The 63,509-nt window shown below is 42.5% G+C and overlaps 3 protein-coding genes across 5 annotated transcripts; all 3 read right to left on the bottom strand.

Moving 5' to 3' along the window:
* Positions 1-3,697: 3,697 nt before the first annotated feature.
* Positions 3,698-30,483, bottom strand: LOC129836309 (neurotrypsin-like). Of its 2 annotated transcripts, none has more exons than XM_055902289.1 (14): positions 29,751-30,483; positions 25,486-25,528; positions 19,220-19,462; positions 18,225-18,363; positions 17,925-18,103; positions 11,344-11,491; positions 10,339-10,517; positions 10,106-10,247; positions 9,777-9,994; positions 9,467-9,608; positions 9,043-9,321; positions 7,054-7,176; positions 6,418-6,698; positions 3,698-6,242 (listed from the first exon to the last, which is right to left on the bottom strand). In XM_055902289.1, exons 1-14 carry the CDS (start codon positions 29,826-29,828, stop codon positions 5,923-5,925), a joined length of 2,514 nt encoding a protein of 837 aa, XP_055758264.1. In that variant the 5' UTR covers positions 29,829-30,483; the 3' UTR covers positions 3,698-5,922. The 2 variants fall into 2 exon arrangements, with proteins under 2 accessions (XP_055758264.1, XP_055758265.1); XM_055902290.1 differs by having other exon boundaries at positions 9,777-9,991; positions 29,751-30,479.
* A 9,605-nt stretch (positions 30,484-40,088) lies between these two features.
* On the bottom strand, positions 40,089-48,581 carry LOC129836310 (coiled-coil-helix-coiled-coil-helix domain-containing protein 1-like). Of its 2 annotated transcripts, XM_055902291.1 has the most exons (3): positions 48,257-48,581; positions 47,413-47,531; positions 40,089-41,984 (listed from the first exon to the last, which is right to left on the bottom strand). In XM_055902291.1, exons 1-3 carry the CDS (start codon positions 48,393-48,395, stop codon positions 41,871-41,873), a joined length of 372 nt encoding a protein of 123 aa, XP_055758266.1. In that variant the 5' UTR covers positions 48,396-48,581; the 3' UTR covers positions 40,089-41,870. The 2 variants fall into 2 exon arrangements, 1 of the variants encoding a protein (XP_055758266.1); XR_008756643.1 differs by lacking the exons at positions 47,413-47,531; positions 48,257-48,581 and adding an exon at positions 44,085-47,304.
* An 11,999-nt stretch (positions 48,582-60,580) lies between these two features.
* LOC129835931 (olfactory receptor 14I1-like) lies at positions 60,581-61,480 on the bottom strand. Its single transcript, XM_055901629.1, has one exon. The coding sequence runs from the start codon at positions 61,478-61,480 to the stop codon at positions 60,581-60,583; it is 900 nt and encodes a 299-aa protein (XP_055757604.1).
* Between the last annotated feature and the right edge of the window lie 2,029 nt (positions 61,481-63,509).

The following is a 63,509-nucleotide window of genomic DNA, read 5'->3' as shown; positions in this document are numbered from 1 at the left end:
GAAAATTTGTGGACAGAACTGAAAAAGCGTGTGCGAGCATGGAGGCCTATAAACCTGACTCAGTTACACCAGCTCTGTCAGGAGGAATGGGCCAAAATTCACCCAACTATTGTGGGAATCTTGTGGAGGGCTATCGGAAACGTTTGACCCAAGTTAAACAATTTAAATGCAATTCTACCAAATACTAATTGAGTGTATGTAAACTTCTGACCGGCTGGGAATGTGATGAAAGAAATAAAAGTTGAAATAAACAATTCTCTCTGCTATTATTCTGACATTTCACATTCTTAAAATAAAGTGGTGATCCTAACTGACCTAAGCCAGGGCATTTTTACTAGGATTAAATGTCATGAATTGTGAAAAACTGAGTTTAAATGTATTTGGCTAAGGTGTATGTAAACTTCCGACTTCAACTGTACATTTATGACTGTCATTGACTTGTCAGTTTCCTTACATTTTTCATCATTCCATTACATCATTACTTTACCTTTCTTTCCTCTGTCGTGTTCATGTGTTTGTTCCTGAGGATCGCTAGCAATAGGGAATCATATAAGGCTAACGTATTACAAGTTGTGAAATAATTTGGAACATGTAGCCTATTTGAGTCATTTTGTAATGCAGACATAGCAGTTTAAACCTGGAGGCTGGTGCACAGTTCACGACAACTGGACCATTGTCATCACAGTTCCATGATTAGTGAGGACTATTAGGGTAGATTTATAGGACTACTATTCAATCCATTGTACACTATTTCATGGATTGGACAATTGAATATGACAACTTTCAGGATGAATCAAAGCACTATTTTTGATTCACCAATATATTTTGTGCATAAAGACTCTCCAAACCTGTTTTTTTTATTATTCATAAAAATACTTTCCTAACCCTAAATAATATAGAAGATCAGAGTATCTTTAAATCTATAAATTGGTGCTGAAAAGGAGATGAATATGAGTGTATTTACATGGCTTTCTTTCATTGATCCCTAATTTTCTTAAGTGTTCTCACCATTTAGTTAGTCTGTTGAGAAAATTCAAATTAAAGGTACAGCAAATTTAAAGTGATGGCGTTAGATAAATGTACTGAAAACCCTATTGAGTAAAACGCCAAAATAAAATATCTTGGCCAGCTAGTGGGAGGGTTTCCAGAGGTTGAATTACATTCAATCAGCGTGCACAAGGGAACCACGCCTGCAAAGGCCTTTACACACCTGCATAAGGTAAGTCTAAATACCAACTATTGAGAAGTGCATAGGAAAGGTGTGTGTAGGAAAGACATAGGCCTACATTTCCTAAGTCTGAATTTGGCCCTTACAGCATTCCCTACATAAGCAAGCTTCACATGTGTAGGTTGGTGCTCTTTATCAAAAATCAACCGGACCAACTTTAAACATTTTCTCCATTCACCTAGCGTCTCGACCCCGGGCACCAACTACAGCAGGAATTCTCTTCAGGTATTCAACCTGAACATCCGTCGCCACCCCTGAGATGACTCCTTTGACGGGCGCTCTGCTCTGAAGTTCAAAGCAGGATACTTCTGCTGTCTGGATTCTTTTGAGGCCCACTGCAATCTTCCTCTGCTCTTCAGAAATACAATTAATCAGAATAAGACCATTCCTGGCCACTCTGATAAACTCCACTTTTCTTAGAGCATAGACCTACTTCAACATTTTCGACACCTCAAATGGGTCTCCCACATCTGCATCCTTAACTGAACAAATGCATCCCAACAAAAAACTATTTGTTATCCTCCACTCCAATTTCAGACACTACTGTTGTCCATTCAGGACATCCATCTTCACAAACTTCTCTCGACAGGCTGCTTGATTCCAACTCGACATTCACTTCCACCATTTCTCCCAAAGTTCCACCAACTTTAGTGGCTCAGTTGGCTTTTCTGCTCTCCTAGGCTTCAGCAAGGCCGTCTTCTTCATCTTCTTCTTCTTCTTCTTCTTCTTCTTCTTCTTCTTCTTCTTCTTCTTCTTCTTCTTCTTCTTCTTCTTCTTCTATGGTATTATGGTGGTCCGCAAACGTTAGAGGTGCATGCCGCCACCTACTGTATGGTAGTAAACTGGGGAAAAAGGTCCATTGCAGGAAAGGATGTTGGGGGAAAACATCACACAAACTGCAAAAATAAAAACATTTTAAAAAACATTGTACGCCTTCAGTCACAGTCCAAATCACATCCTTTCACAGTCTCAGTGGCCGGGAGGGAATATCTTCAGTCAGTATTCTCTGCAATGCTTCTGCTATTAATTCCAGACCCAGACACTTTTCAGCCGCACATACAATTATGTCCAATTTCTATCACGCAATAAACGGCATAAAATCCACCTCCTTTACAATCAGTGTATCAGTTTCTTCCAGCAAGACTGTCGCCTCTATCAGCTGATTTTAACTTCTGCCTCGTATTCACTGGAGTCAAGCTCTCATCTGGCCGTACAGATAGGGGCATAGGCACCGGACCTACAAAGTTGACCCTTCTCACAATTCTATCCTAACTATCGCTCAGCTTTCAGAGTAGTCAATAATTTCCCTCTGAACAACACGTTTTTTTGTCTGCATTCATGGCCTAATTGGTTTTGACAACCTTTTATGCTCAAAGCATGTTATGCAATAGAGAATGTCCATGTTGTTCCTTTGCTTACTCAAGCTATTGTTTCATGCATATCATAGCCACCCAAAATAATTCAACAATTATAATACCATTAAATGAATAATCTAATAGTCGGTTGAGAAGTGTGTGCGAAGTGGTAAACATGGTTTATAGTACATTATGATGTGAGAGTGGTGACGTTGACCATGACCTCTATTTGATACATTGGCCAGTTTTGATGTCTCTTAAGCAATTCAATATAAAATATAAGTGTTTTGATGTCAGTTTTTTATCCTCTCAGTGTAGCCTATCAGTGTTTTTCCTCCTTAAAGTATCTGCCACAGTAATCAAAAGTTGCCTAATGCAAAAGAGGAAGCTAATCCAAGGCCTAAGAAGTTGCCAGCAGTCTGAATATACACGCAGGAATGAGAGAATAGTTTCAAAAGGAGCTGCTCTAACATTCACAGAGCAAGCCTAGTATGATTTTAGGAAGACCCAGCCTGGATTCCCTTTCTGCAGTCTGTCTTTATTTCTGACATACTTCAGGCACATAGCAAGTAACTTCAGATGCTCAATGGGCCTGCTCCCCGACAGGCTTTGCCTCCAGGGATTAGAGCCAGAGTGCCAGTTTAGTTTATAAAAGTTTCCTTTGTCAACAACAATGATTACTCTTGTGCAGGTAGTATTTCAACAGTGTACACCAATTGTGAATTTGTAGCAGTTAAGCACCAACAATACCAATCTTGTTCACATTCCAATTAATTATAGTTTGTTCTATAAACACTGCAAACACACCACTGACATACTGTAAAACAAAAGAAGTGTTTATGCAGCACAATTTTCTGACCGTGATCTTGAAACACTCGGAGTGAAGTAAATGAGAGGGTTTCAAGGAGCAATTCAATCTCCCATCATAATCCTACTGAAATAATAACATAATCTTCCATGTGCTGAAAACTCCAATACCCAAGGTGCCTTCAAGGAAAATTAGGCTACAGGAAAATATCATGATGAATAAGACATGTCATTAGAGCTCTAACACTGAGCAGGATGAGTGATATTCCTTGTAGCCCCCTGCCACATAATAGTTATGAAACACAAGTGTGATGCAGATATTTAATGACACCTCTCAAAAACACATTATACAGTACATTCACGTTCACATTCAAGGTATTATATACAGAGTACTTGCAAGATATGAGTCTGAAGATTTACTGCTTTTACTTTGGCATACTGTCTAATATTTATTTTCGATGATGGCACATTAGAAAAGGGAATTTTCCACTCCACTCACCAATAACTTTTCTAGCAGTCCATTTGAAATATTGCATATACACTGAATATACAAAACATTAAGAACACTTTCTTTCCACGACATGGATTTACCAGGTGAATTCAGGTGAAAGCTGTGATCCCTTATTGAATTCACTTGTTAAATCCACTTCAATCAGTGTAGATGAAGGGAAGGAGACAGGTTAAAGAAGGATTTTTAAGTCTTGAAACAATTGAGACATGGATTGTGTATGTATGCCATTCAAGGGTGAATGTGCTAGACAAAATATTTAAGTGTCTTTGAACAGGGTATGGTAATAGGTGCCAGGAGCACCGGTTTGTGTCAAGAACGGCAATGCTGCTGGGTCTTTCACATTCAACAGTTTCCCGTGTGTATTAATTATGGTCCACCACCCAAAGGACATCCAGCCAACTTGACTGTGGGAAGCATTGGGGGGGGGGTTCCTAATGTTTAGTATACTCAGTGTATATTTCATAATTTTAAGCTAACAAAATTGGCATCCAAATGAAAGAAAGTGTTCTTAATGTTTTGTATATTCAGTTTTGTATATTTTGTATACATCATGTTTGTGTAACTCATTTTCATCATGTACAGATTAGCATTTCAGAATTCTAAAGGAAGTAAAGAAAGGAACTTTATTATGTGTCAAAATCCTGTGTGCATGTGCAAAAACAAATAACAGATGTCATTAAAAAAATGATATCACAAATAATTAGTTGTACTGTTCAGTGACAATCGAAAACATGCAGTCATGTAACTGAAAGCCCCATAAAACAAAATAACGTTTGAATGTTAAATTGTAAAAGAACATTCCATCAAGTGTACAGGTGGTATTAGGTAGTAGTTAGATCTATTTACTATCGGGATAGATTAGAGTACTAAACCAAAGGGTCTTCTAAACAGCCAGATAGTTTAGTATTTTGCATTAGTAATTACCACATGAAGCTTAGGGGTATTAAGCATGTGTGGTTACATTTCTAGACATCTATTCAGTAGCAGAGTGGAATGTGACCAGGTAAAACATGGAACAAATGCTACATCAGCACTGTGTAGGCTTTGTAAGTCTGTACGATGTGTTAATGTGTGTCAATAAATTATAAGAATGATGAGAAGATTGCATTGATCATTTGGCAATTGCACTGCAACTTGAGACAAAAACACAAAGATATGGTCTAAGGCCTGAATTGAGATGCTGTATGAACAATTAATTGACAGTGCACACACGCACACACACACTCACACACACACAAACGTTCTCTCACACACACACACACACACACACACACACACATCTGGCTTCACATAACATTGATAGTAGGGATGTGCAGCTTCTATGATAATGTGGTAGACAGATAGATACTGTGGGTAGGCAGGCAAACAGGCAGGACCTCATTTAAGCCATTGTGAGTAGCCATGTCATCATTGCCACATGTACAGAGCCTCGTAAAGGCCCACTCATGCCTCTCCTATGGTCTAAACCAGCGATCTGTACACTGACTAATTTGACCAATTGTTTCAATCAAGAGTGGAGCACATTAGTGTAGGCATAAGTAAAAATGCATGAACAACTGGAATGTTCATGAAACCATATTCATTTAAAAGCCACATGTCTGTATGTACTTTACATATACAATCTTGTACCTTAAAGATATTCCACCTAACGCTCCTGACTAGACTTACTCCCAATGGCACCATTAATTGGCCATTCACAGGTGTTGCAGGGTGATAGTATGGCATGCATTATAGTGCAATGTCATTCACCTATGCAGTCTGGCTTTCTGGTGCATTAAATGCTCTCGTCAAAGTGTTAATTCCACAAAATCAAGAATGCACAATGCCATTTACAGGCTTCTCCAAGTGTAGGCGAAAAAAAGGGACTTAAAAGCACTCTGCTGGATGTGGGTGAGACCAGGAGCAGATACCAGGGTGTGGTAACCCTCTCTAACAGGTCACTGCTCCTTTAATCCCCCCACCTCCCCACCAACCCCAAATTCATGTGATAACACTGGCTGTCCAATGGCACGGTGGCAGCTTCAGATTTTCGGTGGGTTGTTGGTGACCTGGTCAATCCAGCGCAGGAACCTGCTGACCCGCGTGTACACCCCGGGGAAGGAGGGGTCACCACAGCCATGACCCCAGGAAATGATCCCCGTCAGCACCCAGCGACCACCCTCCCCCTGACATACTAGGGGACCACCACTGTCACCCTGGCAACTGTCCACGCGCCGACGGTCCGACAGGCTGCCCGCACACAGCATGCGGCTGGTGTAGCGCTCGCCGTATCGCTTCTTACACTTCCAGGAGGGCAGCAGGGGAACCCAGGCCTGCAGCAGAGTACGGGAGTAGTCCGAGTCTGAGAAAGAGAGAGAGAATGAAAGTGAGTGATGAACAGAGAGATAAGAGTGAGGTGGCCAAAATAAATGAAAATGTTCTGTCATATAAATATTGAGCAAAGAACAGATCAAATGGCTGATTCCAATGTAAACACACAGGGAACTCTCCGTAACAGAGAGGCTCATGGTCAGTACCTGTGATGCCCCACCCTGTGATGACACAGGCGGCAGGCCTCTTGCCCCACTTGTTGCCAGGCGCAGGGAGGCAGGCTGAGTTGGTATGAGGGTTGAAGGCCACACAGTTGCCCTCGGTGCCCTTCAGCCTGAGTAGGGCGATATCATACTCCGAGCCCTGGCTGTGGTACTTCCTGTGGATGACGATGAGCTCTGGGGCCAGGCTGCGCTCAAAGTCATCCCTCTCCTCCGTGTGGTAGTCACCCAGTCGCAGCACGTAGCGAGATGGGTCCCTGCCAAACCTAGGAGAGAGGGAGAGAACAGAGCAAGGAAAAAAAGAAAAGGTCAGAGAGGGAATTAAGGTCTGAGGAGGTTAAGCCAAGCTGAAAAGAAGACTTGATTATCTCCTGCCAAGAAAAACACATTTGAATTGAAATGATCAAGGCAGTGACTCAAATACAAGTATCACTTATAAGTGGCATGACATCAATCTCTTATTAATAATATTTGATAAAATGATTGACATAGATCAAGTATTTGATCAAATGTACATATGTTTATGCTACATTACTACATTACTGTATGCTACACTTGTAATTTTATATAATGTGGTCACTGCAATTCCATCATTGGGCACTAGATGTCTTTGTGGCCCACCTCTTGAAGCAGTGTGCAGCAGTCAGGACCCAGCAGGAGTTTATGAGCGTGGCTCCACACAGTGGATGGTTCCCTTTGGACTGGGACTTGAGCCACAGAGACACCTGCCAAGGCCAGTCCCCCCTACCACACCCAGGGGAGGAGAGAGAACATTAGCAGAAATAGATCATGGTTGATTTGATGTTATGATTTGACTTGTGTATGTGTTTGCATATATCTATGCAGTCATACGGTAATAGAACCGCTGAGAATCTGTTTGTGTGTGTGTGTGTGTGTGTGTGTGTGTGTGTGTGTGTGTGTACTGTACTATTTATATTTTTTGACTACTTCAACTTTTACTCCACTACATTCCTAAAGAAAATAATGTACTTTTTACTACATAAATTTTCCCTGACAACCAAAAGTACTTGTTACATTTTGAATGTTTAGCAGGATAAGAACATGGTCCAATTCACACACTTATCAAGAGAACATCCCTGATCATCCCTACTGGTTCTGTGTGGCCCTGGCTATCCGTAAATGTAAAAAAACATGAAAATAGTGCCGTCTGATTTGCTTAATATAATGAATTTGAAACGATTTATACTTTTACTTTTGATCAGTGGTGGGCCGTCAGGGCCTGCAAGGCCTTCTCTGCTGGCCTAAACATCATCAGAATATATATATTTTTTAAATATATTTTCCCACAAATATGTATTAAATTATTCCCCAGAGTAAGAGTTATACTCTTCATTTCATAGCTTTCCTCTTAGTTGCACTGCTTCCAGCCCCAGGTTGAGATTTTGAGGGCTGGTCTTTATGTTAGATCTTTTATCCAATCATATTCAGCCATCATGTGTTGCCAGGGGTCTAAAATCTGCCCTCAGGCCTTCAGAATCAACAGTGCGGGCGCTTGTAGCTTATAGTGAATGGAAATGAAAATTTAGTGTCAACCAATCAGCTTTAGAGTTGGCTATTGTACGCCTTCTGGCTGGCTCCAGTGTTACACAGGAGCCAGCTAGCAGGCGTAGTGCGTGCACGTCTTTTGATTGGATTACCAATATTGAGAGATGGAGATCTAGGAAACTGAATTTGATAAACGAATTCATTTGCGTACTACTAAGCTGTTTTTTCAACCCACAATGGCGGAAGGAGGAGAAGATATCGATTTGGTCGAGGATATAATTATAACGCCATTCTCAAGACGAACTTTTCAAGAAAAGTTAGACATTGTAAGGAGAGGTCGCCCGACGCCACAAAGCCTGTCACAGGCGGGAAAGTGCTTCGTTCGCTCGCCACTTTCAAAGTTTCAACTACGAGCGCTGTCAATGGCTCACAGGCTCCTTGGCTCCGAGAAGCACTGCAAACTGTACTGCTGGGAATGCCTATTATTTGCAAGTGATCGATTTGGTGTTTGGAGCCACACTGGCTTTGCAAACGTGAGTTGTCTAACCAAGGCAGCAACGAGACACCAAAGTACGGCTGGGCACTTACAAGCAATGGTGCTTTTGAAAACTTTTGGGGACACCGGAGTGGATCTACAGCTCAAAGAACAAACGCGCAGGGCAACGGAGCTGCACAATGAAAAGGTGAAGGGAAATATTGAAAAGACTCATTGATTGTGTCATGTTTTTGGGTAAACACTGTTTATCCAAAAATGTCAATTTGTCAATTTCAAGGTGACGCAACGCCTAGTTATACTGCGTTTCTGTCTAAATGTGTAGTTTCTAGAGCCATGGCATCATAATGAGGTGGATTAATTCGGGTGGGACTGTGTAGTACCTCACTGAAGGCCCAGGCCCCAGGCCCACGGCACGCCACTGCTTTTGATACTTAACTATATTTAAGCAATTACATTTACTTTTGATACTTTAGTATATTTAAAACCAAATGTTTTTTTAAATTTAACTCAAGTAGTATTTTACTGGGTGACTTTCACTTTTACTTGAGTTAAGGTATCTTTACTTTTACTCAAGTATGACAATTTGGGTACTTTTTCCACCAGCGTACCTGATTGACTTGTCTCCACCAATAATCCTCCTCCTGCGTCGCTGTGTGTTTGGCCTCATGCCACAGGTCTGCGTTATTATGGCGCCGTCCCCCACCGGTTCGGGTACGTAGTCACAGATGACCCCTGCATCCTCACTATGCCGGCAGTCATGGGCATCTTCTCCCTCGGCCGGACACTCCCCCAGGGACGTCTCAGCCCCTGTGCACCTAACATTGTCCAGGTGGATAAGGCCCTGGCCCTCTCCAAAATAGGCCATGGAGCGAGCCTTGGACACCCCACTGAAGAAGAGAGACAGGGAAGGTGAATCTTAATATTCCAAAGTGGCCCTGGCAGTTAAAGGAAACCACATACTTGGCAGTGAGATATGAAGTAGAAAGGATATATGATACAATGGCAAACATGAGAGAGAGAATCCATATTTACACAAATCCCAGCTGCCTGCAGACCACTGCAGCGTTGATGTCATTCCAGCCGTCATCGCACACGCTCCCCCATTGGCCATTCAGAAACACTTCCACACGCCCTTCCTTCCGGCTCTCTCCAGCAACCAGTCGCACCAGAGGGCCTGAGGCCAGAACAGAGAAACACAATAAACCACAATATATTACCATAATAACAATATTCAATTTTACTTTTCTTTCCAATATGATAGACATCTAACTGAGATATGTTGATAGCAATTCTGATTTGAGGTCTTATGAGGTCTCAGTGGGTACAGCGAGTACAGGCCTACCTGTGATGTGTGGCAGCCCTGGCACCTCGTTGGTTTCACCTCCCCTCTCACAGCGCACCCCTACGTCCTCGCTGTGGGAGCAGTCGTGGCGTCCCCACTCGGCGTGCCCGCAGGCCAGCAGGGTGCCCTCTGAGCCCTTACACTGCACTTCATCCAGCAGGATTAGCCCTGTGCCCTCCCCGTACAGCCCGTCTGATGCCACCTCTGCACGCCCTCTGCTGGACCAAACACGCCATTACTGCAGTATCACTACAATATTACTACAGTTAAACCTAGTTCACTTTCCCAGTACATTGTATTTGTACATAAAAGGACCCCTGTAGACCAACCTGAAGCCCAGCTGTCTACAGACCACTTGTGCATGGTGCTCAGTCCAGTTGTCATCACACACCGTACCCCAGTCCCCAGAGTGGTACACCTCCAGACGACCTTCCCAGGGACTGTCAGACCCCACCAGCCGCACCACACCATCTGCAACACGGTGTGTGTATGAGACAGTGTGTATGTTTTTTCCATACAAATATGTGTATGTTCACAAAGCGTTCCTGTCCTGACTCCTGACCTGTATATGGGTTACAGGACACGCCAGCATCCTCCATGTGGTCACAGTTGTGTTGTTGCCAGTTGTTGTGGGGACACTCCTCCAGGGAAAGCTCATTGCCTGTACACTGCAACCTGTCAAGGAAGATGGGTCCAGAGCCCTGACCAAAGTGGGCCCACGTCCACGCTTTCGGTACCCCCCTGAGTGGACACACACACAGGCATACACAATGACCATATATGGACATGTAAACAATATATGGCAATCACTCAAGGATCATCCTGATGTGCACATATAAAATGCATTCCCACCAAGTAAACAGGCCTTCTACGTACTGTACAGAGCACACACACATGCACTTACACAGCAGAGAAACACATATAGACGACACAAAAAACACTCACACACACCAAATATAGTTATGGAGAGATATATGATTCATGATCTGAAATGAGTCCTGGGACAGATCCACTTTCTTTGTTTATCCACTCTTTGTACTGCAAGACAATCATTGTGTGTGTGTGTGTGTGTGTGTGTGTGTGTGTGTACATGTGTATACATGTGTGTCTGGTTAGAGAGAATTCCCCAGTGGCTTGCTTTGCAGGCCCTTATTCGTCAGAAGCCAGATGACCTGCTAAGAGTGGCGATGACGTCTGAATAATCTGGATCAACTGGCTCCTCTCCTCCAGCAGAGCAACAACCCAAAACACTGTAGGCCATCAAAAATGCATGCCTTCCGTTCATCTATATTGATATAGTTCACTCAGTGGGAATGTAGCAGTGTAAAAAGGCTATCCTAGCAGGAGTGCCTCCATCTCTGTGGAGAGCAGAGAGCTTTGGTTGGTGGGTAACTTCAAGCCTGGGAACCATTGCTGTTTGCTACCACTGATAGGGTTTAACCTCTAGTTTTTACCTACATATGTACTAGACGACATTTAGTGGAGGGAATCACATTCAAAACCCATATGCTGCATGTCAAGCACCATCCTCCAAGCAACTAGCCATCGGAATCCCAATGCTGCTCACCCAAGGCCCAACTGCCGACAGACAACTTCAGCATCGATGTCATCCCACTGGTCATCACAGATGGTGCCCCATCTCCCATCATGGTACACCTCCACACGACCCTCAAAGTCCTCCAGGCCACCTACCAACCTCAAGGGGGCGCCATTGCCTGAAAAATACAGCAGAAATCAAATAAAGTCCAAGTTTACTGGTCACATTACTCGCGTACACAGATTTGCAGGTGTTATAGCAGGTGAAGGTAAATTCTTGGGTTTCTAGCTCCAACAGTGCAGTATAATGTCTTGTGTTACTAGCTCCAACAGTACAGTAGAATGTCTTGTGTTACTGGCTCCAACAGTGTAGTAGAATGTATTGTGTTACTAGCTCCAACAGTACAGTAGAATGTCTTGTGTTACTGGCTCCAACAGTGCAGTAGAATGTCTTGTGTTACTGGCTCCTACAGCGCAGTAGAATGTCTTGTGTTACTGGCTCCAACAGTGCAGTAGAATGTCTTGTGTTACTGGCTCCAACAGTGCAGTAGAATGTCTTGTGTTACTGGCTCCAATAGTGCAGTAGAATGTCTTGTGTTACTGGCTCCAATAGTGCAGTAGAATGTCTTGTGTTACTGCCTCCAACAGTGCAGTAGAATGTCTTGTGTTACTGCCTCCTACAGCGCAGTAGAATGTCTTGTGTTACTGCCTCCTACAGGGCAGTAGAATGTCTTGTGTTACTGGCTACAACAGTACAGTAGAATGTCTTGTGTTACTGCCTCCTACAGCGCAGTAGAATGTCTTGTGCTACTGGCTCCAACAGTGCAGTAGAATGTCTTGTGTTACTGGCTCCAACAGTGCAGTAGAATGTCTTGTGTTACTGGCTCCAACAGTGCAGTAGAATGTCTTGTGTTACTGGCTCCAACAGTGCAGTAGAATGTCTTGTGTTACTGGCTCCAATAGTGCAGTAGAATGTCTTGTGTTACTGGCTCCAACAGCGCAGTAGAATGTCTTGCAAATACAATACAAATACATAAATAATCATAAAATCTAAACAAGAAATCAAGAAATGACAGAACAAGTCCAATTATCAATCCAGAGTAGATATATTAGAGTGAGCATGGGACAGAATACAGAATATGAATACGCGGTGTGTTATATAATTTGGAAAGAAATGTACAGTGGTAGGTCTATTAGGATGAGCTATGTGAATAATACAGTATATACATGCACAGTTAGTAGACAACAGTATATAAACAGAATATGAGGTGACTAGCATTCAATAACACGATATACATGGGGAAATAGTCTCAAGGTGCAGGGCAGTGTACCGGGCAGGTAACTGGCTAACAGTCTGATGGCCTGGAGATAGAAGCTGTTTTTCAGTCTCTTTGTCCCGCTTTTGATGCACCTGTACCGTCACTATAATCGATTATAGCAGAGTGAACAGATCATAGCTCGGCTGGCTGAGGTCCTTGATGATCATCTTGGCCTTCCTTTTCCACTGCTGTAATGGTCTGAAGGGCAGGCAGCGTGCCCCTGGTGTTGTGTTGGGCTGCCCGCACCACCCTCTGGAGAGCCATGTGGTTAGTGCCACGCAGTTGCCATGCTGAATTTCTTTAGCCGCCTGAGGTTGTAGAGGGGCTGTTTCACCTTCTTCACCACGGTGTCGGTGTGGTGGGACCGTTTCAGGTCCTCAGTGAGGTGCCCGCCTAGGAACTTGAAGCTTTAAACCTTCTCCGCTAAGGCCCTGTCGATGTGGATGGGGGTGTTTTTCCTCTTCTGTCTCCTGTAGTCTACGATCAGCTCCATCGTTCTTCTTGTCCAGGTGGGATAGGGCGGTTTGCAGTGCAACAGCGATTGTGTCGTCCGTGGATCTTTTGGGGCGGTATGCAAATTGGAGTGGGTCTAGCGTGTCAGGAAAGGTGGAGGTGATATGGTCCTTGACAAGCCTCTCAAAGTACTTCATGATAACAGAGGTCGGTGCTACGGGGCGATAGTCATTTAGTTCAGTGACCTTAGCTTGCTTGGGTACAGGAACAATGGTGGACATCTTGAAGCAAGTGGGGACAACAGACTGCGATAGGGAGAGATTGAATATGTCCGTAAACACTCCAGCCTGCTGGTCTGCGCATGTACTGAGGACGCGGCTTGGTATGTCATCCGGGCCGGCAGCCTTGCAATGGTTAACATGCTTGAAAATCCTACTCATGTCGACTACAGAGATCAGGAGCTCGCAGTCCTCGTGAGCATCAGAAGCCCACAATGGCGGTTCTGTGTTGTTTTCCTCAAAGCAGGCAAAGAATGTGTTAAGTTTGTCTGGGAGTGAGGTGTCGGTGTCACTGACGTGGCTGGTTTTCTCTTTATAATCAGTGATTATCTGAAGTCCCTGCCATATGCGTCTCGCATCTGAGCCATTTAATTACAACTCCACTTTGTCGCTGTAATGTCTTTTTGCCTCTTTGATTGACTTACAGTGCATTTATAAAGTATTCACACCCTTCGACTTTTTCCACATTTTGTTGTGTTACAAGGTGGAATTCAAATGGATTTCATTGTCATTTTTTGTCAACGATCGACATAAAATACTCTGTAATATCAAAGTGGAAGCGAAATTCGAACATTTGTAAAAAAAATATATATATATTATAATAATATGAAAAAAATAATAATATATCTTGATTACATACATCTTGATTACAAGTATTAAACCTCCTGAGTCAATACATGTTAGAATCACCTTTGGCACCGATTACAGCTGAGTCTTTCTGGTTAATTCTCTAAGAGCTTTGCACACCTGAATTGTACAATATTTGCATATTATTCTTTAAGAAAGTCTTCAAGCTCTGTCAAGATAGTTGTTGATCCTTGTTACAGCCATTTTCACGTAATGGCATAGATTTTCAAGCCAATTTAAGTCAAAACTGTATCTAGGCCACTCATCAACATTCAATTTCGACTTGGTATGCAACTCCAGTGTTTGGCCTTGTGTTTAAGGTTATTGTCCTGCTGAAAGGTGAATTTGTCTCTCAGTGTCTGTTGGAAAGCAAACTGAGCCAGGTTTTCCTCTAGGATTTTGCCTGTGCTTACCTCTATTCCATTATTATGATTTTAGATTTTTGGGATTGTTGTTGTAATTTTTTTCCCGTTTTCTCCCCAAATTCGTGATTATGATCTTGTCTCATCGCTGCAACTCCCCAACGGGATCGGGAGAGGTGAAGGTCGAGTCATGCGTCTTCCGAAACATGACCCGCCAAGCCACGCTTCTTAACACAACTCGGAAGCCAGCTGCACCAATGTGTCGGAGGAAACACTGTTCAACTGACGACCAAAGTCAGCCTGCAGGCACCCGGCCCGCCACAAGGAGTCACTAGAGCACGATAAACCAAGTAAAGCCCCTCGACCAAACCCTCCCCTAACCCAGATGATGATGGGCCAATTGTGCGCCACCCTATGGGACTCACGGTCATGGCCGGTTGTGACACAGCTGGGGATCAAACCCCAGGCTGTTGTCACGTTCGTCGAAAGGATCGGACCAAGGCGCAGCGTGCGTAGAGTTCCACAACTTTTAATTAAATGAAACTCACCAAACAAAACAATAAAGCACAAGAACAAACAAAACGTGAAGCTACTGGTGTGCACACAGGCAACTATCTGTAGACAAGATCCCACAAACACAATGGGGTAAAATGGCTACCTAAATATGATCCCCAATCAGAGACAACGATAAACAGCTGTCTCTGATTGGGAAGCATACCAGGCCAACATAAACCATTAATCACCTAGATGACCCACCCTAGTCACTATCACACCCCAACCAAGATAGAGAATAAACAGCTCTCTATGGTCAGGGCGTGACAGCTGTAGTGACGCCCGAACACTGCGAAGCAGTGCCTTAGACCACTGCACTGCTCGGGAGGCCTATTCCATTTATTTTTATCCTAAAAAAAATCCCTTGCCGATGACAAGCATACCCATAACATGATGCAGCCACCACTATGCTTGAAAATATGGAGTGGTACTCAGTGATGTGTTGTGTTAGATTTGCCCCAAACATAACGCTTTGTATTTAGGACATAAAGTAAATTTATGAACCACATTTTTTGCAGTTTTACTTTCGTGCCTAAATGCAAACAGGATCCATGTTTTCAAATATTTTATTCTGTACAGGTGTCCCTCTCTTCACTCTGCCATTTAGGTTAGTATTGTGGAGTAACTACAATGTTGTTGATCCATCCTCAGTTTTGTCCTATCACAGCCATTAAGCTCTGTAACTGTTTTAAGGTCACCATTGGCCTCATTGTGAAATCCCTGAGCGGTTTCCTTCCTCTCTGGCAACTAAGTTAGCAAGGACACATGTATCTTTGTAGTGACTGTGTGTATTGATACACCATCCAAAGTGTAATTAATAACTTCACTATTTTCAAAGGGATATTCAATGTCTGCTTTAATATTTTACCGATCTAGCAATAGGTGCCCTTCTTTGCGAGGCATTTCAAAACCTTCCTGGTGTTTGAGGGACCTTACAGATGTGTGGGGTACAGAGATGAGGTAGTCATTAAAAAATCATGTTAACACTATTATTGCACACAGAGTAAGTCCATGCAACTTATTATGTGACTTGTTAAGCACATTTTTACTCCTGAACGCATTTAGGTTTGCCATAAAAAAGGGCTTGAATACTTATTGACTCAAGACATTTCAGCTTTTCATTTTTTATTAATTTGTAAACATTTATAAAAACATATTCCCACTTTGATATTATGGGGTATTGTGTGCAGGCTTGTGACACAAAATCAAAATGTAATACATTTTAAATTCAGGCTGTAACACAACAAAATGTGGAAAAAGTCAAGGGGTGTGAATACTTTCTGAAGGCATTGTGTGGAGGTCATAGCTGGTCTGTTAGTGCTCGTCCATGTTCCCAGTCACCTTACCGTAGTTAAATTTACAATTGGCTCATTCATCCCCCTCCTCTCCCCTGTAACTATTCCCCAGGTCGTTGCTGCAAATGAGAACGTGTTCTCAGTCAACTTACCTGGTAAAATAACGGTAAAATAAAATAAAAAAATAAAAATGCGGTGGCTCACGCAGGTACTAGGCAAAACATGTTGGCATCATGTTACAATAGAAACAACTGTTCTTCTCAGTTATCGACTTATAGATCTCTTGGTCTCCTTGATGAATGCAAATGTAAATAACTTCTTGCCCAGTGCCATGATAAATAAAGCAATCCAAACCACAGAACTGTTGGAGTGCAATGACCCTTAACCCTAGAGTTTGGTTCAAAGCTCCGGCAAGTCATTAGAAACTACAGCAAGTATAAGTATGTGAGGGGTGCAGGGAGAAGGAAAGAGTGGTAGATGAGTTATGCAATCTGAATATGTGAGCTGCCCTGGCAGAGAAGTTGAGGAGGTGGGGGTTGTTTGGGGTAGGGGGGGTCAGAAGGGGGGTGCATGTGTGCCCTGTGGGACCCCTCCCACCTCCCTGGCAGGGCCTCAGGACTCTCAGATAACTTTCTCCTCCTAAAGTTTCAGACTGAATAATTCCCTGCACCGCACTAAATATACTGAGTGTACAAAACATGCTCTTTCCATGACCAACTGACCAGGTGAATCCAGGTGAAAGCTGTCACTTGTTAAATCCACTTCAATCAGTGTAGATGAAGGGGAGGAGACGAGTTAAAGAAGGCTTTTTAAGCCTTGAGACAATTGAGACATGGATTGTGTATGTGTACCATTCAGAGGGTGAATGGACAAGACAAAAGATTTAAGTGCCTTTGAACGGGGTACGGTAGTAGGTACCAGGCGCACCGGTTTGTGTCATGAACTGCAATGCTGCTGGGTTTTTCACACTCAACAGTTTCCTGTGTGTATCAAGAATGGTCCACCACCCAAAGGACATCCAGCCAACTTGACACAACTGTGGGAAGCACTGGAGTCAACATGGGCCAGCATCCATGTGGAACATTTTCGACACCTTGTAGAGTCCACACCCTGACGAATTGAGGCTGTTCTGAGGGCAAAAAGGGGTGCAACTCAATATTAGGAAGGTGTTCTTAATGTTTTGTCCACTCAATGTATATACCCTCTACTCCTCTGGGCACTCCCTTCTATACCCTCATTGTAACACACCACTGTTGTTGTTCCCTCTGCCCCTTTGGGACTCTCTGACACAAGTGCTGCATAAGCCGCGAGAGCGTACTGGCAGGCTCAGAGAGCTCTAAAAGCTATGTGAATGACTAGGCAGGCAACATCAGCTCCCTCTTGGCTGTGCTGCTCAGAAGAAACTGCTCTTGTTCTAGCTTTGCAGTGTTTGTGTTTTGGAGATGAGTATTGGGCCAGAGAATCTTAGCCATGAATCTCACCCTCTGGCCCACGCAGCTCTGACTGAGGTGGGAGAAGAACACTGGAGCTCTAAGAAAGAGGGAACAGTCTCTCTCTGTCCCTGTCTCACTCAACTAAAGGGGAAGTGTCTCTTTGCTGCTTCAGTACCTCTACATGTGTAATATGCCTAGCAATACATGTACTATATTTATATGTGTAGCACTTGTGATAAATCTGCACTACTTATATATACCCAAGGCTGTTTTGAAATCTCCAACACCCTCACCTTCAGGTGCAGCACACACCACCCCCGCTTCGTTGCCATGGTTACAGTCGCTAGTGACAAACTTCCGACTCCTGCAGTCCAGCAGAGAGTTTTCGTTGCCACGGCAGCCAAGGCGTTCATAGTGGAAGAGTCCAGAGCCGGGCCCGAAATAGGAGTGCTGGAGGGCTGTGCCGATCTCACTGCAGACAGAAAGACAGGATGGACGAAGAGAGAAAGATAGATGGACAGTCAGGAGTGGAGAGGATGATTTGACATACACACCCACACACACAGCTATAAAAGTATCTCAGTAGCTCTCACCCCAGTCCAAGCTGTTTGCAGATCACACTGGCATCGCGGTCGGTCCAGTGTGTATCACATACCGCCCCCCACTGGCTATTTAGGTATACCTCCAGACGCCCGCTCTGAGGGGAGGACACACCTACCAACCTGGCAGCTCCTGGAGAGGAGGGAGAGGGGAGAGGAGAGAGAAGAGAGGGCATTAAGGTATGGTACAGCATCAGAGATTGTGAAATCATTTGAAATGACAAGTAGAACATCTTTCTCTCACACCCATCAGAAAGACAGACAGACAGATTGCTCCCTCGTTAATTATAAATCCAACAGGTGTGATTATCTCAGGATAATTGCATAGAGCACTTACATATTTCAACCTGGTAGGCACGCACCCGAAAAGCACACATGGGCACGCATGCGTTCACACACATACACGTTAACTGATAAAGGTTAACCGTTTGAAAGAGAAAGCTTGGGAGAGCTAGACAGAGACAGACTGATAATGACAGCAAATACAGATGTAGCTAAACAGATTTCAAAACGGGGGTATTGCCTCTGGCACTACATACAAGCAAGGTTCTGACAGGCCAGTAAAAAGACAGACGGTTGTCTAATGGACAGGCAGGGATACACTCCCATTGGGGGGCGGGAGTCACAGAGAGAACAATATCAGCTGCCTGATGGATAGGTGGAAAACACAGTGGGAGGAGCTTACTGACAGACTGGAAGACAGACAGGATATATTGGGGCGTAGACAGATTGAGAAACAAAAACCATGCAGGCAAGAAACACAGATAGACATAGACAGACAGGCACATAGGTTGCCTAGACAGATAGAGACATAGATCTCCTGCCAGAGCAATATGATCACCCCCAAAACACTGCAAAAATACAAAGATACCTAGCGATTACTTTTTGGCCACTTTGGAATTCATACACCACTATAAATAATCTGGTTCCAGGTAGTTACCCAGCAGTACTGATTCCCTTGAAGTAAGTTTTAGTCGGTAAATTCTCACCCTGGTGGCAGTCGCAGTAGGCCCAGCCGATGGCTCCAGAGCTCTGGCGGAAGAAGCACCAGGGGTTGGATTCGCGGTCGGGGTTGCGGCAGTAGCTGTGGTCGCCCAGCCCCCGGCTCGGGTACTGCAGGACGTAGTCTGGGAACTCTGTCCACTTTAAGCAGGGCGATCCAGAGTCAGTCTGAGACACGGAGCCATTGTAGTAACCCAGCTCAGTGAAGCCCTCTGAACAGGACAGAGGAGCTAGGGAGACAGAGTCACATTCAGATACAATACTATGGGTTAATCAATGGATGAGCTTCTTAGTTAACATAGTATAGTAATAATTATTTTTGTGAGACGAAGTGGGGGGGTAAAGCTGAGTTTTAAAATTAAGTCACAATTAGCCAGGCAAGGTTTAAAAAGATGTCCTCTCCTTTGTCTCTCTCTTTTGTTTCCGATCCTCAGAGGTATTAAAGTGAGTCACCTGACTGGTCAGACTGACAGCCCGGTGCTGCAGTGCAGGGGCCAGAGTATTTGTGTAGGTCTGCTTTGCTGAGTCACAGAGCGTGGCGGGCTACCTTCAGACAACCTGAAAACCTGAGCCCTTACTACAACCCATCTGTGTCTGTGTATGCTTGTGTGTCTGTATCGCTTATGAATTGTCCTTGAAATGCACCCTAGGCATACATGTCTTAAAATTATAATAAACATTAAAATCCTTTGTGATTATTTTCTCAATGCTGTTAAAAGGATAGTTTGATCAGAGCATAGACACTGTATACCACTTTGGAGTGGACGACAATTCCTCAAGAGGGGTGGATGCTTCTTGAGAATCCAGAGCTTACTGGGAAACTGAAATTCACTGCAATGCAATCCTCTGAATATTCAGGCCTTTTTAATTCCAGAATCATTTTACTGGATCTACAAGTGCTGCAGCTCTATCCTCTAATTGCCTTTGTGAAGACGTGAGCTGGGATTGTGATGGGAAACCTGAGCTCAGGGGCTCAGTTTTACAAACTCATCTATACAGGTTAAAGAGCCTCTGGGACCATCTATAAAGCTGACCCATCACATTAAATAGGGGTGGGACATTAAACACAAGCATACATTCATCTGGTCCACAGATTGAGTTTTAAAGAGGGGAGGGTCTGTGGTTTAATGACAACCAGACAACCAGAGCCAGGGTGAGCCCTGAACCTGGTCCATAAACCCATGTATTTCCAATGGATCAATGTCTGGTAATACATCATGCAAAAAATGGAGACAATTTATTGAATTAGTCAGTTAAAGCAAATCCAGAAAAAATATATCTCCAACTTAATTTTGAGTTCCTTTCCACGGCTCTGAACATCGCGTGTTTAATCCCAGTGCTAGGCACTCGTTTTGTAATTGTAGTTTTTCTGTTTGAACCCCATCCTTAACCCTAAATTTAACCACTCAAAATGAATGCCTAAACATAAATCATAATCTATAGATGGCACCACACTCCATAATAAAAAGGGAAACACACTCCATAATCTCTGTTGCCTGCAGTTATAGCAAATGTCTCCATTTGCCTTGGATGTTACGTTGACTAATTATCAGTCCCTTTTCAAGGGGCTATGTGTCACGGATAGCTAGGAATGGTGGGTGTGGAGTCAGGCGCAGAGAGCAATGCTTCCAATGCATATGCATATGTATGGTCCCGTGTGGCTCAGTTGGTAGAGCATGGCGCTTGCAACGCCAGGGTTGTGGGTTCAATTCCCACGGGGGGACCAGGGTTCAATTCCCACGGGGGGACCAGGATGAATATGTATGAACTTTCCAATTTGTAAGTCGCTCTGGATAAGAGCGTCTGCTAAATGACTTAAATGTAAATGTAAATGTAATGTTTATTAAGCTGGGTCTAGCCAACAAACAGGCAAAATGACCAATAAACAGGTATGTCTCCAAAACCAGGGAAATATAACCGACAGCAAAATACGTATCAGCAAAACAATTTCCCCACTGACAGTGAGAATAAGCCCGCACAAAAGCAGGCGGGCCCTGGAAGTTTAAATAGGCCATAATTAATAACAAATAAGTAACAGGTGAAAACAATCAAGACAAAACTAACAGAAAAGAAAAAGGAATCGGTGGCAGCTAGTAGACCGGTGACGACGACCGCCGAGCGCCGCCCGAACAGGGAGAGGAGCCACCTTCGGTGGAAGTCGTGACACTATGTATGGGCAGAATTGCCTAATAATCCATCTTTAGTAGTAGCTAATATTCACCTTTAGGTCCATGCTTCCTGTGATATGTAACTGATATGGCAGTACCTCAGGCCATGGTGTGTGCGTACTGTAAATGATATGAAGGAGAGACGCGCTAACATCCCTCTGGAGCCAGGTGTTAAACCCTGAGGAGAGTGGAGGGAAGTGGATATGGGCACTGGGGTCCAGCCAGGGAAGGAAGACACCCTCATCACGTACCTAAACTCCTCCTCCTGAACTCTCTAAACCAGTGGATTAGGGGCCGCAAGTCCTTTCAGTTGTCGTTGGGTAAACATTCACACCTGTGAGCGATCGCTCGAAAATCTACACCCGCCCAGTGTGTGGTCTAACCCGTCTGTGTTTGTTTGAGGGACTGCCGGTTTGCGTTCGCACAGTCTTAGTGACTTAGTTAAGACCAACCAACTCCCGCTGCTGTGTAGTGAAAGCTACAACCGAAAGCCAGCAGAATATGCTGGTTTTGGTGTTAGGAGTTCATACTGCAATGAAAGACCTACTTAAGCTGCAGCTGGCCAGGAACAGAGCGGCATGTCTTGCTCTTCATTGTAATAAATACTATGCATGCCAGTCTCTCTTGGCCAAGAGTTGAGGAGAGACTGACTGCATCACTTCTTCTTTTCATTAGAAACATTCATGTGTTGAAAATCTCAAATTGTTTGCATAGTCAACTTACACACAGCTCTGACACACACACTTACCCCACCAGACATGCCACCAGGGGTCTTTTCACAGTAGAGAAACCAGAACAAATTCAATGAAGCGCACAGTATTATATAGAGCCATTATTGCACGGAACTCCGTTCCATCTCATATTGCTCAAATAAACAGCAAATCTGGTTTTAAAAAACAGACAAAGCAACACCTCACGGCACAGCGCCTCTCCCCTATTTGACCTAGATAGTTTGTGTGTATGTATTGATATGTAGACAACATGTGCCTTTGTAAATTGATGTAGTTCTGTCCTTGAGATGTTCTTGTCTATTAATGTCCTGTATTATGCCATGTATTGTGTGGACCCCAGGAAGAGTAGCTGCTGCTTTCGCAACAGCTAATGGGGATCCTAATAAAATACCAAATACCAGCAGTGAGAGACAAGACTGGAGAGGGTATCCACAGATTGATGCCTGAGAGAGAAGACATCTTGAAAGAGGAATACTCTGCTCAATTCCAGATTGACCTCTTGCCCCAAATCCTGGTTACTTTATGTAGATCTGAAAGGATTGGCTAGGTACAGATGTAGGATCTTAATTTCATAACCATGTTGCAGAAGAACATTCCTGCATGCAGGAAACAGAACATTTAAAACTTGTACTGTATTCGAGGTTTAAAAAGTCTCCTGAAGTTTGTAATTTCAGACTTGATTTTCCCTTACGAAAAATGTATCAACGCCTATAAAAAATATCCATCAATTATAATCCACATTTCCTGTTGCTGCAGGATTATTTTCCTGCTGTAGAAAACTGGCTCAAATTAAGATCCGACATCTGTATGAGAAAAACGGTATTAGCTCCACCTTGCTCTTTGATAGATAAACCAGATAAATGCACATTCAAAAGTATTCTTTCTTACACCTATCCAATCCTTTCAGATGTCAGCAGTGCCTAAGGGTTGGAGTCTGCCTTTGTCAAGATGGATCACAGATTGAGAGATTTGTTGGGGTCAATGAGTGCTGGAAGTCAAGTTTCAAGTTTTTTTTAATGTCACATGCACAAGTACAGTGAAATGCATTAACCCCAACAATGCAGTAATTAATAACAAAGTAATACAAAAAAATAACAAGGTAGAACAAAAACACACAATATATAAAAAATGACAACTAAAAAGAACACAATAAAGTAAGTAGCATAATATATACAGGGTCAGTTCAGGTACCATACCTACAATGTGCAAAGACACTGGATCGATAGAGGTAGATATGTACAGTACAGGGGTTAGGTGACTAGGCATCAATATATAAGATAAACAGAGTAGCACCAACATATATGATGATTGTATGTGAGTGGGTGTTGTGTAGAGCCTTCCTCTTACACCACCTAATATAGAGGTCCTGGATGGCAGGGAGCTTGGCCCCAGTGATGTACTGGGCTGTACTGGGATGTCCGCACCTGTCTCAGGCGCAGTTTGTCTTCTAAGCCCTCCTATGCTGTCAACATCATGGCAGGTACCATTGAATAATACCAAGTGTGATTGACAGTTATTTGTCCCAACTCCCAGTCTAAATGACTCCCCAGAAAGCAAAGCCAAAACGTCTTATCCTCTCAGAGGGTGTGCTTTTCTTTCCTCTTCAACTAAACTGTGTTATCATTTTTCAATTTGTATCTGCCATTCCCTAAGGCATTTAATATTTTAGAAAGTAAATATGGTTTTGAGACACTGAGATGTTTTTATGTACTAAGCTGATCCTAAATCCTTCTGAGTCACCACTATCTGTGATGGGGTTTCTTCTCAGCGCGTCTCAATCTCACAATGATTCCACCTCGTCCAGCTTCCCTGCCTGGCATATTGAGAGGAGATACATATTTGATAGAGTTCACACAGTGTGAGGGTGCCAGACACAGAAAGGTTATTAGGAAAGGTTACCGGAAGACACTGATCCTTAAACACACACGCACGTGCCACACAAACAGACACACGCTCACACACAGATTCAAACACACACATGGACAAGCTTACGCTGCAGACACAAACACAAACACACAAAACCCCAAAGACAAATCAAAAGATCACCAGCACGTGAAAGCAGACGTGCTGTATAGAATGTGTATGTGTATGGATAACCTCAGTTCCCATGCAGAGGAGGAACTGAGTGAGTATATGAATGCATGCATTGAGAGCAAGAAACTGAGTATGCACGTGGGTGTCATAAAAATGTTCCACTGTCCATCCTAGATTTAATAAGCTCTAAAGTCTCTTAGCATAGCTCACATTCTATCCCTGATGGGTGTCTATAGTTGAGCCACAAATGGAGACAACCATCTATAAGACCCAGACTGGAACTCCCGTTGAGACCCCATAACATAACAGTAACTTCAGCGAAGACAAGAACCAGACATACAGTATCTGGTTGATGGAAAGTGGGAGTCTTTATCAGAGATGATGTCAGGGCTCTAAAAGCAGGGCCTTGTTTAAATCAGGGCCACTCGCATTTCCATAAGTGAAAGCCTGAACATGAGGCAATCTGGTAGGAATCTCATTCTGTCTGAGCATGAACTAGGAGTCTAAGGCGTGGGATGGGTAAAGGGGGGGTTGGTAGGGTTGGATAAGATATTAGCATCGCGCCCGAGGGATCCAAAGGATTGGACCTGCCTGGGCATGGAGGGTGTGGTGATGGTTCAAAGACTAATTGGTATATGAGATGAAATGTTGTATCTATCATCCCAACGCTTTCATCTAATAACCATCCATTTCCATGTACATGCTAAAATTCATATCACATTACAAGCTGAACGAGAGATCAAGTGTTCCCTTCATCTACTCAGCAATACTGAGCACTGTGTGATTTTGCCTATTTCTTAGCTACAGGGATCCGGCTTGGATGAATCCCTAACCGTCAAAAAGGAGAACTCTATTTTTTTCTAGGGAAAAGCAGCTAATACCAAAGCTGGTTATGTGTCTTTTGTTTGTGGATAAGACGTTTTTGAAATGAGGTTAAAGAGAGAGCGAGAGCAAGAGATGTTGAACGTTGCCTAACTATCGTCCCATCCTTCAGGGGCCCAATCAGAATCACCATCTGATTATGAGCAGTGTTGGTGACAAAGGACTCGCTAATAACGGCTTTAGCAGAGGAAGGGGGCATTTTTGATAGAGGGCTTTTTCAAGCTTTTAATCTGAATTCGTGACATTTTGCTGAAACAACACACCGCCATCTCACATCCACACCCCACATCATCCCCCTAAGTATGTACATTTAAGCTATTCATTTAATGCTGCTTAGTTGTTTATCCATGTCCTTAGATGATTTGGAAGAATCACAATGATGGATGGATGAAATCAAGACCTATTAGAAATAAGAGGAACAGGAAAAGCGGTGTCTACCTGCACTCTGCAGAGTATTTAGGTAGGTGTCTTGAGAGATGACCTGCAAAAAACAAGACAACAGAATATGAAGCTTCAGGCCTATGCCACTTAGAGCAAGTGTCCCACATTATGCTTGTTCATTAGTAGCCCCTTATGTCCTATAAGTAGCCTTGCGGATTGTTTGAAGCTTTCATACCCAACAACTTATTATCTCTCTCTCCCTGTTGTATTATATTGTATTGTAGCCTACTTGTAGTCATATGGTATTACTCTATCATGCTATTCTGTGGATCAGTGAAAATAATTTTAACATTGTGTTAACCATGTTTATCTCTCTTCTCTTCTGCTATATTTTCAATTACTTCGTCACCACTGAGGCTGGGAACAGGAGGCATAGTTTAGAATGTCTATGCATAACGCAATAAAATGATTGCAGGGTTAAGTTAAGGGGTGCTACTTTAAGGCACCATTATCACAACCGAGGCCACTGAAATCAATACTGTCACGCATGGGAAACAGCACGCGGTGATGCAATGTCTGGGACTAGGTCTACTTTCGGTATAGCATAGTCTGTACATTAGTCAGTTGAACTCTAATAATTCCATCTGTCAATCTAATGGAGACGGGGGCAGCTGGGGTAATGCCTGAAGCATCCTGCAACTTAACGGCAGGAAAAACGTGCCTCTTGCAGACATCTAAAGCACTAATTTATAATGAGACACAGCTCACCAGAAAAAAGAGCTTTGAGCAATATTCTTTGGGGAAAGGGACATGGGGCTGTAGTTACCTAGTCTATTGGGTAACACTTTATATTAACATGAATAAGAATGAGTAAACAATTTATAAAGAGTAGCCTGTACAAATTATACATAAATACGTATTTCATTATTTCTAAACATCTATAAACATGCATACAGTTCATAAGCATTTATAACTTATAATAATTTGTAAAGCATTTATAGTATGTAATATTCATGAGGCGTATTCATTTAAGACTTATTCATTAGACTTATCCATAAAGAGCAAGCAATTACTAGTCTACAATTGGCGTATTTTACTCCATTGTTTGTGCTTTTGTTATCACTTGATGTATAGCTTGTAACCATGCCTTACAAAAATGTAACGTTGCTCTCAAGGAATGTCATTGGCTATGTACATCAATTGCTATTTGCAAGTGAGTATGAAGATATCATTGGATGCATTTGCTCCATTGTTTAAACTTTTATTGGTGGCTCACTCTTGCACACCTCAGACTGTAAAACGCATGAGATAATTCACCAGTGTGTTGTGAACAGCATTAGCATCGATAGTGGAATCGGCGGGTTCGGCTTCAAATAAAAGTCACCCATTGAAAATGTTGCAAACTGATACAAATAGCATAATCATGCAACAATTGGACAAGATAATGCTATGGAATGTTGGAATGTTTAAAAAAAATCTGTTGTAATCACACTGTGGATGTATTTGAATTCAGAATTGCATTGGTGGGATACCTACAGTGCATTCGGAAAGTATTCAGACCCCTTTACTTTTTCCACATTTGTTACATTACAGCCTTATTCTTAAATGGATTAAATAAAAAATGTTCCTCATCAATCTACACACAATACCCCGGAATGGCCTTGGTCAGGGAGGTGACCAAAAACCCGATGGTCGCTGACAGAGCTCCAGAGTTCCTCTGTGGAGATGGGAGAATTCTCCAGAAGGACAACCATCCCTGCAGCACTGGATCAATCAGGCCTTTATGGTAGAGTGGCCAGACGGAAGCCACTCCTCAGTCAAAGGCACATGGCAGCCCGCTTGGAGTTTGCCAAAAGGCACCTACAGGACTCTCAGACCATGAAAAACAAGATTATCTGGTCTAATGAAACCAAGATTGATCTATTTGGCCTGAATGCCAAGCGTCACGTCTGGAGAAAACCTGGGACCATCCCTATGGTGAAGCATGGTGGTGGCAGCATCATGCTGTGGAGATGTTTTTCAACGGCAGAGAAACTAGTCAGGCTCGAGGGAAAGATGAACGGAGCAAAGTACAGCGAGATCCTTGATGAAAACCTGCTCCAGAGTGCTCAGGACCTCAGACTGGGGCGAAGGTTCACCTTCCAACAGTACAACGACCCTAAGCACACAGCCAAGACAACGCAGGAGTAGCTTCGGGATAAGTCTCTGAACGTCCTTGAGTGGCCTAGCCAGAGACGGACTTGAACCCGATCGAACATCTCTGGAGAGACCTGAAAATAGCTGTGCAGCAACGCTCCCCATCCAACATGACAGAGCTTAAGAGGATCTGCAGAGAAGAATGGGAGAAACTCCCTAAATACAGGTGTGTCAAGCTTGTAGCGTCATCCCCAAGAAGACTCCAGGCTGTAATCGCTGCCAAAGGTGCATCAACAAAGTACTGAGTTAAAGGTCTGAATACTTATGTAAATGTGATATTTCATTTATTTATACATTTGCAAAATTTTATTAAAAACAGTTTTTGCTTAGTCATTATGGGGCATTATGTGTAGATTGATGAGGGAAAAAAACAATTAATCCATTTTAGAATAAGGCTGGAATGTAACAAAATGTGGAAAACGTCAAGTGGTCTGAATATTCCGAATGCACTGCTATAATTGCACTGCTATAATTCCGAATGCACTGCTATATGCACTGTACAGCCTAACCTATGGATTGTGCATCCATGAAATGGGGTATCAGCTAACTCTTTGTTGATTACGCTAATGTAGATCACTCCCTACTGACGTATGACTTGTGCAAGAGATGGCGCGGTTTGACAAAAAGATCTCTCACTATCAAATCTAATCGCCTGCAGATGACAAAAAAAATGGGGTCCTAATTCAACCAAATGTACAGACTATCCTTTTCTTTATTAATAGATAGACGAGCTAACTTTGCGCATATAGGACACACAGTCAGCCTTCAGAAATAGACTGAATGGTAATAATTTATTTATTTATACAGTACCAGTCAAAAGTTTGAACACACCTACAAGGGGTTTTCTTTATTTGTACTATTTTCTATATTGTATAATAATAGTGAAGACATCAAAACTATTAAATAACACATATGGAATCATGTAGTAACCAAAAAAGTGATAAACAAATTAAAATACACTACCGTTCAAAAGTTTGAGATCACTTTGAAATGTCCTTGTTTTTGAAAGAAAAGCAAATTTTCCCCCCATTAAAATAACATCAAATTGATCAGAAATATAGTGTAGACCGAGCAAGAGGACAAGTACATTAGAGTGTCTAGTTTGAGAAACAGACGCCTCACAAGTCCTCAACTGACAGCTTCATTCAATAGTACCCGCAAAACACCAGTCTCAACGTCAAGGAGAGTGATGGTGCTGCATCAGATAACCTGGCCTCCAGGAGGCCCGACCTCAAGCCAATTGAGATGGTTAGGATGAGTTGGATGGCAGAGTTAAGGAAAAACAGCAAACAAGTGCTCAGCATATGTGGGAACTCCTTAAAAACTGTTAGAAAAGCATTCCTCATGAAGCTGTCATCAAAGCAAAGGGTGGGTACTTTGAATAATCTCAAATATAAAATATATTTTGATTTGTTTAACAATTTTTTGGTTACTACATGATTCCATATGTGTTATTTCATAGGTTTGATGTCTTCACTATTATTCTACACTGTAGAAAATAGTAAAAAATAAAGAAAAACCCTTAAATGAGTAGGTGTGTCCAAACTTTTGACGAGTACTGTATATATATTTATACTAGGGTTGGCTTGGACAGCCTTATGTTAAAAACAAGCCAAGTTCAATTGCTGAGAACAATGGTCTGTCCAAAGTATTTCCTTCAACGGGCAATGAAACAAACGGATAAGGGTGAGTAGTCTATAAATTGCTGGCGCTCAAGTTTTCTTGGGATCTAATACCTTAGTGAAATTAAAATGTAGCCTATAGGGCACGATACAATCATTGGAATGAAAATAAAAAGCTTAATAATGATTCATTGCAGCAGTAGGTCTAATATGATATTCAGGTGAAAATTCAGGTGAATATGTTAAACCTCGGAATTCGGGTTTACTGGCACACAGGAAATTGCCACGCACAGCATCGATATTGCCATTCGCGTAAGTGTAAATTGGCTCCGCATAACCAATAAACTACGCGAAGTCTATTGCCTACACATTTTAATGACTGTAAATCGTAAGGAATTTGGTTAGGTTATCTATGGGTCACCTGTGTTTACCTTTCTGTTGTAAATGAATAGCCGTTCGCAAACAGAAACGCTGTGATAATGAAAGAAAAAAGCAGGCACATACCTCTCCAGAAACTGAGATCAGAAAACACCATGCAATTGTCAGAGAGAAGAGTCCCTTTAAAGCTTCCTTGTCCGTCATCCTTTTATATGTGTCATTGCCCGCGCCTTGAGCAGATTTCACCCATATCCAACGCAAAAAGTCAGCCTCCTAGTGCAAGCGACACTGACCAGGATAAAGAGAGCCCGATACGGACCGTCCAAAGTTAGGCGAGGCACGCGACAATCAGCCGATGGGGTTGTTTTTTCTGTGTCTGGAAAAAGATACAAAAATAATCGAAACTCCTATGTGACATTACACCCTGTGGTACCAGCTGTGCTTCAAGCACTATAGCTTAAACGACGACCCCCTTCGTGAGGAAGTGTCACTGAAAGCAGACACCAGTGAGAGAAACACACTCTCTCGCCTTCAGTGCGATGCACATATGCCAGGTCGAGAATAAACACACAGCGAGCTCAACACTGTCTAGTTGCTTTTCACTGGCGTAATGGGGCGTCGCTGTGCGCAGAGGTAAGTTAGTGAAGGGTTTTAGGTTTTATAAAGGAATATGCGATTGAGCTGAGTTGGCCCCTAACTGCATATTGCTGTGGGATTTTGAAGCCAAAATGTAATGACAAATGTTTCACCTGGATTCGATGTGCATGGTGAATTCAACCCACATCACCAAATCCAAAAAACATTCAATTAGCCCTACGCATCTCCAGAACATGCTTTCAAGGCATGGGCAGTTAAAAACAACTCAATTATCAATTAAATGCATACTGCCTTCCAGTAATGAGACCTAAACACATTCTCTAACATAAATCACTGTTGCATCCTCATTTAGGCAAGGTTTTGTTAGGTTAGTGCAATCCGGGTTTCTTGGGAAGTCCATACCTTAAACCCTAACCTGTAGCACCTATTTTTTAAGGCCAGAAACGAATATAATAGTAATTTAGAGCACCCCAAGAAAACATTCCAAATTACAAACTCATGTGTTTCAGGTTTTCTCCAAATCAGCTCTAACTTCGGAAACAATCCGATAAGGCCATATGGTCAGTGTAACACTGTGAATGAAAAACGTTGTAAAAAGTGGGATACATTTGTGAGGTGGGCGAATTGGGCTTTACTATTTATATTTTTGACAACTTTTACTTCACTACGTTTCTAAAGAAAATAATGTACTTTTTACTCCATACATTTACCCTGACACCGAAAAGTACTCAATACATTTTGAATGCTTCGTTTGTAAATTATGTCTGAGTGTTGGAGCCTGCCCCTGGTTATCTATACATTTAAAAAACAAGAAAATGGTGCCATCTGGTTTGCTTAATATAAGGAATTTAAAATGATTTGTACTTATACCTATATTTGAGCAATTACATTTACTTTTGATACTTAAGTATATTTAAAACTAAGTCCTTTTAGACTTTTACTCAAGTAGGATTTTACGCGGTGACTTTCACTTGAGTCATTTTCTATTAATGTATCTTTACTTTTACTGAAGTATGACAATTAGGTACTTTTTCCACTACTGACATTAAATGTTGCTTCTAAAGCATCTCAAACAGTCAGAAGCACAAGCAGAGACCCAGCATTATCCCTAACTAGGTTTCCATCCAATTGGTGACAGATTTTCATGCAAATATTCTAAAATCCACATAAAAACAATATGCGCATTTTCCCACCAGAGATGTGTTTCCATCAAATTGACTGGTTGCAGATAAAAGGTTGTGCGTGATGACATGGTACACATAAAAATACCTTTTGCTGTTACATTTCCATGTATCTAATACAAAGTTAAATGGTTTTCATCGCATTTTCAACTCTACTGAGGTTTTTCACAAAGTCTGTTTGCATTATATAGCTAGTGTGCCCACTCTGGTATTGACATGTGCGCTCTAGCCAATTGCTTGCAGATACAATGTGCGCAGATAGCCTACATGATGATATTATTATGGACAAAAGAGCAAGATTATTTTTATTTGTCAAAAAGCAGGCAAACATTGTTGATCATGTCACCAGAATAACACCTTCAATATATATTGGAATGGAACATCAAGCTCATCACCTTGCATTTTCACCAGCCTGTGAAGTTCATAAAAATGTATTTACTCGGTTTAATGTCACATGCACAAGTACAGTGAAATGCCTTTCTTGCAAGCTCTAAACCCAACAATGCACAGTAATCATAATTTATTTAATCTTCAGCCTAATAAACTGCATGCTTTCCAGACGAGTCATAGTGGGAGGACCACACAACATGTCACCGCGTGACTCCAAATTTACTTTGGTATGATGGTTATTATATCAATATTTGCGCATAAAAGCTAGCTATTATTCTCCACCGACATTTCTCGCATCGTTTTTAATATCCCACCTTGTCTAGCATATTTTGTTTTGTCGACATTAGGAAAGTTTCCAGAAAAATGTTGTTTCCATCAGGCCTGTCATTATAATTTTTTTATCTGACATGTAACGTTACTTTACTCACATAAAAAGGTTGGATGGAAACCTAACCTGGTCTCAGAGCATTTAGTATTATTCTGTACAGAAATCCTAGACACTCTATTTGTGACCTGTTCCAGGAAGCTATGCTTCTGTCTCAGGTCACTACTTCACAGGAGAGGCATTTGAACATATATATTTTGTTTTATTATTAAAAAATATTTCGTTGTTGTTGCAGAAATACCTTCTGGACCATGTGAACTTTCATACTTTGACACTGTCTGCATCTGAAATGTGATAGTACGAACTGGCTAGTAACACCAGCAATACAGGCAACTCCTAGTGTGAAGCCTAAGCTCGAGACAGCCTAGCTCTGCCTAGTTGCATAGGGTCGGGAAGAGGTGAATCTGCAGTCTTCGGAGACTCTCTGGGGAACTCGGGTAGCCTCGGGTTCTCTCGGCAACAAACCAGTCAGGGACTTCCGGGATGCCTCGGAGGCTAGGTTGAATCCTTGGACGGGTGAGTGAAATCTCCTCTCCTCTCCTTCCTTCGTTCCTGTTGTCACCCATCGATCCGAATGGTCAAGGCGATGAGCGAGTCGAGATCCGTCGGTAGTTCCTGGGCTGCAAGCTCGTCCTTTACTTCCTTGGATACTCCGTGCAGGAACATGTCGAACTGCGCTTCTGTGTTCCAGGCTCTGGTTAATGATGTTCTCCGCGACATGTTGAACCGGTTCGTCTTCGTCTACCTCGATGTCATCTCGTCTTCTCCTGTTCCGTCCAAGAGCACGTGCTCCATGTCCGACAAGTTTGTTCCAGATGTTCGTTCCTGACGTGGTCCGCTCTTCAGTCCTGGAGGGGCCCACTCCTCTAGGCTTGCCTGCCACCCGGGCTCCCGGCGAACCTTGGCCTTTGTGCGGCAACGCTTTTGGTGGCCTACCATGGTTCCTGACGTCTCCGCGTTCGTCGCCGCATGCACGATCTGTTCACAGAACAAGACTCTTTGGCAAGCTCCTGCTGGTCTCCTTCAACCTGTGCCTGTCCCTGGTCTCACATATCCCTGGACTTTGTCACAGGTCTCCCCCCGTCTGAGGGCAACACCGCCATCCTGACCTTAGTGGATCGGTTTTCCAAAGCCGCCCACTTCATTCCTCTCCCCAAGCTACCCTCTGCCAAAGAGACGGCCCAGCTCATGGTGCAGCATGTCTTCCAGATACATGGACTGCCAGTTTTCATGGTCCCCGACCATGGGTCCCAGTTCTGGAAAGCGTTCTGCACACTCATTGGGTCGTAGGCCAGCCTGTCCTCCAGGTTCCACCCCCAGTCCAACGGCCAGTCGGAGCGAGCCAACCAACGACAACAAGTGGATTGCCACTTACAAGCTAGTCAGCGCATGCCCTGAGTAGGCGTCCTGGTAATCTGTCTGGCCCTGCGGTCTTTTGAATGTTGAGGTCTTACATCGGCTACAGAGAATGTGATCACGCAGTCATCCGGAACAGCTGGTGCTCTCATGCATGGTTCAGTGTTGCTAGCCTTGAAGCGAGCATAGAAGGTATTTAGCTCGTCTGGTAGGCTTGCGTTACTGGACAGCTACTGGGTTTCCCTTTGTAATCCGTGATAGTTTGCAAACCCTGCCACATCCGACGAGCGTCCGAGCCAGTGTAGTAAGATTCAGTCTTGGTCCTGTATTGACGCTTGCATGTTTGATGGTTCATCGGAGGGCATAGCAGGATTTCTTATACGTGTCCGGATTAGTGTCCCGCTCCTTGAAAGCGGCAGCTTTAGCCTTTAGCTCAGTGCCGATGTTGCCTGTAATCCATTGCTTTTGGTTGCAATATGTACATACGGTCACTGTGGGGACGTTGTCGTTGATGCACTTATTAAGGAAGCTGGTGACTGATGTGGTAAACTTTTCAATGTCATTGGATGAATCCCAGAACATTTTCCAGTCTGTGCTAGCGAAACAGTCCTGTAACTTAGCATCTGCTTCTTTGGACCACTTCCGTATTGAGTGCGTCACTGGTACTTCCTGTTTGAGTTTTTGCTTGTAAGCAGGAATCAGGAGGATAGAGTTATATTCAGATTTGCCAAATGGAGGGTGAGGGAGAGCGTTGTATTCGTCTCTGTGTGTGGAGTAAAGGTGATCTAGTTGCACAGGTGACATGCTGGTAGAAATTAGGTAAAAACCAATTTCAGTTTTCTTGCATTAAAGTCACCGGCCACTAGGAGTGCTGCCTCTGAGTGAGTATTTTCTTGTTTGCTTATGGGCCTATAATGTCCATTGAGTGCGGTCTTAGTGCCAGCATCGGTTTGTGGTGGTAAATAGACAGCTAAGAAAAATATAGAGGAAAACTATTCTAACTCAGGTGAGCAGAACCTTGAGGCTTCCTTAATATTAGAGATCACGCAGCAGTTAACAAAGAGACAGACACCCCCTTTTCCCTGAGCGTCTCCAACGCTGCCGTTCTGTCCTGCCAATGTATAGAAAATCCAGCTAGATTTATATTTACCATGTCCGGAGAAACATAGGATATTACAGTTCTTCAGATAACACTGATAGGAAAGTCTCGAACGGAGCTCATCCAGTTTATTCTCCAGTGATTGCACTTTTGCCAATAGAACGGAGGGTAGAGGCGATTTCATCCCACTCTCTGACGTAGTTTCGCCAGGTGTCCTGCACGCTGGCCTCTATAGCGCCGTCTCCTTCTTTGAGTGCCGGGGATTTGGGCCTGGTCCGGGATAATCAATATTTCTTTCGCCTCCGACTCATTGAAGTAGAAGTCCTCATCCAAATGGAAGTTAGTGATAGCTTTTCTGATGTTCAGAAGCTCTTTTCGGTCATTGGAAACAATGGCAGAAACATTATGCACAAAAAAACTTTTGATCAGCGCAAAAAAATACACAAAATAGCATAGTTGGTCAGGAGCCTATAAACGCAGGCACAGTTGCTTTTTGTTGAAGAGGCAGCAGATAACGTTTGCTTGCGATCCTCTTTCTCCTGTGTCTGAATGAATTGGTGGCTATTTCTTTCTAGCTGGCAAAATAAGTGAGCTAGATTTTGTTTGCGTACTACCAAATGTCAATAATATAGCTAAGTTTGTTATTCTATAAAGATTGTAATTATGTCAATATGAATATTGTAGAAACATCCTCATAGCAGTTTTCCATACTAAAAAGTGAAGTGCCACTTGGTGCGCATTAGCTTACCATGTACAGTAGGCTACAGGCAATATATTACCATGTACAGTAGGCTACAGGCAATATATTACCATGTACAGTAGGCTACAGGCAATATATTACCATGTACAGTAGGCTACAGGCAATATATTACCATGTACAGTAGGCTACAGGTCTACTCAGTAGGCTATAGGCAATATATTACCATGTACAGTAGGCTACAGGCAATATATTCCTCCATCTTGTGACTCATACAATCTTGTGTTCGGAGCTTTCTGGTAGTCTTTTTCATTTTCATACGTGGGGAGCATAAATTGTACAATTGTAAACTAACAAAGAATTCGTAAAGTTAGAACCCATGTATATATTAGTTAATATACAGGTCCATTATCTGCTACCTGGACTTTAACCCCTACCCTAACCCTAACCTTAACCCTACCCTTATCCTAACCCTTTAAAATGTTTACTTCAAAGTGGTGAGGTCAGAGTTGGGACATCCCAAGGGTTCTGTTTAGACTTTTCCGTTATGGTACCTTACTTGGCAATAGGCTGGTACACGTTATTCGCTCACTTAATTCGTTACAGTAGTAGACTAGGCTACTGCTCACAACCTGAGGCAGCACTGGAAACATTTTAGGAGCCTTTGAACCCATATGAACACATGTAACAGCAGCAGTATTGCCTACTGTGCGCAGAGCTTATTTAAAAGCAAGGTTGTATGGCATATTGGACCCTATATGCCCGCATGTCAACTATAGATTATTTAAATTAGTGAGCTTAACACATTTTCAAACTTGTAATAGACGACGCCTTTTGGCTATCTCTTATCAGTATCTGTGCTAAAGGTAAAGGTGTGTCCCGAGTTTAATACACTAGTCTATTTCTTTTCTATGGGGAAGTGTGACCTAAACCTACAGCATACTTAATAAGAAACATGTTTTAATACACATTTTAAGATGCAATATGCAGAAATAGCTCCAACATGTCCTGGTTGCTAAAATTCCAACAGTTCGCCTAATTTCAGTTTATGTGACAAAACAAGCATGTATAGTGTAGTGAATCATTGTACCATCTAAACTGTTGTGAAATATATTTTCCTTTTCCAAAAATATTGTATTTTTAGCTGTTTGAAGCTGGTGTACAAAACCCAAAGAAAAAAGAAAAAAATAACAACTTAAGAACGGGAAGCATAGGAATAGCGCACATAGAACATATCTACTGCTTCTTAGGCTTTCAATGAGAATGACAGATCTATAACACACATTTCTAAGTGAATTTTGTTAGGTTGCACGCATATTGCAGCATTAAATAAACCATGTTCAAACCACAACTAACTTTCTCACTATTACTGAGAAGATAATCATTATTATCACAAAAATAATTATGCAATAATGAGATGAATTTCTAGTATATGCCTATAGGCTATTTTCAAAGATGGTTTTAAAGGAGAAAGTCAAACCATAGAATTTGTTTCCCACTGATCAAGGTGTGATTAGGCCTACTTTAGGAGCACCACTTGTTTTCTCTGGCATCCCAACATAAAGTCAGAAGGGTTTACAAGATGAGCTTAATAAAATCAACATCTCCAAGGATTTTTAAATATTGCTGTGCAACTTGGGAGTTGGCAGTCTATCATGCTCTGCTGGCAATCTTTTAAGATGCAAAGATAGCCCATTATTTCTTATATATACACTTTTGAAACAGCTATGTATTTTCCGAAGTTCTATTCTGGTCTTAACAAGGAATCAAAGAGGGCCTAACAAAAGCAGAAAGGCCTTCTGGGTTCTGATATGATCTTCAAAAGACGTATTGAGTTTCCTTGAGTATTGGACTGTTAATTATTTAGGCGTGTCAGTCTGAAGTAAATATAGTAATATTATTATGAATATGAATTTGGACTTGATGTGACATGGCTACAGAGTCAAAGAGCAGGTGAAAGGTAATCTGTTGGAACTGGTCTAGAATATTTTCACACCATATTTGACACCTGGGCAATGTGTAAGTCAAGATCATTGTTGGGATGGGGAGGCCTTGTTCCTTTTACATGCTTAAAATGACTGCCAGTCCGAGTGCAGAAATATAGAAAAGCAATACACTACCTTACTGTTTCTTACTGTATACATAAATATATAGGGGCCGATTCAGACATAGGAATGCATGCCTTTCCTAGCTTATCTAATTCAGTCTTATAACTCACTTTGCAGGTGTGGCTACCTTGCACACTCTGAATCAATTTTATTCAACCCCTGAAAACCCTCCCACTTGCTGGCCAACAGATTGGTTGATTTAAAAAAGTGATTGATTCATTTGAAGAAGCGCTTTCTAAGGTAATGATTAATTCAAAACAACCACATGCATACTAGAGCTTATGTATACACAGAGGCCTATGAGGCCAAGCCGAAATTAAACGTGAATTAAAATAATGATTGTGCCATTGTACAATACATAGCCTACCTGTCACGGCCGTTGAAAGAACTGGACCAAGGTGCAGCGTGGTGAGCGTACATTTTCTTTTTATTAGAAAAGATGCCGAAACAAAACAATAAACACGACAAAACAAACCGTGAAACTAAAGGCTAAGTGCCATAAACAAAGTCAACTTCCCACAAAGACAGGTGGGAAAAAGGGATACCTAAGTATGGTTCTCAATCAGAGACAACGATAGACAGCTGTCCCTGATTGAGAACCCTACCCGGCCAAAACATAGAAATACAAATAATAGAACATAGAATACCCACCCCAACTCACACCCTGACCAAACCAAAATAGAGACCCCCCCCCCCCCCCCCCAAAGGTGCGGACTCCGGCCGCAAAACCTAAACCTATGGGGGAGGGTCTGGGTGGGCATCTATCCGCAGTGGCGGCTCAGGTGCGGGACGCAGACCCCGCTCCACAACTGGCTCACCCCACTTTGGTGGCACCTCTGGTGCTGGGACTGGGCACCATCGTCGTGGGCCCCGGACTGGGCACCCTTGTTGCGGGCCCCGGACTGGGCACCCTTGTTGCGGGCCCCGGACTGGGCACCGTCGCTGGGGGCCCCGGACTGGAGACCGTCGCTGGGGGCCCCGGACTGGAGACCGTCGCTAGGGGCCCCGGACTGGAGACCGTCGCTGGAGGCTCCGGACTGGAGGCCTTCGTTGAAGACTTCGTGCCATGACTCCTCACTGGAGGCTTCGTGCCATGGATCATCACTGGAGGCTTCGTGCCATGGATCATCACTGGAGGCTTCTTGCCATGGATCATCACTGGAGGCTTCGTGCCATGGATCATCGCTGGAGGCTTCGTGCCATGGATCATTACTGGAGGCTTACCACGTCAAGCCATGGTAAGCCTACACATAACCCAGCCCTTATTTTAAGTGTTTCTAAAATCCCCTATGGGAAAAATTTATGGTGGAAAAACGATTGGAACCATTTCCCTGTTTGACCGCTAGGTTTTATGGGTATTATGACACCTCCACTGTGGGGCTCTATGCCTCTTAAAGCAGGTTGACATTTATTGGGATGGGTCCTATGAGGCAGAACTGAGCAATTTCCGCTAGATGGGACCGCTGCAAAGTCAAAATTGGCTGTATTGTAAAAATGTATGCAACAAAAATGAAAATAAAGTCTCACCCATTTTGAATGTTATATTGTTTTTGTGCATCTCTGAGCAATGTTTTATCGATTCCTGGGGTCATTTCATGTAGGCTATCTGAGCTATTGTCATTCAAGCAGGCAGAAATTAAGCCCGTATGACGTAGCATTGCGATAAAGCCACTTAACTACACTGGAAGTTAATAGGAATATTACATTTAGATCACCAAAATGTTTATCATACATGTCCGATTTTAATACTGGCCGATGTTATAACGTGGGAGGTTGTCTTCTCTCGAATTAAAGATATATCAGATTTTTTGCGATATTCTAACCTCGAGAAATTTGTATGTCCATTTGAGGGTCCACCACATTTCTCCTATTTGTTTTATCAACTGTTACTAACGATCCTCAACAACAACCACACAGCCGTGGCGGCATTTGCAGATAAAGCAAATTAAGGTAAACAAAACAATGGAATTAAATGGAATGATAATGTAGGCAATAACAACTGAAGGGAACTAACAGTAAATTGGCAGTTGAATATGTGTGGTTATTAAACCTACTGACGGTCGATACTGACAGTGGCTAATATTTAACATAATAGAAATAGGAAACAGAAAAAGTCAGGGTAGCCTATAATTAAGACATTTGAGAGTGCCTATTCCAGCTAGTTAAAAGGCCGTAAAATTTAAATTCATAAACTTTACTGTTGATATGCTTCAGTTTGCTGTCATATGACTGGTTTTGTCTCCAGTCATTATAAGATCAAATATATTGAACAAAAATATATAAAAATATTTGTATGGAGTTAGTCAATTTAAATATATTCATTAGGCCGTCATTTATGGCTTTCACATGATTTGACAGGGGCGCAGCCATTGGTAGGCCTGAGAGAGCATTGGCTCACCCACTTGGGAGCCAGGCCTAGCCAATCAGAATGAGTTTCTCCCCTTAAAAGGGCTTTATTACAGACAAGAAATACTCCTCATTTTAGAGTGGCCTTTTATTGTCTCCAGCATAATGATCAAGCTGTTTAATCAGCTTCTTGATATGCCATACCTGTCAGGTGGATGGATTAGCTTGGCAAAGAATAAATGCTCACTAACAGGGATGTAAACAAATTTGTGCACTAAACTTGAGAGAAATAAGCTTTATGTGGGTGTGGAAAATTTCTGGGATCTTTTATTTCAGCTCATGAAACATGGGATCAACACTTTACATGTTGCATTTATATTTTTGTTTGGTATAGATCTAAATCAAGTTATTTATATTTACAATTCCCTTATCCAAACATATTACTAATTTACCTAGCTCTTATCAATAGCTCTTATCAAGTTGTAAATTACAGTGCATGGAGAATGGTGTTATTTCAGTCTAAAAAAATTAAGTATATGCTGCTTTTCCAACTTGGAACCGGTAGGTTCACTAGACCTTATTCATGGTTTCCTTGTGTGTAAGGTGGTGGAATTATTAGGGAATTAAGTCAAGGTCAGAATACTGCGTATCTATAGACACCTCCACCACACCTTTATTCATTTGATCTCCACCCAAATGAATAGCATGCTATTCTCCTGCTTAAAATCAAGCTCAGAATACACATAGAGAAAAGTTCATGAGGGAATTGCGCTCCATTTATGCAAGCTTAACTCAGGTCGGACTCAGCCCTAGAGTGAATTGCTATTTTGTGGTGGTATGATCAAACTCATCTGCACGAGTGCTGATGACAAAGGAAAGCATTTCCATTTCAGTATGCACGTTTAGCAGGAAATAAATATGGCAAGAAAATGGTGGGCAGTGTGGGTGGAGCGAGATGGCATTTTTCTCTTTTTATAATGAGGACCAACCCAAATCTGATAGAGGATTGAGCAGTTTCCTGGATGACAGTGCATCCACGCTGACAGACTTCAAACTTAATTAGCGCAAAATAAAAACCACTGCCTTAAATAAAAAGGACTTGAATTATAAGGTAATGCAAAGTGGAGCTGAAATTCCAGTAGACATTAGTCAGCCACTGAGATATTGTCTTGGTACCTCAGTCATCTTAATACAATTTCCAATACCTATAAGACTATGACCTGCAATGGGCTTTGCTTCCTGGCATGTAATCCTATCTGGCAAATTGGCCAATAATAGAGAACAGCTAGGCAGTTCAACTATATCAGGAGTGTTTCAAATTACATTTGAGTGATCCATTGGAAACTCAAAATAGGTATCCTATTGAGGTGATCGTCCGGTAGTGGTGCACTCCAGAGGAAATGCAACAAAATAACCATAATTAAATACTGCAGAGGTCACTAATATCTTAATATTGTTAGCAACCACCTGTCTGTGCAGTATGGATTTATTTAGATAATTTTGAAAGGGAAATCATTTTTATGGGAGTCAACTCAGGACACTGAGATAACAGTCAGTCACACTATATTTCATCCAGGGCACACACAATATCATGTCAAGTTATGAACACAAACATCCTTGATCTGTACTTGAGAAATGTAAATTAGTAGGGCATCTTAAAAAGCCATGCAATAATATAGCAATAACTGAATGCGTAATGAAAATTATCTTCAAAATACTAGACAAGTGAGTGAAGTTACATATTCGTAGGAACCTTCTTTTGTGACTGAAGCCATTTTAATGGTACTGTTTTATATGATGACCTATAACAGCGTACTCAATTTAACATGGCAATCACAAGAAGTGCATCTGCAGCACAATAAATCCACATAATTCACTTTGTTGATTATCACGTCTGGCATTCGTGGAACGTTGGTGATGTTTCTATGATCTAAGAGACTTCCTCTTTACCGTAAGAACCAGCAGAGACCTCAGTTGGCCACAAAGGCCAAGCATGATGACAGAGGACAGTGGGGAGGATGGTTAAGATTCTCTGGCCCTCAACCTTTGTCAATTAATAAATCGTAGTAGTATGGCTGGGAGTAGTCCTAGATTTCTATGTGTAAGTTGGGGTATCTTTTCAGCAGGATAGTGGCTTGTTTGGGTTGAAGGCGTCCACTCTGGACGATGGTGTGTTGCTCTGATTTGTTTTTCACTGCAATCTGTAAGGAAACACAATGAAAGAAAAACTTTAAGAAAATGTATTGCCTCATTCAATACTGGATTTTGTGTTATAGATATGTGTAATGTTTTAAAACTTTTATAACTGCCTTAATTTTGCTGGATCCCTGAAAGAGTAGCTGTTGCCTTGGCAGCAACTAATGGGGATCCATAATAAATACAAATACTAATTAATTTAAAAACATATCGGCTTGAGATACACTACATGACCAAAAGTATGTGGACATCAGCTCATCGAACATCTCATTCCAAAATCATGGGCATTAATTTGGAGTTGGTCCCCCCTTTGCTGCTATAACAGCTTCCACTCTTCTGGGAAGGCTTTCCACTAGATGCTGGAACATTGCTGTGGGGACTTGCTTCCATTCAGCCACAAGAGCATTAGTGAGGTCGGGCACTGATGTTGGGCGATTAGGCCTGGCTCTTGGTCGGCGTTCAAATTCATCCCAAGGGTGTTGGTTGGGGTTCAAATCAAAATCACATTTTAATTGGTCACATATACCCAATACACACAGATCTAATTAGGAATGAATTAAGACTATACATATGAATGAGAGATGTCAGAGCGGAGCAGACTAAGATACCGGAGAATAGTATAGAAAACAGTATATACACATATGAGATGAGTAATGCAAGATATGTAAACATTATTAAAGTAACTAGTGTTCAATTCCTTAAAGTGGCGAGTGATTTCTAGTCTATGCCTATAGGCAGCAGCCTCTAATGTGCTAGTGATGGCTGTTTAACAGTCTGATTACCTTGAGATAGAAGCTGTTTTTCAGTCTCTCGACCCCAGCTTTAGTGGATCAGGTGGTTGATGTCCTTGATGATCTTTTTGACCTTCCTGTGACATTGGGTGCTGTAGGTGTCCTGGAGGACAGGTAGTTTGCCCCGGTGATGCGTTGGAGAGCCTTGTGGTTGCGGGCAGTGCAATTTCCGTACCAGGCGGTGATACAGCACGACCGGATGCTTTCAATTGTGCGTCTGTAAAAGTTTGTGAGGGTTTTACGTGACAAGACAAACTTATTTACCCTCCTGAGGTTTAAAGAGGCTCGGTTGCACCTTCTTTACCACACTGTCTGTGTGGGTGGTCCATTTCAGTGTCAGTGATGCGTACGCCAAGGAACTTGAAGCTTTCCACCTTCTCCACTGTGGTCCCGTCAATGTAGATAAGGGGGTGCACGCTCTGCTGTTTCCTGAAGTCCACGATCATCTCCTTTGTTTTGTTGACGTTGAGTGAGGTTGTTTTCTAGGCACCACACTCCCAGAGCCCTCACCTCATCCCTGTAGGCTGTCTCGTCATTGTTGGTAATCAAGCCTACTACTGTTGTGTCGTCTGCAAACTTGATGATTGAGTTGGAGGCGTGCTTGGCCACTCAGTCATGGGTGAACAGGGAGCATAGAAGGGGGCTGAACACGCACCCTTGTGGGGCCCCAGTTTTGAGGATCAGCGGAGTGGAGGTAATGTTTCCTACCATCACCACCTGGGGGCAGCCCGCCAGGAAGTCCAGGACAAAGTTGCACAAGGTGGGGTTCAGACCCAGGGCCTTAAGCTTAATGATGAGCTTGGAGGGTTCTATGGTGTTGAATGCTGAGCTATAGTCAATAAACAGCATTCTTACATAGGTATTCCTCGTGTCCAGATGGTATAGGGCAGTGTGCAGAGTGATGGCGAATGCATCGTATGTGGATCTATTGGGGCGCTAAGCAAATTGAAATGGGTCTAGGGTGGCAGGTAAGGTAGAGATGATATGATGCTCGACTAGTCTCTCAAAGTACTTCATGATGACAGAGGTGAGTGCTACAGGGCGATAGTCATTAAGTTCAGTTACCTTTGCCTTCTTGGGTACAGGAACAATGGTGGCCATCTTGAAGCATTTGGGGACAGGAGACTGGGATAGGGAGACATTGAATATGTCCATAAACATCAGCCAGCTGGTCTGTGCATGCTCTGAGGACGCGGCTAGACGCGGCATGCTCTAGACGCGGCTCACATCAGTTACATAGACACGGGAGATAGGGCTGTGTGCAATAAGCCTGGAGCAAGGATTTCCTGTACACTGTGAGTAGCAGCAACATACCTGGGCTTTCTCAACACACTTATAGAAGGACTGCATTTCATTGGAGCAGAGGGTGTCGGCGAAGTTGTTCTGCTTCCAGCACGCCATCATCATGGACATCATGGACATCTCTGTGACGCATCTCTGTGACGCACGCATAAACACCAGCCAGCTGGTCTGTGCATGCTCTGAGGACGCGGCTAGGGATGCCGTCTGGGCCGGCAGCCTTGCGAGGGTTAACGCGTTTAAACGTTTTACTCACGTCGGCCATGGAGAAGGAGAGCCCACAGTCCTTGGTAGTGGGCCGTCGGTGGCACTGTGTTATCCTCAAAGCGCGCAAAAAAATTATTTAGCCTGTCCGGAAGCAAGACGTCGGTCTCGGCGATGTGGCTGGTTTTCCTTTTGTAGACCGTTATCTTTATACTGACGTTTAGCTTGCTTGATTGCCTTGCGGAGTGAATAAGTACACTGTTTATATTCTGCCATGCCAGTCACCTTGCCATGGTTAAATGCGGTGGTTCGCGCTTTCAGTTTTGCACGAATGCTACATCTATCCACGGTTTCTGGTTAGGGTAGGTTTTAATAGTCACAGTTAGTACTACATCTCCTATACACTTCCTTATAAACTCAGTCACCGTATCTGTGCATGCGATTATTTTCGCAAACTACCCGGAACATATCCCAGTCCATGTGATCAAAACAATCCTGAAACGTGGATTCTGATTGGTCAGACCAGTGTTGAATAGTACGAAGCACGGTCACTTCCTGTTTGAGTTTTTGCCTATAGGACGGGAGGAGCAAGATGGAGTCGTGGTCAGATTTGCCGAAAGGAGGGAGGGGAGGGCCTTGTAAGCATTCCACAAGTTTGAATAGCAATGGTCGAGAGTCTTAGTAGTGCGAGTAGAACAGTCAATATGTGGATAGAGCTTCGGCAGCCTAGTCCTCAGATTTTCTTTGTTAAAAATCCCCAGCTACAATAAATGCAGCCTCAGGATATGTGGTTTCCAGTTTGCATAAATTCCAGTGAAGTTCTTTGTGAGCCGTCGAGGTTTCGGCTTGAGGTGGGATGTAAACGGCCGTGGCGATGACGTTGGAGAATTCTCTTGGGAGATAATATGGTCGGCATTTAATTGTGAGGTATTCTAGGTCGGGTGACCAAATTTACTTGAGTTCCTGTATGTTCCTAGAATTACACCATGAGTCGTTAATTATGAAACACACCCCTCCACCCTTCTGCTTCCAAGCGAGATATTCATTCCTGTCTGTGCGATGTACTGAGAATCCTGCTGGCTTTAACGACTCCGACAGAGCATCCCGAGAGAGCCATGTTTCCGTGAAACAAAGTATGTTACAGGCCCCGATGTCTCTCTGGAAAGAAATCCTTGCTCTAAACTCATCAACTGTGTTATCCAAAGACTGAACATTAGCGAATAATATACTCGGAAGCGGTGGGTGGTGTGCGCACTTCCTAAGCCGAACCAGCAGGCCGCCTCAAGTGCCTCTCCTCCGCCGGCAATGTTTTGGGTTGGCCTCTGGAATAAGTTCTATTGCTCTGGGGAGAGTGAACAAAGATCTTCTCCAGGGAAGTCGTATTCCTGATCGTAATGCTGACAGTTCTGGTGAGTTACCGCCACTCTAATATGCAATAGTTCTTCCCGGCTGTATTTTATGACACAAAACATTTCCTGAGCTAATAATGTAAAAAAAAAAGAGTATATTAAAAAAAACTAAATACTGCAAAGTTTCCAAAGAGCTAGTCAAGATGCTGCCATATCCGTCGGCGCCATCTTCATCTGAGGTCAGGGCTCTGTGCAGGTCAGTCAAGTTCGTCCACACCGATCTCGACAAACAATTTCTGTATGGACCTCACTTTGTGCACAAGGGCATTGTCATGCTGAAACAGGAAAGGGCCTTCCCCAGACTGTTGCCATAAAGTTGGAAGCAGAATGTATGCTGTAGCGTTAAGATTTATCTTCATCTAGGGGCCTAGTCCGAACCATTAAAAACAGCCCCAGACCATTATTCCTCCCCCACCAAAGTTGACAGTTGGTACTATGCATTCGGGGCAGGTTGCATTCTTCTGGTATCTGCCAAACCCAGATTCGTCCGTCGGACTGCCAGATAAAGTGTGATTCATCACTCCAGAGAACGCGTTTCCACTGCTCCAGAGTCCAATGGCGGCGAGCTTTACACCACTCCAGCCGACACTTGGAATTGCGCATGGAGGATCTTAGGCTTGAGTGCGGCTGCTCGACCACGGAAGCCCATTTCATGAGGCTCCCAACAAACAGTCATTGTGCTGACGTTGCTTCCAGAAGCAGTTTGGAACTCAGTAGTGGGTGTTGAACGAGGACAGACAATTTTTGTTCTGTGAGCTTGTGTGGCCTACCACTTCCCGGCTGAGCCATTGTTGCTCCTATATGTTTCCACTTCACAATAACAGCACTTACAGTTGACCGGGGCAGCTCTAGCAGAGCAGAAATTTGACGAACTGACTTGTTGGAAAGTTGTCATCCTATGACGGTGCCACGTGAAGTCACTGATCTCTTCAGTGAGAACATTCTACTGCCAATGTTTGTCTATGTAGATTGCATGGTTGTGTGCTTGATTTTATATACCTGTCAGCAACGGGTGTGGCTGAAATAGTCGAATCCACCCATTTGAAGTGGTGTCCACATACTTTTGTAAATATAGTGTATTTATTCACATTTATAAATAATGTATTACTCCTTGTAGATGTAACAGTTTTAACTTTAGTCCGTCCCCTCGCCCCGATCCGGGCGTGAACCAGGGACCCTCTGCACACATCAACAACAGTCACCCACGAAGCATCGTTACCCATCTCTCCACAAAAGCCGTAGTGGTCAAGGGGAACCACTACTTCAAGGTCTCAAAGCGAGTGACGTCACCGATTGAAACGCTATTAGCGCGCATCACCGCTAACTAGCTAGCCATTTCACATCAGTTACATAGACACTAAACTGAAAACGTAATTAAGCTAATAACTTGTTATCCATCTGTGCGGCATAGTAGCATGCAGTAGCTGGGAACCTCAGCTGAGGGGAAATTAGCCCTGACACAAATAAAAAGCGAAACAGGATGGAAGACCCTAAAGGAAACTGGGCAGGGGGAGAGTTTTGTTATGACTCGTCTCAAGCCAGTAAACGGCAGAGAAAATGATGTTACCCGTGCTGTCTAATTACCTTGGCCCTTGTCTCCTAGCAAAATGTTTAATGAAGAACATAACAGTGCTGACCTAGTTTAAAACAACAGGGGGTCGGGAGATAGGGCTGTGTGCAATAAGCCTGGAGCAAGGATTTCCTGTACACTGTGAGTAGCAGCAACATACCTGGGCTTTCTCAACACACTTATAGAAGGACTGCATTTCATTGGAGCAGAGGGTGTCGGCGAAGTTGTTCTGCTTCCAGCACGCCATCATCATGGACATCTCTGTGACGCATGTGGCCTCTGTGGGAAAACAGTGGAATCACTTTCCAATGCTGTTGTCAAAATTATAAAGGTACTACTAATTCAGCATGCTGATGACTGATCTACAATGATTTCAAGAGTGTGTCATTTATGCACATTGTAAATAAGAGATGTACCAGTCAACACAGCCGACCAATCAGAGTGTAGAGAGCTGGGGCACGTTCAGTAGACAGAACAGTGTGCAATGTTTAATTCCACCGAAACTATACTGAACAGCACGACCAGGGGGGAATTCATTCCGCCTATTATGTTCCAAAACGTTTCTTAAACAGAAGCAAATTAAACGGGGAGGAACCTACCTGAAGTTCTCAAATAGAAACTCGTTTTAGTTGCAAAACGTTTTGCCACTGTTTGGCGGAATGAATACACCCCAGTTGAAGAACAGACGTGATTATGGTGGACCAGAGGGCGATCGTGTGTTTTGTACGAGGTTGCGATTTAAAATAGTCATTCACACCCATATTGATAAGGTCACACCTTGCTAACCGCTAGCAAACGTACCTCAAGACTGTTGAAGAACGGTGCGCACCGTTTAGGGGAAACGTGTCGTTCAGTACAAATCGTAAAGCAATAAATAACAAAACGTGCAATTAGCTAACTAAATGTACTGGGCTGTTGGCTGTGTTATGTCTACAGCCTTGTCCACTGGATAGAACATGTCATTACACAGGTTAGTTTGGAAGCCTTTAACAGAAAAGCCTTACCCCCTTTCTTAATTTTCCTGTTGGCGACCTCATCTTTCAGAACAAGCGGCTTGTTGGGTTTCAGAACGGGCTTTTTATGCTTTCTGCTCAACATCCGACTGACCTTCTCCTGAAGTGCAGTCCCACCTTGCATCGCCATTGCGGTTTGCACAATACAATTATCACACGTAAATAGCGAAAATATAAATGTAATATCTTGCTTTCACAATAAACTATCGCAAAACAGCCTAGATACGTGAATTTATATTTTCTCTAACATTATTTCCTCATAAGAGACAAACGTGGGGCGCCATCTTTGGTCGTATATTGCTGTTACTGTAGTAATGACTATGTTGTGACAATGCATTACGAAAGATTAACGTAAAGCGTTTGTAGTTTTCTGTCGTCTAATGAGCTGCACATTTTAAATGTATTTAAAGCGGCAAAATGCGATTGGTACTTCCATTTTTGGACTTTGATAAATTATATACTCATTGATTCTAGAAGTATAACTTATAAAAGCCTCATGAGCTTAGTTCAACTGTCGTACCCCATCAGAACTAAAAATATAAGCTTGTTTTACCATTATTTGTAAACAATGTAATTGTTAACAAACACTGTATAGCCTCAGAATATTAATAAAACTATAATTTTGATATAATGGATGGTCAGTCCTTGCTTCCATGGCTCTGTATGAATTTGAGACATACATTTCTCCAGCCCCATCCCTCGGCTCTTTACCAAAACAATGGCGGGTGGCCACTTTATTGTTTACTGCGGATTACCCCTTTAATAACTAAATTGTATTTGGTTAATAATATTGTATCAAAGGAGTTACATAACTTGCTTGTCCAATTTATAGATTACCAATTTTAAGAGCCTTCTTGAGCTTTTGCATTCTTGCCCATGGGCTGCAATAATTTACTGGCATTGGCACATTCTAAATTATACACATTCTGCCTCAAGGTTACCTGGAGTATCTAGTGGAAAGGTAGGCATGCAAAGAGAAATATGTAGACTCCCCAATATGGCAGTGTGACATTTTGTTAGAATGTAGGGCAAGTCCAAACATTGGGACATCCCTCCAGGCACGTTGTATCAAAGCTGTAAACTCAGCAGATATTAGTATTGATAGTTATGTCAGGCGAACTCACCTCAACTCCCAATACAGAGAGGGGAATCTTCAGGAGATGACACACAAATCTCATGGACATTAATGGGTAAATCCATTTGAATTTAATCACTTTTGACATCATGATTTAAACAAAACTTTCCATGCATGTTTGCCCGTGGAAGAAGTCAGAAAGTGACCTTTTGGACCTGAATGCCAAAACATTCAGGAGATAAAGGTGCTCAAAGTTGACCCATTTTGCACACCCCACCATACAGTCAAATCTAATGTTGTTTGTCACATGCTTTGTAAACAACAGGTGTAGACTAACAGTAAAATGTTTACTTTCCAACAATGCAGAAAGAAAAAAAAGAGAAATTTAAAAAATTAAAATAACAAGGAATAAATACACAATAAGTAACGATAACTTTGCTACATCCACGGGGTACCAGTACTGAGTTGATGTGCAGGGGTACGGGGTAATTGAATTAGATATGTACATAGCTAGGGATAAAGTGACTAGGCAACAGGATTGATACAGTCTATGACTTGACTGAAACCGCCTGATATAGAGGTCCTGGAAGGCAGAGCTTGGCCCCAGTGATGTACTGGGCCGTACGCACTACCCTCTGTAACTACCCTCTTGTAACACCTTGTAGTTGGATGCAAAGCAGTTGCCATACCAAGCAGTGATGCATCCAGTCAAGATGCTCTCAATGGTGCAGCTGTAAACGTTTTTGAGGATCTGAGGGCCCATGCCAAATCTTTTCAGCCTCCTGAGGGGGAAGAGACATTGTTGTGGCTTCTTCACGACTGTGTTGGTGTGTGTGGACCATGATAATTCCTTATTATACCACGACACATCCATGTCTTCATCACTGGAAAAGATAAACGGGTGAGTTTGATATCATTTAAAAGCTTACAAACAGTGTTGTCAAACAAAATTATTTGATCATTTCTGAAAACAAGGTTTTAATAACATTTGTCTTTTTCTTAACCTTTAAACGTAAATTATCTAAAAACCTGTGAACTCAAGATTTTGTTTCTATTCACATTTGTTGAAGCTTAGACCCTATTTCACATCATCTGAAGTGATTGTGTTGTGCCCGCCATCGGTTGAGACACAATTGTCAACCCATTGTCAAATGTCAACTTAAAATTGTTTCTTCTATTATTTATATTTCTATGATTTCAATAGATTTCCAATGGAGGATTGACATTATACACTAAACAAAAATATAAATGCAACATGCAACAATTTCTAAGATTTTACTGAGTTACAGTTCATATAAGGAAATCAGTCAATTGAAATAAATTCATTAGGCCCTAATCTATGGATTTCACATGACTGGGAATACAGATATGCATCTGTTGGTCACAGATACCTTAAAAAATAGGTAGGGGCGTGGAGCAGAAAACCAGTCAGTATCTGATGTGACCACCATTTGCTTCATGCAGCGTGATATATCTCATTCGCATAGAGTTCATCAGGCTGTTGATTGCGGCTTGTGGAATGTTGTCCTACTCCTCTTCAATAGCTATGTGAAGTTGCTGGATATTGGCACAACATTTCATCCAGCATCCTTCTAAGACCATAAAAATCTGACCACATGACTGCTGCACTTAATTTTCTTTTTAACTAGTAAACCTACACATTCTGAACAATTATAGTTTTAAGCAGTGTATTGGTAGTTAGTTAACATGCTACCTAACTGATCAACAATTATAGGTACAAGCTAATTTTTTTATTTTTTTATTTCACCTTTATTTAACCAGGTAGGCAAATTGAGAACACGTTATCATTTACAATTGCGACCTGGCCAAGATAAAGCAAAGCAGTTCGACACATACAACAACACATAGTTACACATGGAGTAAAACAAACATACAGTCAATAATACAGTGAAAAATAAGTCTATATTCAATATGAGCAAGTGAGGTGAGATAAGGGAGGTGAAGGCAAACAAAATATATATATAAATAAATAAAAATATAAAAAGGCCATGGTGGCAAAGTAAATACAATATAGCAAGTAAAAAAAAGAATAATAATAATAAAATAAAAAAAGTAGAGATAGAAAAAGTAGAGATAGAAATAATGGGGTGCAAAGGAGCAAAATAAATAAATAAATAAATACAGTAGGTAAAGAGGTAGTTGTTTGGGCTAAATTATAGATGGGAAGTCGTGACAGTTACACTACTCAAGAAACTCACCTACCGCCTTTGCTATTGAGCTGGCATCGCCCACCTCCAATTCAAACAGCCCGAGAAACGTGTGTTGTGACTGAGAGTGTGACAGAGAAAATTGTTTTTTTGTCATTTAGAGGGAAAATGCATGCATTTTAGCATTTGAGTCACTTTTCCAAAGTTGCTTAAAATTCCAGAGTAGAACCAGAGTAGCCAAGGGAGGTGATAGATGAGAAGAAACACCCATTGTTGTAGAAAAATAGTACTCTGTTTATTTTAGATGAAGGATTTTCGGAAACACGCCTTGCGTTGAAAACATTTTCCATAGCAGTAACATTCAGGATACAAAAACTCACAAAAATGACAATGACGGCGAGTCTAAAGCTCAGCCCCTCAATAGGGTTCCTAGTGCAGCTAAGACTAGCCAGGTCTGTGACCAAACAGTTCGAGCTTCTACTTTTAAAAATCAAACTTTCCAGAAATAAGTCTCTCACTGTTGTCGCTGTTATAGGCCCCACTCAGCCCCCAGCTGTGCCCTGGACACCATATGTGAATTGATTGACCCCATCTATCTTCCGAGTTCGTACTGTTAGGTGACCTTAACTGGGATGTGCTTAGCACCCCGGCCATCCTACAATCTCAGTTAGATGCCCTCAATCTCACACAAATTATCAAGGAACCTACCAGGTACAACCCTAAATCCATAAACATGTGCTCTCTCATGAATCACTGCCTCATTGCCTGCGTCTGTAATGGGCCCGCGGTCAAACGACCACCCCTCATCACTGTCAAACGCTCCCTAAAACACTTCTGCGAGCAGGCCTTTCTAATCGACCTAGCCTGGGTATCCTGGAAGGATATTGACCTCATCCCGTCAGTAGAAGATGCCTGGTTGTTCTTTAAAAGCGCTTTCCTCACCATCTTAAATAAGCATGCCCCCTTAAAAAAAATGATAACTAAGAACAGATATAGCCCTTGGTTCACTCCAGAATTGACTGCCCTTGACCAGCACAAAAACATCCTGTGGCGTACTGCATTAGCATCGAATAGCCCCCACGATATGCAACTTTTCAGGGAAGTCAGGAACCAATATACACAGTCAGTTAGGAAAGCTAAGGCTAGCTTTTTAAAACAGAAATTTGTATCCTGTAGCACTAATTCCAAAAGGTTTTGGGACACTGTAAAGCCCATGGAGAATAAGAGCACCTCCTCCCAGCTGCCCACTGCACTGAGGCTAGGAAACACTGTCACCACAGATAAATGTACGATAATCGAGAATTTCAATAAGCATTTTTCTACGGCTGGCCATGCTTTCCACCTGGCCACCCCTACCCCGGCCAACAGCTCTGCACCCCCCGCAGCAACTTGCCCAAAGATCCCTACAAATCAGCTGGGCTAGACAATCTGTACCCTCTCTTTCTAAAAATGATCCTCCGAAATTGTTGCAACTCCTTTTATTAGCCTGTTCAACCTCTCTTTCGTATCGTCTGAGATCCCTAAAGGGGGAGACACTCTAGACTCAAGCTGTCAGACCTATATCCATCCTGCCCTGCCTTTCTAAAGTCTTCGAAAGCCAAGTTAACAAACAGATCACCGACCATTTTGAATCCCACCCTACCTTCTCCACTATGCAATCTGGTTTCCGAGCTGGTCATGGGTGCACCTCAGCCACACTCAAGGTCCGAAACGATATCATAACCGCCATAGATAACAGACAGTACTGTGCAGCCGTTTTCATCGACCTGGCCAAGGCTTTTAACTCTGTCAATCACTGGATTATTTTTGGCAGACTCAATAGCCTTGGTTTCTCAAATGACTGCCTCTCCTGGTTCACCAACAACTTCTCAGATAGAGTTCAGTGTGTCAAATCGTAGGGCCTGTTGTCATGACCTCTGGCAGTCTCTATGGGGGTCCCACAGGGTTCAATTCTCGGGCCGATTCTTTTCTCTGTATATATCAATGATGTCGCTCTTGCTGCTGGTGATTCTCTGATCCACCTCTACGCAGACGACACCATTCTGTATACATCTGGACCTTCCTTAAACACTGTGTTAACAAACCTCCAAACAAGCTTCAATACCATACAACACTCCTTCTGTGGCCTCCAACTGCTCTTAAATGCTAGTAAAACTAAATGCATGTTCTTCAACGGATTGCTGCCCGCACCCGCCTGCCCGCCTAGCATCACTACTCTGGACGGTTCTGACTTAGAATATGTGGACAACTACAAATACCTAGGTGTCTGGTTAGACTGTAAACTCTCCTTCCAGTGCCACGATCGTTGGTTGAATTAATGGACCAAGGCACAGCGTACTTAGAGTTCCACATGTTTAATAAATATGAAACTCACCAAAAACAATACAGAAGAAAACAAAACATGACGTTCTGGGCTGCTCACAGGCAGCTACACAAAAACAAGATCCCACAAACAACAGGTAGGAAAAGGCTGCCTAAATATGATCCCCAATCAGAGACAACGATAAACAGCTGCCTCTGATTGGAAACCATACCAGGCCAACAAAGAAATAGAAAACATAGATTGCCCACCCTAGTCACACCCTGACCTAACCAAATAGAGAATTTAAAGGATCTCTAAGGTCAGGGCGTGACATCCAGACTCACATTAAGCATTTCCAATCCAAAATTAAATCTAGAATCGGCTTCCTATTTTGCAACAAAACCTCCTTCACTCATGCTGCCAAACATACCCTCATAAAACTGACTATCCTACCAATCCTTGACTTTGGCGATGTCGTTTACAAAATAGCCTCCAACACTCTACTCAGCAAATTGTATGTATTCTATCACAGTGCCATCCGTTTTGCCACCAAAGCCCCATATACTACCTACCACTGCGACTTCTGGTCCCCACAAGGATAGTAAAACCAAAACCAAAAACACACACACACACACGCACGCACGCACGCGCGCACGCGCACACACGCACACACACACTTACAAAGAAAGACACTCTCAGGAAGATTCGTGAAGTTCCTCCTTTGTGAGGATTCTAATCGTAAATCAATCCAACACTTTCTATTTGAGCATTCTTTCTGATTTGTTGGCTAAGCAGTTTACCCTTCTTTTCCCATCTCTCTTTAAACACAAGTAATCACACTTCTTTTGCATATCTAAAAAATATATATAATAAAGAAAAATTCCAGAGCTCGTAGTGATTCTAACCTGAGGTTATTATCATCCATGCCAGGAACAAGTGATATGTCAAGTTGTAACACAACCCCAACATGTCAGTGTAATTAAGATAATTAAGCTGATTCGGAACAGGAAACACTTGTTTTGTGGTATATGGCTGTCATGAAAAAAATGCCTTGTAAAAACATAGACAGGCATCTGGCCTTTGATAGCTTGATGTAGATAATGCCTTTGTGAACCACAGTATTTGGCAAAAGTATGACATCGCTTGTGGCCTAATGATACAACAAACAGTACGATAGATTGAGATGATGTAATTAAAATGTTGACAAACAATGGAATGTTTATTGCATCAAGCATGGCTGTCAATCTCAGTGTCAAGTGCCTGCCCTTCACACTGATGTCAATGTTCACCAACCCCGACCCCCTGCCTACCAACCAGAACGGAGCTGACCAGAACGGAGCTGACCAGAACGGAGCTGGCCAGAACGGAGCTGGCCAGAACGGAGCTGACCAGAACGGAGCTGACCAGAACGGAGCTGACCAGATCGGAGCTGGCCTGTCAATTACAAGACTGTTGGTATGGAAAAAGCTCTAAGAAAGTCAACACTTAATTGGTAAACCTGAACCTACATGGAGTTGCTGGCCCCATTTTCCAGTCACAGCCCCAGTAATGATGCAGTAATGTTTTTGGTGCTAACCATTTGCAGATGTACACATAGTGGGATATAATCTTACTGTATACTGTCTGTTAATTGAAGGAATGTTTAAGTGGAGGGTCAGTTGAATTGGTAGCTTCAGGAATGCCTGTTCTGTTCTAGGGTTGATTTTGTGTTTGTCAGGATGACGGTGCTGTCTCTACAGCTGTAGGATGACCTTTAACCTGTACTGTCTTGTTCAGTTTTGCACCGAGATACGTCTGAATCCCTCTGAACTCTCTGTAAATTTGCAAATTGACTAGTGACCTCACGGGGAGTGGGTGGCTGGCAGTTGCTAAGGTCAGCTCTGCCTTCTCAGCCTCTCACCTCTGTAGTGTGCCTGAGAGACGGGTTCACTGGCTACAAACAAAGAAACCCCATCATTATACAAACTATGTTTATAAACTGTGGAGAACTACAAGTCCTCTTCCTCCACACTGTAGTTTCACTAGTTTTAATTTGGCCTCTTTTTGGCGATTCTTATGTTGGAAACTTGGAGTATACTGTATGTGTCTGCTTATACGTATAGATCAAAACAAAGGTCAAAATGACCATCTTTCAACAGGTTAAACTAACTTTCACCTGGTCCCCTCTATTTACTCAAACAAGTTGACCTCCCTGTTGCCATTGGAGTGATTGTCCACACTAGACAAAGGAGCAGGGGGTTAACAAAATATATTCTATCACAATGAGGAATGTAGACTGAAACAACAGCAGCAGAGTTTCACAAGTGGCTAAAGGATGTGCTATAAATAGGGTTACAAAGGGAGGGTATATTAATGATAACTCTAAAAGTTTATCAGTAAACTACCTGAATTTGGGAAACTTTCAAGGATTTTATGGGATTTTCATAACATGTAAAATATATAGAAAATAATAATACATGATGATTTTTATATTACATTTTTTTTTATGACAAAGCTGTAAAACATTACCCTAAATATAACCCATCGACTTAGTGAATACCGTTGGTGTTTAATATGAGAGTTTCAGTGTCACGTTCCTGACCTGTTTTCCTTTGTTATGTATTTGTTTTAGTTGGTCAGGGCGTGAGTTGGGTGGGTTGGTCTAGGTTTCTATTTCTATGTTGGCTTTTTGTGTTCGGCCTGGTATGATTCTCAATCAGAGACAGGTGTGTATCGTTTGTCTCTGATTGGGAGTCATACTAAGGCAGCCAGGGTTTCACTGGTGTTTTGGTGGGTGTTTGTTCTTGTGTCAGCGTTTGGGCCACACAGGACTGTTGCAGGTTGGTCACGTTTGTTGTTTTGTTAATTTGTAGTGTTTGTTTGTTTGCCATTAAAACATGAATACCTACTACTCCGCATCTTGGTCCGATCCATGCTCCTCGTCTGAGGAGGAGAACGACTACGACAACCTTTACATTCAGCATGAAATATATTTTACACACGTATTTATTTTATTATTACAGTGGGTGCATTGCAACCAACAGGCAGAATGTAGCGCTGAGCTACACAATACAACTGGATTACTTAAAACGTTACTAACGGGGGATGATTTACACTTGCATGTTAAAACAAAACCCTCAACAATAAATCAGCAGATCAGTTAATCTCCCATTGTTATCTTGTCAAATGATTGTGATTTTGAAAAGAAATGACCGTACCAGACACTTCTACTTTAAAGACAGTTGTATGTATTTAATGGATCACATAATCAAAAACAAATATAAGACTGAGTAGGCTACACCAACATTTGTTTGCCACAAATTGCCACAGATTTGCCATAGTAAACAAGGAAATCCTTTATTTTATTTGTACGGAATGGTTGTCAAATATATACTGTAAATCTCCCTTAGTCTGCTCAAACAGTAATACTAAATTGGTCCGATGGAATAAGGCCTACCCACCAGAGGGCAAACATATCTTGAAAGACTTTGGTAGCAAGCCTAAGGTAACACCGACATCAGCTTTTAGGGAGTGGAAATTAGGTGACCAATAATGGCTGCAATTGAGATCAGCTGTAAGGATGCATTTAACGCATGGTGATGGTTTCACGAGAGATACGCTGGCAATAATCTTGTGGCCTTTGATGGTTGCAATTGGCCCAATATGTCTTTGTTGTAAATGGTTTGGCTGCAAACTCGTGGCAGATTTGGAAAAAAGTAAATAGTTGGAGTGTAACGGCTTTCTTCCTCCTCTTCATCCGAAGAGGAGCAGGGATTTGACCAAAACGCAGCGTTGTGATATGACATAATGAATTTATTTAACAAGACGAAACGAAATACACTTGGAAAATTACAAAACAAATAAACTATGTAGACAGACCTGAACGAACTCACATGAAACACGAAGAACGCATGAACAGGAAAAACTGACTACATAAAAGAACGAACATACAAACGAACCGAAAACAGTCCCGTGTGGCGCAACGACAGACACAGGAGACAACCACCCACCACAAACAGTGTGAAAACACCTACCTTAATATGACTCTCAATTAGAGGAAACGCCAAACACCTGCCTCTAATTGAGAGCCATACCAGGCAACCCTTAAACAAACATAGAAACAGAAAACATAGACTGCCCACCCAAACTCACGTCCTGACCAACTAACACATACAAAACTAACAGAAACAGGTCAGGAACGTGACATGGAGAAGTTGCAGAGTTAATAGTAAATTATGCTTTTGTGTATTGGTTGAGTCTCTCTATGCATGGTTTTAAAAATGTTCACATTTCACAGTATCAACTTCGCTGTGCGTTCATGGCTTCTTTCTACAGTCTATGGCTCAAGGAAACTGTGCAGACACGGTGATCTGAGCTGATTGGCCAGCGGTAGCCCTATAAGTGCACTTGATTTGCACTCTGGGTCTGCCAGGTAGGTGGAGTTCTACCTTCAGACACATGAAATGGTTCAAAATGCGAACACTTTGCCTAGGGCTGCTGAATCAAGTGCACCTACCGTCAGCAGCGCGAGACTAATAAGAAAAATGAGGATAACAAGGCTTTATCGTTGGGTTCTTTACAGAAATGTTTGGTGATCGACTAGGAATGCCTTGATGATCAACCAGTCGACCGCGATCGACCGCTTGGCCATCATCACTAGAAACTCATGGGCAATATGGACACAGTTATAAAGATTAAGATTTTTTTTATATGAATACATTTAAAAAATGTATTCAAATATAAATTACCAATGTTACCATAGGTTGCCATAGATGACCTGTTAATTACCTGACAATTCTGGTAACTTTGGTAAATTACCGATAGTTTTGCCATCCTAGTTATAAAGAATGTACGTTTGTGCAGCCATCATGTTTAGCTAGACGATAAATACTGTAGCTACCATGTTTACGGCAACATCCTCATGACCACAGTACATACAATGTAGTTGTTTTTTATACACAAATACATGGTACAACACACATTACATACACAATCATAAGGTATATTAAATAAAACATTACATACAAGTACATTCAAATACAAGTACAATCTGTAACACTTGAATCTTCAAGTTTCTTGTCATTAGCTGTCATCAGCTGTCATAGCTGTCGTATGAGTAGGGTTTATGATGGAGGGTCCAAGTAAAGGCTTACTGTAAGGCCCAGTCTGACAGAAGAGATGCACATCAGAGGTACAGTCAGGTCCATAATTATTGGCACCCTTGATAAAAATGTACTTTATAAAATAAATAATACAAATACTACACTATACTGTATACAAAAACATATATATAATTGTACACTAATATAATTGTTCAGAGAAAGAGATTTTGTTTAACAAGTAATATTTCTTTTTTTCAAAGATAGGGGTCAAAATTATTGGCACCCCTGTTTTCAATACTCTAGCACCCTCCCCTAGCAAGGATAACAACACTGAGCCTTTTTATAATATGTTTATAACAGAATCTTTCCAGATCCTTGATATCCTTTGTCTGCTCTTATAGACTGAACTCATCAATTCAAACCACAGGTTTTTAATGGTGTAGAAGTCCGGAGACTGAGATTGTCGTTGCAAAATATAGATTTTGTGGTCAATTAAACCTTTTACTGAGGATGTTGATTAGTGCTTGGGGTTATTGTCTTGCTGGAAGATCTACTTATGGCCAGGTGTCAGCCCCCAGGCAGAGACAATCTGGGCTAGGTTTCCCTAAAACATCGTAGCACTAAGATCATCTTTAGTCCATTTATTTTCAATGGAATTAAGATGCTCTTAGTGCTATGATGCTTTTGGGAAACCTAGCCCAGGTTTTTGTCTAAAATGTCCTCATACTTGATTAAGTTCATGATGGAAGCAAAATAGCCACATAACATCAAAGATCTACCACCATATTTTAACCATAAGTATGAGGTACTTTTCTGCATAAGCTTCTCTTTTTCAATGCCAAACTCAAAGAGATCTATTTTCATGTCATCTGACCATAGCACCGCTTGGAGTTTGATGAATGGCATTGGTACTTGGATCAGAAGCGATGCTATGTTCAAATGACATGAAAATAGAGCTATTTGGCTATTATTCTCCCCGGAATTGAACCCCATTGAAAACTTGTGGTTCGAATTGAAGAGGGCAGTCCATAAGATCAGATGAAGGATATTAAGGATCTGGAAAGATTCTGTATAGAGGGATGGTCTAAGATCCCTCCCAACATGTTCTCCAATCTCATCAAACATTTCAGAAAAAGGCTCAGTGTCGTTATACTCGGAGCATGGTAGAGTACTGAAAACAGGGGTGCCAATAAGTTTGACCCCTATCTTCTTTTTGTGTGACCAAATCTTTATAATGTTTTGCATTTCTTGAGGGGCTACATGCACAATGCACAAATGCATATAATGGAATAGTTACTGCGCATCACAGAGCCAAAAAGGAAGAAGACATTGAGTAGCTATGAAAGAGAAAAACAAAGTGAGCCTCTACCCTCAACCTCCCACCTCATTACTCCAACCCCACCCATCCTACAGTACATGTCTCCCCCCCAACCACCCACCCGGAAACCATGTTTTCCACCCCTTCCCACCCCCCTAGCAACCAGAAAACCCCTCCTCATACCACCCTTCCCCATGGGCCTAAAAGCAAAGCAAGGTGCCAATAAGTACAGACCTGACTGTGCATGGTAAAGGTAGATATCATGGGGAAGGTTCTGAAAAGTACAACTTTTATCCTCAAGACACACTAGCTGTCCCACCTCTCCCTCTGCACATTTCCTCAAGGAGATTCAATAAAGTAAACTGGGAGGATTAGGCCACTTCTTCCCGCCTCCTCTGCTGCAGTCTGAACAGCTGTGCCAGTGTGTGCCGTACCTCCATGTTCCGAATACCGTAGGCAAGTGGGTTGATGCATGGCGGTACCATGAACGCCACTAACACAGTTAAAAACATTGAGCGCTCCGCCAGTGACAAATGATAAGGAGGTGTCATGGACATGGTTTTCCTTAGCACCAATCTAGCCATATTCCCCATGATGGGCAGCAGCTGCAGGAAGAACATGAAGGAATAGAAGGTGATGGTGTGACGGGCAAGACTATTGTCAGAGTGGAAGGGTTCCACGGCTCTGCGGGCCGCTTGGTACATGCGTCTGTAGCAGATGGAGAAGGTCAAGATGCAGACGAGAAGTACAACAATGATAGTGACTGTGTGGAACATCTTTATTGCCCAGTGAAGGCCAGGTAGTTTATCCATGATTACGGGATCGCATAGTAGCCCTGGAATGGCTCTGCCAAAAGAGGTCTGTCCAGAGAGTAGAAGACCCACTCGGACAACAGCTACGGTCACGGAAAGTACCCAGGTCAGCGCTATAGCCACATGTAGTCGCTTGGAAGTCAAGATGACCATGTAACGGAGGCCGTGGCATATAAAGATGAAACGCTCCACGGCCATGAGGGTCAGAGTGAGCAGAGAGCATAGGATGCCTGTGCTACAGACAGTGACCTGCAAAATGCACCAGCCTCCAAACACCAGTGTGTGCCTGGTCAACAGGCAGCGGAGCACGGTGGACGACAGAGCGAGAGACAGCAGCAGGTCACTGACGATCAGATTCTTCAGCAGAGTATAGCGAGGCCGCCAGGAGAAGCTATCTGAGCTCTTCAGCGCGAACAGCAGGTAGCTGTTCACCATCACAGAGAAGAGGAAAAGAGTCATGAACAACAAGACCAAAAGGACCAGTGATGTCTCATTCTGTACGATTTGCCAAAAGAGACACGAGGAGACATGGATTTGCCTTGTTGAAACTGATGTGCTCTGGTTGAGAGGAGAGAGGACCATGTGAGAGCAGTTGGTAGTATTCAGGTCCTTGGAGTCCATATAGCAGTTACAACTGGGCTGTAGACCTGGCAGTCTTTTATTTGGACAGTATCTGTCTCCTTTTGAGCGACACAGATTAAGGAGAGTTTAGGGGAGGAGTTAAAAGGTGAAAAGGCAGGTGGCCTCGAGCATCCTTAAGCAACAGGACTCCGTCAATTTGTTAGCAGTAACTTAAAACCAATTAATTTTGGTCCCTTGTGATGTTGTTTATTCATAATCGCACAACCTACCTTTTCATCTTAAACATTTAGCCCGCATGCAGTATTTGGTTCTGGGTCACAAGACCAGAACCAAATAATCAGTGAATTCAGGTGATTTGCAAGTGCAAATAATCACACTTCCATTGTGTTCTGGAAATCAGGCAGTGCCTTTAGGTGAGTGATGACTACTGAATATACAAGCAAGTACAAGTTCGACATGGACATTTACACCTCATTTATAGAGCAGCCGATAAGGACATTTTTTCAGTCTGTTAAAAATGGCAAACATCAACAAGACCAACGGCAACCCTCACCACTCTTATCACGGTTGTTAGCAATAGTAGCATCCCCACAGTTTCAGTTTGTTATAAGAAACTTGGATTTGGGCATTGTCTTCTGACAGGTGGAATCATTAGTACGCAACGCACAATCACTCAATCGACGGAGCAGACGACTGTCACCCTGACATAAGACAGTGGGGTTTGGGCTGAATGATCCATCTCAAGAACCATGGCCAGAAGAGACAGCAGATGGTATTGTTTGCATATGTAAAAAGCCGTTGATTAAACAAGGCTACAATTGTAGAGGGTTTACAACAGTGCTCAGGTGTCCACTGAAAATCATCATTATCCACAGTTTCACCTGTTTGGCCTGTGATCTTCTCACGCATAAGCGTATTCAAGAGCTCTTGTCAGCTCTAGCTATGGCCATGTACTGTAACTTTGAGCTACACAATCAATTTCAGACACTTTGGAATGATTTGGACATGAAATATGCCACAATGTTTGTTGCCATACTGTCCTTCAGAGTGACTGGAGAATAAAAAGAAAGAAAGAAAGAAAGAAAGAAAGAAAGAAAGAAAGAAAGAAAGAAAGAAAAAAAAAAGAAAAAAAAAAAAAAGAAAGAAAGAAGAGAGATACTGACCTATAACAGCAAAAAAGATTTATAATAATAGATTCATCCAAGTGACAACACTCTCACCTCTTTATACAAGTTGAACCCACATCTTTATTTTCCCCAGAAGATGAAGACTAGGAATGGACAAATGGTGTTGATGGTTATATATAGCCACAGTTAATCATTATATTTGTCCTTATTGTCCTCATCGGACCTTGGACCTGGAACGAATAACATTCCCACACAAACAAGTGCAAGAAGAAGTGTGATCAAATGTTATTACTGTAATAACAAGCACTTGTGGATTGATGTTGAGATACTGTACATTGTGATGCACAACCTACTAAATTGCATGCAATTTCACACAATATATGAATAAGCTTTAAGACTAGACCTCAAATGTTGAAGAGACATGAGGAGGCCTTTCTATAATAGAATAGAAAAGCATGTGTGGGCAGCAGTAGCTTTTAATGAGCGGAGGGTGTTTGTGATCTAATTGACAATGTTCCAGTTTCATTGATACAGACGATTTAATGCAAGTCAGGCTCAGCTAACTGATTAATATATGGTGCTTCATATTGAACCGTGAGTCCCTCTAGCTTCCTCTGCTTACTTGTTCCTTCTCCTTACTTATAATGAGAGAGTTTCTGCACATGGAGGCGAAAGAAACCATTTCAAGCGTTACAATGTTGTACAGTTAATGAGAATTTATGCCTCAAAAAATTGCCCCAACCTTTTTTACAGTTGCTTGTGTCAGAGTGGGCGGGTTT

The sequence above is a fragment of the Salvelinus fontinalis genome, chromosome 37 (genome assembly GCF_029448725.1).
Source record: "Salvelinus fontinalis isolate EN_2023a chromosome 37, ASM2944872v1, whole genome shotgun sequence".
Lineage (NCBI taxonomy): Eukaryota > Metazoa > Chordata > Actinopteri > Salmoniformes > Salmonidae > Salvelinus > Salvelinus fontinalis.
This window is presented reverse-complemented; position numbering and strand designations above follow the sequence as displayed.

Excerpts from the sequence above, each read along its gene's own strand:
- LOC129836309 (XM_055902289.1), bottom strand. The coding sequence starts at position 29,828 with ATGACGGACAAGGAAGCTTTAAAGGGACTCTTCTCTCTGACAATTGCA. Across the intron at positions 18,104-18,224 it reads TGCAAACAGCTTGGACTGGG|TGAGATCGGCACAGCCCTCC; the intron begins GTGAGAGCTACT and ends TTCTGTCTGCAG. Across the intron at positions 11,492-17,924 it reads GGTGTGTGCTGCACCTGAAG|GCAATGGCGCCCCCTTGAGG; the intron begins GTGAGGGTGTTG and ends TGTATTTTTCAG.
- LOC129836310 (XM_055902291.1), bottom strand. The coding sequence starts at position 48,395 with ATGGCGATGCAAGGTGGGACTGCACTTCAGGAGAAGGTCAGTCGGATG. Across the intron at positions 47,532-48,256 it reads CAGGAAAATTAAGAAAGGGG|AGGCCACATGCGTCACAGAG; the intron begins GTAAGGCTTTTC and ends GTTTTCCCACAG. Across the intron at positions 41,985-47,412 it reads AGTGTGTTGAGAAAGCCCAG|ATTGCAGTGAAAAACAAATC; the intron begins GTATGTTGCTGC and ends GTTTCCTTACAG.
- LOC129835931 (XM_055901629.1), bottom strand. The coding sequence starts at position 61,480 with ATGACTCTTTTCCTCTTCTCTGTGATGGTGAACAGCTACCTGCTGTTC.